At 41.5% G+C, this 72,089-nt stretch overlaps 1 long non-coding RNA gene across 1 annotated transcript; it reads right to left on the reverse strand.

The window, feature by feature from the left end:
• Positions 1-5,008: 5,008 nt before the first annotated feature.
• Positions 5,009-34,016, reverse strand: LOC126426805 (uncharacterized). Its single transcript, XR_007576425.1, has 5 exons — positions 33,523-34,016; positions 9,572-9,832; positions 5,697-5,792; positions 5,563-5,616; positions 5,009-5,377 (listed from the first exon to the last, which is right to left on the reverse strand). It is a non-coding gene; the product is annotated as an uncharacterized LOC126426805 (long non-coding RNA).
• Positions 34,017-72,089: the final 38,073 nt, after the last annotated feature.

Below are 72,089 nucleotides of genomic sequence, written 5' to 3' on the forward strand. Positions count from 1 at the left end.
AGATGATGAGACTTACCAAACAAAAGCACTGGCAGGTCGATAGACACACAAACATACACACAAAATTCTAGCTTTCGCAACCAATGGTTGCTTCATCAGGAAAGAGGGAAGGAGGGGGAAAGACGAAAGGATGTGGGTTTTAAGGGAGAGGGTAAGGAGTCATTGCAATCCTGGGAGCGGAAAGACTTACCTTAGGGGGAAAAAAGGATGGGTATACACTCGCACACACACACATATCCATCCGCACATACACAGACACAAGCAGACATTTGTAAAGGCAAAGAGTTTGGGCAGAGATGTCAGTCGAGGCGGAAGTAAAGAGGCAAAGATGTTGTTGAAAGACAGGTGAGGTATGAGCGGCAGCAACTTGAAATTAGCGGAGGTTGAGGCCTGGTGGATAACGAGAAGAGAGGATATACTGAAGGGCAAGTTCCCATCTCCAGAGTTCTGACAGGTTGGTGTTAGTGGGAAGTATCCAGATAACCCGGACGGTGTAACACTGTGCCACGATGAGCTGGCCGTGCACCAAGGCATGTTTAGCCACAGGGTGATCCTCATTACCAACAAACACTGTCTGCCTGTGTCCATTCATGCAAATGGACAGTTTGTTGCTGGTCATTCCCACATAGAAAGCTTCACAGTGTAGGCAGGTCATTTGGTAAATCACATGGGTGCTTTCACATGTGGCTCTGCCTTTGATCGTGTACGCCTTCCAGGTTACAGGACTGGAGTAGGTGGTCGTGGGAGGGTGCACGGGCCAGGTTTTACACTGGGGGCAGTTACAAGGATAGGAGCCAGAGGGTAGGGAAGGTGGTTTGGGGATTTCATAGGGATGAACTAAGAGGTTACGAAGGTTAGGTGGATGGCGGAAAGACACTCTTGGTGGAGTGGGGAGGATTTCATGAAGGATGGATCTCATTTCAGGGCAGGATTTGAGGAAGTCGTATCCCTGCTGGAGAGCCACATTCAGAGTCTGATCCAGTCCCGGAAAGTATCCTGTCACAACTGGGGCACTTTTGTGTTTCTTCTGTGGGAGGTTCTGGGTTTCAGGGGATGAGGAAGTGGCTCTGGTTATTTGCTTCTGTACCAGGTTGGGAGGGTAGTTGCGGGATGCGAAAGCTGCTTTCAGGTTCTTGGTGTAATGGTTCAAGGATTCTGGACTGGAGCAGATTCATTTGCCACGAAGACCTAGGCTGTAGGGAAGGGACCGTTTGATGTGGAATGGGTGGCAGCTGTCATAATGGGGGTGCTGCTGCTTATTGGTGGGTTTGATGTGGACGGACGTGTGAAGCTGGCCATTGGACAGATGGAGGTCAACGTCAAGGAAAGTGGCATGGGATTTGGAGTAAGACCAGGTGAATCTGATGGAACCAAAGGAGTTGAGGTTGGAGAGGAAATTCTGGAGTTCTTCTTCACCGTGAGTCCAGATCATGAAGATGTCATCAATTAATCTGTACCAAACTTTGGGTTGGCAGGCCTGGCTAACTAAGAAGGCTTCCTCTAAACAACCCATGAATAGTTGTTGAGTGTCGTATCTCAGTTCTAAAGGTATATCTAATTTATTTGTGGACATGCATTTATATCATATGCACCTATTCTGTGAATTTATGATCTGCATTTAACCGTGTGCAACTACATACTTGTTTCAATGTTCTGAAAACACAACAATGGATAGGAATCTGCTAGAAATTGCTACAGCAATGATAGCAATCGCTGCACTGGAAGTGGAAAAGAAGGACAGAAGAGGCAGAAAAAGAGGTTGTTGGGCTCGACATTGGCTGCAGAGACGTGAAGAAGGGAGGGGTATATACAACATGCGATGAACAAAATGGAACCAGAGGACCCCAATGAATTCTGCAATTTTGTAGGCATGGACAAGTCATGTTATGACAAATTGTTGTCGTTCATCAGTGATAACATTTGTCACAAAGACACCGTCATGAAGGAATCAATTTCTCCTAGTCGAAGGTAGGATTGTATGTACTGCAATATACCATATTGTTAGGATTACAATTTTTGTGTGTGTACTGTCTGTATTTACTTTGTGGTGATTTCTTCAACAATACTGCAAGTGGGTTGTCATTTAGAGTCTGAGAATACCAACAAAGTTTCGTTCATTGGTAGGGTACAATCAGTGGCACTGTAAACATAACTGGAAAAGTGTATTTGAATGCATACCAGTTGCACATATTAACTTTTACTAAGACCAAATGGAATGTTTATGTGCCCTTCCACTACATCATTAAGCTGCTGAAGAGCACTTTTATGATAAATTATTTACGGTTTACACAGAAAAATCACAGTAATCTAGCACTGTTAGTATTATTTTTGGCCACTTATTTGTAATTCAAATGCATTATATCCTGTAGCAGTTATGTTTTCCAGATTTCACCGTATTCAGGCAACTTTGCACATTGATGTATACAGCGGGATTTTGAGTGGTAATTTAGATTGCATTTGTTCTTTTAATATTTGATTACTCCTAACTGCAGTATCATTATATAATTTGTATATATATCACTATTCATTCTGCAACCATCAATGTAAATAAGTCTTCTGGATAACCTTGTAACAGCTCAATTTGGCTTTTGAAAAGGCTTCTCTACTGAAGATGCAATAATCTCATAAATTGTTGTAAAACTAACTAAAAAATCTAATAGGCATTTTTTGTGATCTTGTATAGGCCTTTGAATGTGTAGATTATAAAATTCTGCTAGGGAAAGTAATATGGTATGGGAGTAGTGGTCTCTCCCACATACTGACAGTCATATATTAACACTGGAAAATGGAGGCTAGTAAATAAAATGGGAATAAGAATAAATTGACAGTGGGAAAATATTAATATGCTGTTCTGCTAAGTTTAGTGCTTAGCTGACACCTGTTCCTGGTCTACATAAACAATTTATAAGAAACATGTGACTTCAAAATCTCTAATGCCTGCTGATGGCGCTACTGTACTGATAAAATGTCCAAACATATCAATACTAGAGTCAACCAGCAGAATAATAAAGGCCTACAGCTGGTTCACAGCCACTACCTTTAACCTTAATATGAAATTACAAACATATCAAAATGACTTAACAGGTACCAGAAGTAGTGATTAATAGGGAATTCAGTTTATAAGACTCCAAATGTTAAGTTTGTGGGCATTAGATGGATAATTAACTGAGATGTTACAAGCATGGTGGATACGTAACCATTTTACAAACTGTGCAGTAACAGCGTATTAGGAAATTGCTAATTTAACATCTTGCTGAAGTTTCAAAGACCTAGGGATTCTTACATGCCAATAATAATAACGCCAAATAGTATTTAGTTTGAACTCAGTAATTCACAGCCACAATACTAAAGGTAACAGAGAGGAGTTTTACATTCTAATGTAGTAGCATCTAACAAGTTACCAGTGGACATCAAGCAGGAGACTGAAAATTTGATATATTTAAATATAAAGGAAATGAGTGTTTCTTTAGCCACTCTAAGATACTTGAATACTGGGACCCCAGAATGTGATTTCTGCATAACAGTAATGTTAGTATTAGGGTGCAACCTTACTTTGCCTGTATATAGACAGCTTATACTGGTTTGTGTGAGGTATTATACAGCAGCAGCTGAGCAATGAAGCAGTTGTCTTTCTCAAGAAAGGTGTTTTATTGTAACATACTTATATAATCTACAAATAATTACCATAACTGAGTAGATTGATGCTAGTCATCATTTTGTTGCTAGTATAGAATATAGAAGCAGCCAGCATATATTGCTTCTGCCTCTTGTACATGTCTTGAGTCATTCAGTATTGGATCTATTGAACTTGATGTGTGAATGAATAAAAATTTTTTTACAGGCTTGCTGTTACTCTCAGGTTCTTGGCAACAGGGGAAAGTTACAAGAGTTTGTCATTCTTGCACAGAATATTTGTGCCGAGTATTTCACATATTATCATGCAAGTATGCACAGCAATTCGAGATGTACTGAAAGATAAATATTTGAAGGTAAGTGTGTTCTTTAAAGCTATAGTTGAAGTATCGTCCCACCAAAACCAATATCCTCCATCATTACTGTGAAAACAATGTCATCAATATCTCACTGCTGTCACCATTCTGTAGGCTCCAACAACAGAAAGAGAGTGGCAGCTGACTGATGACATGTTTGATGAACTGTGGCAGTTCCCAAATTGCTTAGGTATGTTACTTAATCAAGGAATTTACATTTTGTGTAGTTTATTATAACTGTCTCCAAATAAAATCTACTTAGACAAAATTGACAAATCATCTCTGTTGTTTTATTGACAGGTGCAATGGATGGGAAACATGTTGAGATTGCTGAACCAAGATCAGCTGACTCACTTTATTATAATTACAAAAAATTTAATAGCATTGTATTACTAGCAATCGTTGATGCTAAGTATTGGTTTTCTCTGATTGACATTGGGTGCAATGGGCGAGTAAGCGATGGAGGAGTCTTTCAGCAATGTAAAATAAGCTCTGCACTAAGGGAAAATTGGTTGCAAGTTCCACAAGAAAAAGTGCTAAAAAACAGCAACATATCTCTTCCACATGTTGTTGTGGCAGATGACGCTTTCAGACTCCAGTCATACAGCATGAAGCCCTATAAAGACTATAAAAATGAAACTCACAAAAATGTTTTCAATTACAGATTATCAAGGGCAAGATGAGTTGTTGAAAATGCCTTTGGTATTCTGAGCAACCTTTTCTGAATATTACTGACAACTATTAAACTTGCTGTAGACAAAGTGGAATTAATTACGGAAACACTTTGCATTTTACATATTTTTTTAGATTGATGAAACAGACAGCACATATATGTCAACCAGAGACGTGGAAAACACGGAGTCTTGTACGATGGAGGAAGGGTCATGGCGTGCTGGTGCTCTGTGGGGTAGCGTACACCAGCAGAACTGCGAGGCAAGCAAAGGAAGTCTGTGAATACTGTGAATATTTTAATACGAGTGTTTCTGTCCCTTGGCAATGGAGTCAATTAAAAACTTCAATTTTTGAATGGTAATGTATTTTCAAAGTAATAAACACTAAATGCATACAATTCAACAATTATCATCCATTATTTGAGCTTCCATGATAAATTTCAGTATCTTATGTTTTGTGTCTCTCACAGTCATTGGATTTCTTATTCTGGACAACTCTTCAACAATGAAGTGTCCCAAAGCATCATGTGGAGATGGGTCTAATGCCTTTTGGGTTAATTTTGAGTTTAAGTTCTCCAGTACTGTATTTAGTAAGGGATTACTATCACTCTTTCTCATCTTCCGAACTTTTGGTGTAGTGGAATATGCACCAGAAACCACTGGAGTACTAGGCACCTCAAATTCAGCACTGTTGTTAACTACCACCACATCCATATTCTGTAATGAAAAATGGCATTAGTGTTCAAGAGGACTGTTTAAGTTTGTTTAATTTCATTAATGGCTACTGTTATAAATAAAAGTAACGCTGGGAGGTTAAGATTTAATCTCTGTATTTGCAAGCTGGAATGAACTTATTTGTGTAGGAGGTTATCAACATTACCTCAAGCGAGTCTTTTACTTACATCAATTGTGATATCTGGGCGTTCACTATTTGATGTGCATGGTGGGCTATCGATCTAAGGGAAAAAAATGTTTCAGTATATCAATTACTACTTACTGTACAATAAAAAGGAAAAATGTTATTGACCTGACTTACATTACTACTCTCATCATAAAAAATTATGATTTCTATCACTGAGTTGTCAGGCGTCTTCCTAGTCCTCGGGATTTCTGTACCAGAGTTGTGAGGCACCTGTAAAATTCCCTCATTTTAGTTGTGTATTAGACCTCAGGTTGCTTTGAGCATGGCTGCAGAGAGGACAAACCAGTAACTATATGACCCAATGTTGTATATAATATTTTATCAACATATAACTGAAATTGTTCCATGCAGATCTAATAATGTGACATTTAATGAAACATGACTGATGACTTACAAGGAGGCTAATCAACTGAACTGACTACATAAATACTGAAGAGTTTTATTCTGCTGTTTTTTCATTAAACATTTAATTGTAGCAAACTGGAATTCATTTCTACATTAAATGGATCACAAGGCCACATATATCAAAAGAGAATTTCCAAATTGATGAGCCTTATTGATAACACATTTGGTCACTGTGTATTGACAACATCATATATCATTATCCATCCAAACAACCACATTTATCACAAATGTTACCCAAAATTTTACTGAAATCAAGTCTTCATGCCATGAACAATTACTCAACATACTTGTGCTCTAGTTTTCTACTATCCACAGTGAGTGATGTTAAGCTGCTATCTGGTCTGGTTACACATTAATGAAGGTCTCACTAAACAAAACTCATCAAGAATAAGCTGTTTTTGTAAGCAGTCAACATGAATATTATACTGCCTAGTCCACTGAGAACTGTGAGAATTCTCTACACCATTTACAGCTAAGACATATCAAATTATTTCAAATGTTTAGTGTCCTGTGGTTCGTAAACAGTAATTGTAGGGGTGTCATATTATTGTAATTGAGGCAATTTTTTTGGAAAATAAGTTATGAGTGAAATACAGCCGAGAAGTAAAAAAATAATTATGTAAATATAATGAAGTAAATGTCATTTAAGCTGGAGACCAATTAAGTGGTTAAGTAATATGTAACTAGCCAGTGATGTGTCAAACTGCATATTCAGTAAAAGAACAACAACAAAAACTGAACACCATTGACCATCATTGTGTATTAATAGTTGAAGGTGGAAGAAATGGTATATCTGATTGCATACTTTTTGTTATTACTTTGGTCTTGCATTGGGAGAGAGCATTCATAATTTTGACTACACTTGGTACACAACATTCACTGCACCTTAATCAGTACAGTCCGCTTGAACAATGAAATAAAAGTATTACAGGGAGAGTCTGTAAAGATGTTACCAACTTTGATATATGATGGAGGGAGGTAAATGTATCATTTTGAGGTAAGAAGCCCTAGTTGAAAAACAGCAAAGCTGTAAGTCATACGCGAAAATTGTTCTCATACCTCTGACAGAGAAACTCTTGTATTGTAATCTCTTTGCTTTCTGTATTTCTTGGAGGAGGTAGTACAAACCAAATCAATAAAAAAAATCCAGTATGCATGGGCTTGAAAGTGCACACATCAAGAGCTGTATAAACACTTATTCATATTTGCTACTATGAAACATCTCTTATACTGACTAATTGATCATAGCTCCTAAGGTAAGTGTTTTAGGACCCATGTTTACCAGACAATTTTTTTCTTGTCTTGATCCATACTACTTACTCCCAAAATATGGTAAGCAAAAACCTTGCAGCAGAAAAGTGTCATAGTCAAAGGCACCAGAGTGGTTTCCACTTATAACTTCTGACTGTCATTTCTGGAAAAGGGTCCCTTAATCCAAATAGATACATCTTCTTCATTATCCCTAAATGAATGTAACATCACAGAAACAACTGGAATTAGTGCTAAGTATTTTCCTTCCAAAGAAGAAGATCCATGAGTACTTCCACATGTTTACTTTCCACACCACTTCAGAGCTAAGTGACAATGACATTAATGTTGGTGGCACTGAGTTATCCAAAACTGCTAACATTGGAGAAGACCCTGTGGATTCCCAGTCAGATTATAAGTGGGCTTTGCAGCTGAGAGACACCCCCATACTATTTAACCATAACATACCAGAATACTCTCCTTCCATCGCCACCAACCCAACAGAGAACTGCCTAGTTGCTGGAGGAAAGCCCAGGGTACATTGTGTAGGTACTATCCCATGGAGTAAAATACATTATCAGACAAATTGTTTTATTCACTTTAATCCCACCACACTACCAAAGATATGTAACACTCAGGGGGTACATTGAACACCCATATAGTGACTCCTATTCCTGGTAATGTTGTGGCCCACAAGTCTTCACACTTGTTGGTTATGGTCGAGGTATTACATTAACATGTTGCAGGTTAAAAAGAAAGTCACATGTGGTGCATACCACACATTTTGTTTGCATTCACAAATGTCCACTCCCCAAACTTTCAATGAAACTGACACCACATAATCTAAACCAGACCTCGAGCTATGTTACACATCAGTATGCCAACACAACCAAGAAATCATGTAAATGGGGAGTGGGGGGTGGAAGGGAAGAAGGGAGATGAGGGGAATTAGCACTAAAACACTAACCCTTTGTCACCAATATTTCTCTGTTTCTAAAAATAATGCTAAGTATGAGTACAATGCCAGTAGAAAAATCTCTGGACAGTAATGTAGTGGAATTGCAAAGTAAACTAAATCTAGAGTATATCCAGGATCTAGGCTGGGAAGGAGGAAGGATAGCAACTGATAAGAACCTACGGCCACAATGAGAGTAGTGTCCACAAAACGTGTAAATACCACAAAGGCTTTACTACATGCTTGCTATGAATCATACATTAATGTAGGTTCTAAATAAATAAAGAAGACCTTCTGAAGGAATGAACAATGATGATCGCATAAATAGCTCAACAACTGAAGTAAAGGTGATGTGGAATATTGAGTTTGTTAATGGTAAGTTAAGTAGTGGCTGTCATGTCTTAAGAACTGAAAAATCTTGTACCACAGTCTAAACAGTTATGAGCACTTAGCATGTTACACTCAGTTGTGCCTAAATTAAAATTTAATATTCTTAGGAAACTCTCCAGTAAGGTGAATACCTTTAAATACAGAATAAAACCTCCAGAATGAATGGAATTAAATAAGGAAATTAAATTTGTTTTCACAGCACTTGACATACTTTCTCTGCCAAGCATTTCTATTTGCCAAACATTTCAACTCTTTAACATATATTTAACTGGTAAAGAAGCTGATCATTAAAGTAACACCATGCTCAGCATAAACCACCACACAAGAAAACACTTGTTTACAGTGCCAGTGCAGATTACACTGCTAAACTCACTGAGAAATCTACCTGTGATATAAACTACATTAAAAAAACACACACAGTCCACTCAGTCCATAAATATATGCACTTTTATTGCACAGTGTTCCATTTTCTATTCCTGTATGGGTCATTTAAATGTACAAGCTGAGTATGAATTGTAAAGTTAGATGTAAAGTACATGTTTCATTCATGAAGCATTTTAAGAAATTAATTCTGCAAAAAGTAGTGTACAAGTTCAGTGAATCTGGCAAGATATATCTGCAGCAGTTACTGCTGTTATAGATGCAATGGACAAATGCACGTACTAAATAGAGCTAATGTTCTATAACTGCCAGCTATGCTACATTCACTGAACGCCTCTGGAGTTACTGCTTCAAGTAATATATTCAGTTACTCAGTAAAAGTTAACTACATTTTCCTTTACTGATAATACATGCAATTTCAGCTCTCTCTTCTTCCTACATTTAATAGCTTATCTCAAAACTACGCTCAATATTTTATTTAAAATTCACTAAAATCTTTTTCTTCATTTCAGGGCAGCACCAACAGCATTAACAAACTTAACTTTGTCAATAGAAAGCACTGTTACAAACTGCTGTACATGAGAATAAAAAGTTAACTAAAAATACTTACAACACTGTTCGGAATGTTACACCGGCTTTCGCGTGGTGTAATGAAGTCTTTCAGGAAATGTAAAACATCAAACTACCAGACTCTTGGCCTGTATACGGCACTGGATGCGCCAATGCTCTCGTTCTGATGTATTTTCTTCAGTTCAGCGCCATAGTGAGACCACAAAGTTGAGAATTTGGCCTTGTAGTCATCGGCGGTAATGCCTTGCAAGACTTTGGCCACTTTTGTTGCTACATGTTCCAAACACTCTTTCCTTGCATTCTAGAAAAAATACAAGATTTGTCGATAATACTTCTCTACATGTTTATGTATCTACTTGCACCTATAAGTAGTATAATGATACAAGGACCACAAAGAACGTTACAGAAGTTACAAGTTTACCTTGTTGGGGTACAGTGAATGTTCTGCATCTATTAGAACGTTTTTGCCCTGATATGCAGAAATCAAGGCAGTGATGAAATTCTTTGTCCATTCCATTTTTAAAAAATAACACGAAATTATAAAATACAAATAATTTATATACATATATACTGTGACAATACCAAAATATGAGCAACATTTATTAACAATTGATGATGGATACTCACTATGAGAATTGTGCTCAAAAATGTTCTGTCTGTCTTTTGCTGTAAATCCACAACCGTAAACAAATATGGCACGCCTATGCCTTCTGTGCATGCGCAGTATTCCGCGTTCTCCGAATTTTAGAACTCCGCACTCGGCATAGAAAATATTAGATACAGGCTCCCAGGTAGGAGTTCGATACAGTTCCGCACTGTCGCCTGATAAACAGAGTAAGAGTCTACAGAATATGAGAACAGCTGTGTGGCTGTAATGAAGAGTTTTTAGCAAACAGAACACAGCATGTTGTTCTCAATGGAGAGACGTCTACAGACGTCTAAGTAATCTCTGGCATGCCACAGGGGAGTGTTATGGGCTCATTGCTTTTCACAATATATATCAATGACCTAGTAGATAGTGTCAGAAGTTCCATGTGGCTTTTCGCAGATGATGCTGTAGTATACAGAGAAGTTGCAGCATTAGAAAATTGCAGCGGAATGCAGGAAGATCTGCAGCAGAAAGGCACTTGGTGCAGGGAGTGGAAACTGACCCTTAACACAGAGAAATGTAATCTATTGTGAATACATAGAAAGAAGGATCCTTTATTGTATGATTATAAGATAGCGGAACAAACACTGGTAGCAGTTACTTCTGTAAAATATCTGGGAGTATGCGTACAGAACAATTTGAAGTGGAATAATCATATTATTTGGTAAGTGTGATAGCGTTACGGAGATGTTTAGCAAACTCGAGTGGCAGACTCTGCAAGAGAGGTGTTCTGCAACACAGTGTAGCTTGCTGTCCAGGTTTCGAGAGGGTGCATTTCTGGATGAGGTATCGAATATATTGCTTCCCCCTACTTATACCTCCCGAGGAGATCACGAATGTAAAATTAGAGAGATTCGACTGCAGACAGAGGTTTTCTGGCAGTCGTTCTTCCTGCGAACCATACACAACTGAAACAGGAAAGGGAGGTAATGACAGTGGCATGTAAAGTGCCCTCCACCACACACTGTTTGGTGGTTTGTGAATTATAAATGTAGATGCAGATGTAGGTTATCATTGACGTCACTGATCCGCTCGAGTCGTGGTTGGCTCCTGATCTACACGCAGACCCTCAAAGCACGCACTCGAATCGAGTAGTCAATTTTCAGCGGAAAGTCGCCCGTGTAAAACAGGTTTTATTAACTGTGAAGCTGCTGGCATCATGTATTAGCTCAGCATAATAATATTAACTGTGGAATCTCTTCCAGATGTGAATTATTCTAGGCATACTTTGGCCAAACTGTACTGGTCCTTCAAAGTTCTGTTGAAGCCTCTTAATAAATTAACATTGTTCTCTGACCCAGCAGAATTGTATTGGCTCTCTCATCCACAAAGTGTTACTGCCCTAGGTCTCCATGCTGGAGGCATACTTACTGCCACCCTGTGTCACTTGCAGCTAGTTGGCATCTACAGGCTGTTCAGAAATTCCTGTGACAAACTTCAAGGACCTGTAGGGGGAGTGGATAAACAATATTTTGAATATCAACCTGTCAGGAAACATATTGTTTCTGTTCTAAGACAGCTTGAGTGAAAGGAAGTGCAACTCATGATAATTGGAAATGGTCCTGCAACCTCAATCTTCCTAAAAACTTGCCAGACCAGTTCTTGAAAGCTGTATCACTGAATGTCTGTCAGGAAATGTGGTTTCAGCATGATGGGCACCACTTCATCTCAGACATGCAGCTCACACACACATCAACAGACAATATGGTATAGTGAAAAATGGATAGGCTGAGTTGGTCCAACCGCTTAGCTGACACAATTGACAGATTTAATTCCTGTAGACTATTTTGCATGGGGTCATATGTAAAGTTTTTGACTCCCGTAGAGACAGGAGGAGGATCTACTGGCATGAGTTCTGGCTGTTGCACCAGAAACTGAAGAGACATTAGTGGGATGGAGTGTACAACATGCTTCAGAAGTACAATGTCAGTAACATTAGTGGTCACAACATTGAGTTGCTGTCATAATCCATCGGTACTGTCTTTTAAGTACATTATGGTGGGTTCTTTTTCGTTTCGGAATAATGTAAACACATAATGTAAAAAGTGTTAATACAAATGTGCTAAAGTGATAAATGGATGTTTTGTTAAGTTTCCTTTTGAATTTTTATCTAATAATTATACTGCATCACACCTAATTAAATTCATCTACCAGAAACAGAAGAGCTAGACATCTGAAATGAAACTATTGCACAACAGAAACAGCATGTTTCCAGACATGGGTTGCTATTCAAAATGTTACATACTCAATCCCCTCTAAAAGTTCTCAAAGTTTGTAATGGGAATTTTGATCCCCTACTCTTTCACAGTTTACTGTTCTGCAGACTCTGTATTCCATGCTCTTATGTCAAATATCTCTCCCTTCAGTCCAGACTAGAGTATAGACTTTATATAAAGAAACATCTCTGACACAGCCAATGTGTCTACTTCACAGCAAATTAAAAAAATTGTTGCTTACAAGAAATCATAATACTGAAATTAATTTCTGACAAATGAAGACATTTACATTTGTGGAAGAGTACTGAATACAAAACAGTACTGTATCAGTGTCACTGTTCTGTTGTTAACTGTAGAGGAAACTGTTTCTTCTACAGTACATGCCTAGTGTATAAGGAAGAACACTTTGATTCCAATTTTTGTGTGTAGTTTCGAAAAGAAAAATTAAGTTTTGGTGAAATATATGAGAAAGGATCTGTGGCTTTGATTTTCACTGGGTGTAGGCCAAGAGCCAAAGGTTTGGGTTGTCAATCCCCAGTCATTTTAAAAATTTTTCATTTGTTGCCCCTTTCACCTTTACCAGAGATTTATTAGTGGGGAAAATGTCCTTTTGCTCTGTGACGTGGTGTTCATATTTGGGTCACGGACAGTTTTCTGTTAATGGGTTCAATAAGGATTATGGAGTTAGCACAGTTGGCACAGAGAAGTGTAAATTGACATGGTTCAAAATTTATAGGTTTGAGTCTACCAGAAGACCTGGCATTGGACCTCATAATGGGCAACATCTACTTCACCAATGGTGAGGAGAGCTACATTGGAGTCTGCACAAAAACTGGGACAGAATGCACTGTGCTCATGAACGAGGATGTCCAGAAGCCCAGAGGAATGTCTCTTGTGACATGGAATAGGTAAGGGTGGAAGTGCTGCTCTTGCTATGTCACGTTACAGCTAGGCTGATATGTAGGTATCTCTTCAATGGATGTGAGGATACTATGAGATGTTTAGCACCTAACCTTCCTAATAAGGTACATGACACACTCTTTTAACTGCCTGTCATGATGGGCAAAAAATGCCTCCAGATCACACTATGCAAGCATCTTCATCTCTCTATATGCTACGTCCATTTGAACATACTAAACTGTATTCAAGCCTTGGTCTCTCTTTTATTATTATGCTCTTACATTTCCTTCCAGTGCCAAATTACTCTGATGCCTCAGTATGATCCTTCCATGTAATCACTTTACAAATGCTAGAAACGTAGGTTTGAAACAAATACTAACAAAGAGATAGAGGGGCTGGCCAGTACTTACCTCAGCTCAGTACAGACAATAGATACACAAAACAGAACAGAACATTTTTATCCTATCTTTTGGAACTTTGTTCCTTCGTCAGGGAGGAGAGAGGGGAAAAGAAGGGGAAGAAGGGAAAGTGGATTCAGTTACTCACAACCCAGGTTATGAAGCAACAGGAGAAAGGTAAACAGGGAGGGTAGCAAAGATGGAGGCATGGGTGTCAGAGGGAAACCATAGATATTCTACTGTAAGTACTGTGCCAGCTTCAAACCAAAGAGGATGCATATACAAGTGAAGAGGTATATAGTAAAAGATAAACACAACTATGTAGGATGAAAAGATGTGTGAATGGCTAAAGAGGAAAGGGAAAGAGGAGAAGACTGAAGAGTAAATGGGAGTGAGGTTGGATAACGTAGGTTCAGTCCAGGGGTTTGGTGGGATGAAAGAATGTGTTGCAGTGCAAGTTCCCATCTCCGCATTTCCAAGCGACTGGTGTTGGGTGGGAGAAGCCAAATGGCATTTACAGTGTAGCAGGTTCCTAGGTCCCGAGAATTATGGTGGAGGGCATGCTCCACTACTAGGTATTGGACACCTCCTAGGCGGACAGTTTGTCTGCACCCGTTCATGCGCTCAGCCAGTTTAGTTGTCGTCATACCTATGTAAAAGGCTTGGCAGTGCAGGCATGTCAGCTGATAAATGACATGTGTTGTTTCACATGTGGCCCTGCCTTTAATTGTGTATGTTTTACCAGTAGCGAGGCTGGAGTAGTTGGTTGTGGGGGATGCATGGGGCAGGTTTTGCAGCGTGGTCGGTTACAGGGGTAGGAACCGCTGGGTAGAGAAGGTGGTGTGGAAATATTGTAGGGTTTGACAAGGATGTTACGGAGGTTGGGGGGGGGGGGGGGGGTGATGAAAGGCAATTCTGGGTTGTGTGAGGAGAATATTGTCAAGGGATGATCTCATTTCAGGGCTTGACTTGAGAAAGTCATATTCCTGGCAGAGTAATTTGTTGATGTATTCGAGGCCAGGATAATATTGGGTGACAAGGGGGTGCTTCTGTGTGGTCTGGGGATAGGAACATTCTTGTGGGATGGGGAGGAATGTATTGCTCGGGAGATATGTTTGTGGACAAGGTCTGCAGGATAGTTGCGGGAGAGGAAAGCACTGGTCAGGTTTTTGGTGTAATTGTTGAGGGATTCGTCACTGGAGCAGATACGTTTGCCATGAATACCTAGGCTGTAGGGAAGGGAGTGTTTGATGTGGAATGGATGGAAGCTATCAAAGTGAAGGCACTGTTGTTTGTTTGTCGGTTTGATGTGGACAGAGGTGTGGATGTGAGCTTCAACAAGATGAAGGTCAACATCTAGCAAGGTGGCTTGGGTTTTGGAGAATGACCAGGTGAAATTCAGATTCGAAGAGGAGTTGAGGTTATGGAGGAAATTAAGGAGTGTTTCTTCACCATGAGTCCAGACCACAAAAATGTCATCTATAAACCTATACCGGGCCATAGAAAGCAGTTGTTGGGTCTTCAGGAAAGCCTCTTCCATGCGGCCCATGAAGAGGTTGGCATAGGATGGAGCCATCCTGATTCCCATGGCCGTTCCCCTGATTTGTTTGTAGGTCTGGACTTCAAAAGTGAAGTAATTATGGGTGAGGATGAAGTTGGTAAGTGTGATAAGGAACAAGGTTTTTGGAAGATCTTTGGGTGGGCATTGGGAGAGGTAGTGTTCAAGGGCAGAGAGACCATGGGTATGTGGGATGTTTGTGTAAAGGGATGTATCATCTATGGTGACAAGAAAGGTTTCAGGTGGGAGGGGAGTAGGAATGGATTTGAGGCATTCGTGGAAGTGGTTTGTGTCTTTGATGTAGGATGGGAGTCTGCGGGTGATAGGTTGGAGGTGTTGGTCTACCAGAGCTGAGATACGTTCTGTTGGGCCTTTGAAGCCTGTCACAATGGGACGGTCAGGATGGTTCTCTTTGTGGATTTTGGGTAATAGGTATAAGGTAGGGGTACGTGACTCAGGTGGAGTGAGTAGGTCTATGGAGGCCATTGTGAGGCCTTGTAAGGGACCTTCGATTTTTAGGATTTTCTGCAGCTCAGTCTGGATGGGAGGAATGGGATCCTGGGTAACAGCTTTGTAGGTTCAGGTGTTGGAGAGTTGACGCAGTCCTTCTGCCACCTACTCCACATGGTCAAGTACCACAGCTGTGGAGCCTTTATCTGCCGGGAGGATGACAATAGAGTGGTCTGTTTTCAGCTCCTTAATGGCACGGGATTCAGCTGGGGTGATGTTAGGGGGTTGTCGGGATGTTCTTCAAAAAGGACTGGGAGGAAACACTGGATGTGAGGAATTCCTGAAATGTCTGCAAGGGATGGTTTTGGGGGAAGGGAGGAGGATCCCTTTGAAAAGACAGTCGGAGCTGTTCTAGACAGGGTTCAACACTGGGTCTACTATTTGGGGGCTGTGTTTGGGTGGTCAAGTTGAGGTTCTGGGTGAATGACAGAAGATCTTTAACCAGGGCAGTGTGGTTGAATTTAGATGTGGGGCTAAAGATTAAGCCTTTTGATAGAACAGATATCTCTGGAGGAGAGAGGGATCTGGATGAGAGGTTTAGAACTGAATTGGGACTGGTGATATGAGGCATTTGACTGTGGTTATAGTTGAGATTTGGCCTGTGTGGGGTATGTGCTGGGATTGGGAGATTGAGTAGGGTGGCCAGGCTAGGTTTGTTGGCTATGAGGGGGGTTTGTTGCAGGTTCTGTTGTGGTTGGTGTTTGTGAGGGATAGGGAGAGGGACCCCACTTCTTAAGTGTTGCACTAGCACTGTGGATAGTTTTTTCAGGTGGTGTGTGGTATGGAATTCAAGTTTACAGCTTGCTTCTAGGATGATGTTCCTGAGTGTGTTCTCCAAGCAGGGGTCTGAGAGGTGGAGGACTTTGATGAGAGATAGGAGCCATTGGGAGTGGTGGTTAGACGAAATAGTGCAGAGATTCAGGACAAGTTGGGTAAGGGATAAGGACTGAAGGTTCTGGAAGTCTGGGAGAGACTGGTGGAAGGAGGGATTGCACCAAGGGATGGGAACTTTTAAGGTAAGTCCTTTAGGGGTAATTCCAATGTTTAAGCAGGACCGGAGGAAAAGTATGTGGGGTTGCAGTTTGGCTACAGTGAATGCATGATTCCGGAATGAATGTAAATAATGTGATACAGGATTAGGGTACACAGTGGGTAACTGGTGGATAGGGAAATTAAATAAATAAAGTTAAAATAGTAATAATAAGAAGGAATAAAACAAGGAGGGAAGGGCGAGAAAGAAAATGTGTTGGTAATGTTCAAACGTAGGTTTGGCTTTCCTTAATCTACTTTCTAAGATAAGATAATGTGTTGATAAAGAAATTTAACTCCAAGGAAAGCTTTTCTCGCTGTACACAAACTACATTTTATATCTTCTGTATTTCTGACATTGCCAGTAACTTTACTACACCTTTCTCATATCTGAAGCTAACCTCTCATCTCTCTAGGGTTGTACTTTTAGTCTTAAAGCCTCTTTCCAAGGAAGTATCAATCACTGTTTTTAAATACTTGCCATCTGGTGGAATTTAAGTATCATTTAAATGTTTTATTTTTCTTTTCCATATTTTTGTTTTTCTTGCATGTACAGACTAAAATGTGTGGGCTACAACACTTTCCTCCTTTAAAATCGCTTCCTATCAGCTTCACTTTATGTATTTTACCTCTTGAGGATGCAGTAAGTTTCCTGTAAGTTATAAGATAACTGAAGAATTTGAATAATTTTATAGCATCAGTTGCCACAAAATAATCCTTAACTAAGAATTGGCACTCCCAGTCTGCATGTAACTTTCCTATTAATGACAAATAAAAGCTGTGGGCAATGTCATCATCATAACTGAGACAAATATTTTTCATAAAGTACTATGAGACAAGCAAAAAGTCTTGAATATATAGGAACACTGAAGTGTTGAAACATCAGATGATCAATCCGAAGCAACTGACAATTGTGTTGGTTTCTCTGCAGATGGTAAAGACTTAATTTTGTTCTTGGGGAATGGAAAATGCAGTGGAACTTTAAATGTTGGTATACAGTCCATAAAGAATAAAACATGTAAATTTCACTTAGGATTGCCTTTGTAAAAGTGGGTTAAAGAAAGCCAATTAAACTTTAATGTTTAAGTATTAGACCACATTAAGTTCTTCTGTGCAATACAGCAGCTATATATGAAGGTGGAATAATTATACTGTCTATTAAATAAGACCCACAAGATACTACAGTTTAACTTAGACATCACATGTGAACCTTCCTCCACATTCAAATTTTTTCCTGCCAAAAGGATTATTATAAGAAAATGAAATCTTAGATGGTGGTGAAAGAATGCATAAGAGCATTCAAAATGCCAAAACTACATAAGTTCTTGACGTTTCTCATTTTCATTGGCAACTCATATAGTTGGCTGTTAAAAGGTCCCCTTGGGGTGGTCTGTGTGGTGTTAACTTTGCAAAATTTCCTGTGGCATAAAGATGTCTCCTGATGAACTAAAACGACTGCTTGGTGCTGAAGTACCTCTACAATACAAATTTTTGCACTAATAGAGAATAAAAAAATCATTCAAATGGCTCTGAGCACTATAGGACTTAACTTCTGAGGTGATCAGTCCCCTAGAACTTAGAACTACTTAAACCTAACTAACCTAAGGACATCACACACATCCATGCCCGAGGCAGGATTCAAACCTGCAACCGTAGCGGTCGCGCAATTCCAGGCTGAAGCACCTAGAGCCACTCGGCCACTCTGGCTAGCAATAGAGAATATCCTATATATAAAATATAAATAAAGTATAATCTTAAACATTTAATTATTGGTGCATATCTCCATTTACAGATAAGGATACAGAAAGCTTGGCACTTCTAATGCTTATGGTGAAAAGGTCCCAAATTTAGTTGAACAAAATTGTGTACTCTCACACATTTTCTGAAAGCACACATTTACCATTTGCTGAACAGATAAATGTTCCATCTTTCTTACATGTATTTAGTTCCTGTTATCAGTGAATTTGAAATAAACTATTGATACATTAGATATTTTCACCACCTGCCAATATTGTTTGGACTGTGAACAATTTTCAGTACTTTTAAAACTGCTACAGTAAAACAGCATCAAACCAAATAACTTTAGTCCTAATTTTTGTAGTTCAAATATACTCAATTTTCCAGAATTTTGAAATTCGTTGTCAACATCTTTATCTTCCAGCACACTTATTTATTTTATATATCCAAAAACAAAGATGATGCAACTCACCGAACGAAAGCGCCGGCAGGTCGATAGACACACAAACAAACACAAACATAAACACGAAATTCCAGCCCTCGCAACCAACGGCTGCCCCACCAAGAAAGATGGAAAGACGAAAGGATGTGGGTTCCAAGGGAGAGGGCAAGGAGTCACCCCAATCCCGGGAGTGGAAAGACCCACCCTAGGGGGAAAAAAGGACAGGCACACACTCGCACACACACACACACACACACATCCATCTGCATATACACAAACACAAGCAGACATTTATTTATTTTATTATCCATCTTTAGGCAGTAAAAATGCAATTGATGTCATCATTTGTGTACATATACAGTTTACATAAGTAACAGAAATGGTCTAATATATTGTAGATCATTATTGTCTAATAAGGTACAAAAATTTGTTCTTGATGCTGCACAAGGTATTTGCATTATATTTACATGTATAAGTTTAATCTAAGTGAAACTCTATTAGTACCAGTACTTAAGATCATCTTTAGTGCACATTATAAACTCTTCTATTCAATAAAAAGCTTTTTCTCTAAGCCATTTCTTTGTTACACTTTTAAACTCATTCAGTGACACATTATGTGCCTCTATTGGCAACATGTTAAATAGTTTTACTCCCATGTACCTGTAACTATCTTGAGTTTTCTTTAATCTAGCAACTGGGATGTCAATTTGCTGTTTAAACATGTGTCATGGTGATGGATAGATTGTCGTAGTTTGTGACTGTGTTGGTTTTCTTTTGTGTGTATCAGACAACTTAGTATAAAGAGGGCTGCAACTGTTAGTATTTTTAAATTTTTGAAATATGGTCTACAAGACTCATTATTTCTGACTCCATGGATGCATCTGACTGCCCTCTTTTGCCAAATGAAAACTTGTTTTGCTCCAGCTGAGTTTCCCCTCAACATAGTGGCGTATGTTAAATGGGTGTGGAAAAAGGCATAGTATGCATTGAGTAATAACTTATCACTAACACATGACCTTAGTTTACCTAACAAATATGTCACATGTGCTAACTTAGTACAAATATAATCGGTATGACTCTTCCATGTTAATTTTGAGTCAAGATGGATCCCAAGTAGTTTAGTTGAGACACAATCAATCTTATCACTCTTAACACACAAGCTAAAGAGAATATTTACAGTTTTATCGTGATTTATATGCAAGTCATTGAGCTGGAACCACTTGATGGCTGCTCTGAGATGAGCTTCACTTTCCTCATTTAATTTTCCTAAATCTTTCCCTGCTCTAACAAAAGTTTTATCATTTGCATAGAGTGTGGATTTACATAACATGGTTCTGGGCAAGTCATTTACATATATTATAAAAAGTAAAGGACCAAATACAGAGGCTTGTGGTACACCCTGCATGATATCCAAGACATTTGACCTCATATTGTTAAAATGCACAATTTGTTTTCCGTTGCTCATATAGGATCTGATCAGAGATAGTTCTGAGCCTCTAATAACATAGCAGTGCAGTTTTTCTAATAGTATCCTGTGACTGATAGAGTCAAATGCCTTGCTGAGGTCCACAAAAGTGGCATTAACTGATAATTCTGATTCGAATGATGTCAATATATATGAAACAACATCTTCAACTGCTTTTGCCATAGACCTGAAGCCATACTGAGAGTCACTAAGAATATTATTCACAGACAGATGTTGACTGATTTGGAGCTGTATGCAATATTCCACTACTTTTGATATGATGGGCACAAGGGAGATTGGACAGTAATTATTAGGACAAGACTTGTCACCTTTCTTGTGCAGTGGAGTAACGACTGCCATTTTTAAGGATGAAGGGAAACAGCCACTGACAAACATCCGGTTCATAAGAGAACAGAGTGGATGTGCTATTACATCTGCTATTTTTTTTTATTACAGAATTAGAGAGACCATAAATGTCTTCTGATTTTGAGTAACTTAATTTTGCTATTGCAGTCTTAATACCTGTTACTTTTACTTCTTTCCATTTAAACACAGGAACCATACCCTCAAAATTTTGTAGAAATGAATTTCTATTATTTGAGATATGGTTGTTGTCACATTTATGGATATGTTCATCTGGTGTGATACAAGCATAACACGAATTACTTTTGTTAGCATCTTTATTTCTACCCAGATAAGTCTTGATAACAGTCCAGGCTGCTTTGCATTTATTTTGGGACTTACTAATATAATCATCATTTGCCTTGCAATTGCTTAACCTATTTTCTGCCTTGTATTTGTTCCTCAAACTTATGTAGTTTGCTTTTTTGGCTTCACTATTTTTTGATTTGTCATAGGAAATCATTAACAGAGTTCTGAGCCTTTGTAGGTCAGGTGTGAACCAGTTATGCACTGATGTGAGACCATGTTTCCTCATAGTTCCCTTATTTTTTCTCATTACTTTAGGGCAGCAAGTTTTAAATGTATCTGACAATGCACTAATGAATAATGTAAATGCCTTTTCGATATGATTACTTTCTAGCAGAATGTAATTCCAATTTGTCATCTTTATTTGTGTTCTGTAGTTATCAATGTTCTCTTCATTCAAAAGCCTAATGTATTTAATTTTATTGGAGACAGATTATGGCTCTTTTGTTATCAATTTTAACCAAGTACCTTTATGGTCTGATAAATAATGAGTATTGAATAGCCCTAGTTCATACTGATTTGTCTCAACATTTGTGATTACATACTCAAGGCAGGCAGACTGTCTTCTTGGGTTTCCATTAATGCAGTGCAAGTCATGTGATCTTAGCATATTCAGAAGATTAAGTTGTTTAGGTGTGTTCTGCCTTATATCAATATTTGTGTCACTAAAAATTAAAATCCTATATTTAGGCCACTTATCGAGGTGTAGTATCAGTTTCTGTAGGGCCTGTGCAAATACTTCAACATCATTATTTAATTCGCAATGGATTATGGCATTGTACTTTGCTCCCCTTTGTCGAGGAGTGTGGCTAGTGGTGGTTTTTTGCTCCTAGTCTTATACTGTTTTATGAAAATTATTGTCAAATGTCGCACAATTCTCTCCAACAAACTCGGTAAAAACATAAGACATAACAGCCTCATGCTTTTAGACAGTTGTCTTCTTGAAGTTAGGATACACAGTATGTTATCTTTCTGTGCAAGGAGTAGTTTGTCTGGAATTGTCACAGAAAATTAGTCCATTTAACATAGAATGGACGTAGACAAAGTACATTAAATTTCTGATTCTGAATTTAAGGAGCATTTGGTAAGATCTGGTTGTGACTTCCTGCTAATTGTGGAAAATGCACATTCAGAAATGTGGACATTTGGGAATAGTGAGGTCTTAAATGTTGAGTTTGCTTCCTGTGCTGAATTGTTGATATTCTTGCCTTGCACAGTCTTTCTAAGTAAAACTCCATTTATTAATGATGAAGACCTTAACTAATTACTTGTACTGCTGCTGCAGCACTCTTGTTGTGCTATTGCAGCTCTGTTGTATGCTATGCTGATCATACAAGAATCATAAGAGAGCCTAATTTATCTTTTTGGTATGAGATAGGTGATTTGCTTGAGAAGAAAGAGTGGGTCCTGTTAAATGCCATTAGAATATTCACCAGAGCTGTGTGAGCTGTCTACCACATTTTGCTTATCTTGAACATTTTCCAGCCCCAGGCTGGGTCTGTTTGGAACATAAGCCTCACCATATAGTCCTGTTTCCTCACTGTCTGCGTCCACTCTGGTCCAGTCCTTGTCTCTCATTTTCAGCACTGCTTCACATTTTTCAGCCATCTGTCCCCTTGCCTTTCCTCTTTGTTGTTTCTTTCACATCTCCATTTCATGTCTCTTCTTGGAACCCTCTTGTTTTCCATTCAATTTAAGTGCCCATACCATCATAGCCTTGGTGCCATTGTAGCCTTGTTGTTTCTATCCTGCTCTGTAAGCATTCCTTTTTACTATTTTTCTCACATTTCCATTCCATATCATCTCTTCTTCTTACTGCCGTCCTGCTTCTGAGAAACTTCATTTCACACACCTGTAATCTGCTCACGTATTTCCTTCATTACCCATGTTTCAGATGGTAGTGACTTCCGTACATCACTTCTCTGGTTTTGTGGGGCATCCTTGCTCCAAACCAGGTTTTTAACACTTAGCAAGAATTCCTCAGCCTGTCTGCCACATTCACTGAAGGCTCACTTCTTCCATTTTCCTCTGCCACACTTCTCAAGTACTTCACACTCTCCACTTTCAATTGTTCCTCCTATCCTTATTCTGCTATTTGGTCTATCTTTCTACTTGGAAGCAGAATCTCACATTTGTTTACAATAAATTTCATCCCCTACTGCTTATTCCCAAGCATGCAGATGTTCATGAATATCCTGTTTACCCAGATCATAACCAATACAAACAGTATTGCTTTTGCCTAAACAGTATTCCTTATGTCTTGTCTTCTCCAGTTTCTTCTGCCACCTTGGTCACTGTTGTCAAAAATCACAAAGAAGAGGAGAGGTGACGGTGCACTACACTGTTCCACAAAACTTCTTGCTGGGACCAGCCTGTCCTTTTATTTCCCACTCCCAAACAAGTCAGACTTCCACAGTATCTCTCTTCATGCTTCTGATCAGTTAAACGTTAAGTGAACCATTTAGTAACTATGCTTTGAAAGTCACAAGCTTAAAGCTTCTTCAAAAGATGATGATTTTGTTAATTGTCATGGACACATTACACAAATCATGATGAATGAAATATTGTCATTCATAGTCTAAAATGCCGTCAATGGAATTTTAACATAATCCAAAATGCTGTCAATTTTAAATCCTACATTCAGTGGAGAGTACAACCTGTGACTGGCTTAGAATCTAGTTGCATATGCTCATTTTCAATACTTTAAATTTTCTTTTCCAAAGCATTAGTTCATAGGTCAGTTATCTGTCCTACATTTGAGGTGTTCCAGTGTGATGTACGTAAGACTGGAGAGACACCCTGTGATAGTGATGAATTAAATATTTGTAGCTGTAACAGCACAACATGCTTTTAATATGTAGTGTAGTTTTAATCATCTTGTGGGAATTTTTGCTTTTAGGACAGTTGACTACAGTAATCTCACTTGAATAGGCTATAGTGATACTGAATTGATTCAATGTATATGGTATTAAGTGTAGGATATACTGTAATGCTTTATGTTTTGAACTGTGCTGAGCTTCTTGGTTTCTACTAGGAGCTGATTAGAAGTTTGCTAACTGTATGATGATGTAAGCCATGGCGTCTCTATCAGAACAAGATATTTTATTTTTGTGTTTTCTAATTATACCCTCCTCTGTTTAAATTTTATCTTCAGAATTGTTAATCTGAAATGACATGCAAGCCAATGATCATTTGTTCTGCAGGTCAATGTTCTGGTGTGACTGGGGCAACAAACTGAAGATTGCGGCAGTTGGTGTGCGCTGGCCCAACGAAATAACTGTAAACACTGGCAACAAGTGTTTGTACTGGGTGGATGTCAAGCTGCAGTCAATAGAATCCATCAACTTGGATGGCAGTGATTGCAGGGCATGTAGGTACATGCATTTGAAAGCAACTGCCGTGAAAAACTTTGTAACTCTTGGTCAAGGATTGATCAGACAACAGATAAATAAGCAAATATAGGTCATGCACTGGGACAAAGAAGCCCCAAATTCATATCTCGGCTACTGTGGTTTAATCCAATCATTACTAAGCTAGGATGTACAGACCACACAAATTCAAAAGCACAGAACTACCTTAACAGAAGTAAAGGATTAAATTTAGACATTTGGTGCGCCTTAGTGCTGAGTAAAACAAATACCAACTATTTCTCACTATAAGATCCAAAACGCACACTGACAGGATTCTATGATCATAAGTAGTGGCCTGATGTCATTAAGACTGTTGCTTGGATACACACACAAATAACCCCTTAACATTTTTTTTTTTTTTTCCAAATTGTTCCAAAGAATACTTTCCATTAATGAAAATCATGACTGACATATAAAGACAGCTTTTAAAGTTCAAAATAAGTTATAAAATTTTGAATATTACAAACAATAAACTCTAGGTCTGTTCAAAAAATTTCTAAACTCTCCTAATTTTGCAGCAGTGGTGTGTTGGAGTAAAATGCAGTTGACATCCATGCACACACTTGCTTTTAATGTGTAACTGCCAGAACTTGCATTGTTGTACGTCTGTGAGTTGTTCAATGCCATAATGCTATATTGAGTAGAATGTTGCATTCCACAGTTAGCGAATTTCAAAAAGGCAGTTAGAGGAGCAACACGTGTGTATTAAATTTTGCGTGAAACTCAAGAAAACTTTTATAGAGACGTCAGGTGATGCAGGAAGCCTATGGTGATGAGTACTTAAGCTGTACTCTGTGTTACAAATGGTTCACACAGTTTGAAAATGGCCGGACAGAAGTTAAAGATGATCCTCATTCAGGACTCCCTCTGATGTCCACAGACGATGCTCATATCGGGAATGTCAATGAAACTGTGTCTGCCAATCAAAGACTGACTGTCTGAGAGACTGCAGAAGAATGTAACATATCAGTTGGAGCATGTCATGAAATCCTGACACAGTTTCTTGGAATGCGTCATGTAGCCACCAAGTTCATCCCATGGTTCATGACGAAAGAAAGAGCTTCTCCTTGCAATCTGTGAAGAGCTTTTGAGTCACACAAATGAGAGAGAGAGAGCTGTTCATTAAGAGAATCATAACTCATGATGAGATGTGGATCTATGGTTATGATGCTGAGGCTGAGGTTCAACTTTCACATTGAATTGGGAAAGGTTCTCAGAGACCAACAAAAGCTCATCAGGCCAGGTCAGATGTCAAAGCCATGCTGATAGTTTCCTTTGAAGGATTAGTTCAGGGACAAACTGTCAATTAATTGTACTATCAAGATATGTTGCGACATCCGTGAGAAAATGTGAGAAGGAAATGGCCTCAAATGTGGAGAGAGAATTCATGGCTCTTGCGTCACAATAATGCAACCACACATTCATCCCTGTTGGTGCGTGACTATTCCACAAAACAAAATCAGTGTGCTGCCTCATCCTCCATACTCCCCAGACGTGGAAGCCGTGGACTTCTTTTGTTTCTAAAGTTGAAAACCCTGTCAAAAGGATGAAGATTTTGCAGTGATAGATGAGTTAAAAATTTGTAGACAGTACTCTGCACAGTCTAGCGAGTGGTGTGCCAAGACTGCTTCCAGAAGTGGAAATGGTGTTGGAAGCAGTCTACCAATTGTGGAAGAGTATTTCATAGTAGACCATACACAATAAGTAAAAGACAAGTGTAGACAAATTTTGTGGAGTAATTTGCAAAATTTTTTTGAACAGACCTCATATATTCATGCACTGGACTTTGACTAATATATCCTGAAACCTGAAGTTATTTTTGGATGTGTGTAGCTATGAAGTCCAACCATGTATTCCACAAAAATTTCTTGTGTACATAAGTGGTGGAGCTGGCTGGAGCACAGTGAATGTATTTATCTTGAAACACTGGTGAGCACCTGTAACTCAACTGACAAACTATCATTGCTTTCAGTAACCAATGAAACAACAATATTCTTCACTTTCTTGGCCACTAAATTCAGTGTCAAGCTCATTAAAGTGGATAGATAAACAATGTACTCACCAAGCGGTGGCAGAACACACACATTAGACAGTTGTGGTTGGCAAGCTTTCGGAGACAGTGGTTCCCTCTTCAGGCAGAAGAGTTGAAGGGAAGGAAGAAGGGTGAAGGAAAAGGACTGGAGAGGTCTAGGAAAAGGGGTAGATTTTGGGAAAGTCATCCAGAACTGCAAGTCAGAGGAGACTTAAAGTACGGAATGAGAAGGCAAGATTGATTGTTGAGGACTGCATCGGACAAGGTTGAAAAATTAGTGCTTAAAAGCGGAAGAAAGGGTTATACACAAGACAGAGATTACTACTAAAACGTTGTGTACAAGTTAATAAGAGTGAGAAGCTAAGTGCATTGTATGTAAAGGGGGTGGGAGTGGGCGATGAAAAATAGATGGGAAAGATAATGAAAGATGTAGAAAAATAAAACGGACTGAAGCAGAGAGTAGTTACAGCAAAGAAAAGCTGAGAAATTAACGTAAATTAAAGTCATGTTGGTGGTGAGACCCAAGGACATGTTGTAGAGCTAGTTGACACCTGTGGAGTTCTGAGAAACTGGTGTCTGAGAGAAGAATCCAGACATGTGGAGAAACAGGCACCGATGTCGTGAATGTCATGTTGTAGAGCGTGGTCTGCAACATGATATTGCAAGTTGCCAGTATATACTCTCTGCCTGTGCCCATTCATCCTGATTGATAATTTGGTGGGAGTCATGCCAATGTACAAGGATGAACAGTGTTTACGTATTAGCTGGTATATGTCAGATGTTTTGCAGGTGGCTTTCCCTTTGATAGTACATGTTTTGCCAGTTACAGGGCTGTTACAGGTGGTGGCAGGAGGGTGTGTAGGGGATCATGACAGGGGTAGGAGCCATAGGGTAGGGACATGGGTGCAGAAGGAGCATAGGGTCTGACAAGAATATTGCGGAGATGGAGAGAGCGATGGAAAGTTATTATAGATGCAGTGGGAAAAATGTCTGACAGAATGGATCTCATTTCAGGACACGATTTTAGGAAGTCATGGTCCTGTCAAAGTAGCTGATTAACACATTCCAGACCGGGAGTCACCAATAGTGTGCTCTGAAGCTGTTTTGTGGAGGGATCAGCAGTACCAGGATTGAATGTAATGGGCTGAGAAATTGGCTTTTCAACTAGACTGGTGCTGTAATTATGTGCAGTGAAGGCTGAGGTGAAAATGGTGGTGTATTGCTGTAAAGTGTCTGCATCTGAACAAATACATTTGCCTCGGATGCCAAGGCTGTATGGGAGGGAATGTTCAACATGGAATGGATGGCAGCTGTCAAAATGTAAGTACTGTTGTTTGCTGGTAGGTTTAATGTGGACAGAAGTGTGTAGCTGGCCTTCAGTGAGGACGAGATCAACATCAATGAAAGTGGCACATGATTTGGAATAAGACTATGTGAAATTTAACTGGGAGAAGGTATTATGAGACTCCAGGAATTTAAGCAGTTCAGCATCACCATGAGTCCATATGGTAAATATGTCATCAAGTATTCAAACCAAACCAGAAGTCTCAAGACTTACAGATCCCCAGGAAAGCCCCATCCAGCTATTATGTAAACACTGTTCAGTCTTCTACATTGGTATGACTACCACCAAATAATCAATTAGGATAAATGGGCATAGGCAGAGGGTATATACCGACAACTCACAACACCCTCTTCAGACATCAGTTTCTCAGAATTCCGCAGGTGGGAAGTAGCACTACAACATGTCCCTGGCTCTTGCCACCCACCTGACCTTAATTGACATTAATTTCTTCCATCTCAGCTTTTCTTCACTGAAACTACTCTTTGCTTCACTCTGTTCTACATCATTTACTGTCTTTCCCATCTTTTTTCACTGATCCCTCCCACCTCTGTTACACACAATGCACTTAGCTTCTCACTCTTACTAACTCATGCACAATGATTTAGTAGTGCTTGCATATTACCCTGTCTTCCACCTGTAAGCTCTGAGGTTTTCAGATCCAATGCATTCCCCAACAATCAGTCTTTCCTTCTCATTCCGTATGGCAAGTCTCCCCAACCCACAGTTCTCGGTGACTTTCCTAAAATCTACCCCTTTCCTAGACCCCTCCAGTCCTTTTCCTTCTCCCTTCTTCCTTCCCCTTCAACCCTTCTGCCTGAAGAAGGACCCACTGGCTCTGAAAGCTTGCCATTGACAACAATCTTTTATGAGTGTGTTCTGCCGCTGGTTGATGAGTAGATTTTTTATGTGTCCAATTAAATAATTTTATCAATAATTTAATGTTTCTGTGTAAAACACAGGTTCACTGTTGCCATCCTTTTTTGAAAGCATTGATTAAGCAATACAGGAGAGTCTGAAAGTGTGTGTTTTGAGTATCCAAAACTGCACACAGTAAAGGTATCTATTGGCAACCACCTCAACTGAAACACGCTACAAATGTAGAACCTGACTACCAGTCTTGAAACAGACAAATGCAGGGTTTAATGTTTTAAAAGTCTGTTCTTGAGTTGACTGAGTGTACTCAGGATTTTACATTTCTGTCAGACAATAAAACCCAGAACTCAGGGTTTTATGTTCAGGGGTTAAACTTCCAGAGTTTGTTTGAGTTTGTAATGGTTTTTTCATTGAAGCCTCTGGTGTAGAGATGTTATGCTTTCATCCGGCAGCTCAAGTATAAATAATTCGATGACTTCTGCCACTTTAAAGTAAGATATGTAAAATTCTGTGTACAGTCCTGACCTGACTCAAAGTTATGAACTTAGGTTAGTGGTACACTGTTGAAGCCCAACACACTAGCACTGCTCATTCACGAATGTCCTTACTTCAGAAGTGTGTGTGTCCAAGTGGCATGTCAACCGGTATCTACTACTTTGGTTTCTACCATGAATCACTCCACATCATGTGATTTAAGAGGGCTGATTAACAGACAGACTAATTTTGTTCACAGATGTTTATTACTCCATTCAAATGGTAGCAACTTTTCCAAAGTACTTCCCTCCTACTGAAATGCACCTTCTATAGCATCTCTGCTAGTGCTCAAACACACACTGCAGACAATTTTTTATCAGGTTCTTGAGAATCCTCACTTCTTAAGCACTGCTCACTTCTTCAGCAATGCTTACAGTCCTCAAATAAAAGGCCTCAAATTTTTGTCTTTAGTGAAAGGAATTAAAAAGAAAATCACAGAGTGCAAGACTGGGGCTATAATGTGGATGCAGCACACAGGTAATGTTGAACTGAACCAGAAACTGGAAAACTTGATTTGTGATGTGAGGCTGCACATTGTTATGAAGTTGTCATCCAGTCTGAGGAACTTCTGGTCTTTGCTTGCAGTGTGCTTCACCAGTTCAGCCAATACTGACATGCAGTATGCTGCTGTAACAGTAGTGTGAAGGATCTGCATGCCAGTAAATCATTCCAGGACTTCCCTGCAGATGGAAAAACTTTCAGTTATCTTTTGGAGTTGGAAAACTGAGTGGTTTCCTCACTGTGCTGGCTCATTCTCCTTAAAGATCGTAATGATGCATCTGAACTGTGACTCGTCACCAGTGATATTAGATTCCAAACACAGATCCCCTCCATCAGCAAAGAGGTGCAGCACGTCATGGCTTGTTGCTACTGACACAGCATTTTGTTTGAACAGGTACAAGCAGGTACAAGCATGGGTTATAAGGATATGATCCTGCATAATTTTGAGGACACTGACATATGAAATTTTTAATACTGCTTTGAGGTTACATAATGTTACCTGGTGATCCTTATGGACAGTTGCAGCATGCTGGTGATGTTGACTTCAGTCATAGTAGAAGCCAAAACACAAAGCTCACCTTGTTTAACACAGACAAGGTGGCCTTCTTTAAGTGGTTGAATTATTTAAAAATTGTTGCTCAAAGTAGTGCATCTTCACTATAAACTTACCGCATGTTTGTGTATGTGTTGGTGGCTGTACAGTTTTAAAAAACACAGAATTTTATTGCCCCATACTCCTCCTCTTCCAATACCTCCATGGTTTGAGGAGTGAAATGCATAGTGTCCACAAAATAGAGCATTACTACCAACTTACTGTTGAGTGTGTGCTGCCACCTATACATAAAAATCTGCTCTTTCCAATTCATGGTAGAGACAGCAAAGTGTCACAGAAGCAACAGGAAAGAAGGTCTTTGTTGAACAGACCTTGTAGAAAAGTCATAGCTGTTGTATTCCAATTAGAATAACCGATGTAGCACTCTGCATTAAAGGAAAATATAAAGTGCTGGAAGTCTGTAAGGATGTAGCATAAGGAATTATCTTTGCATTTTGATTGGGTTAGGCAGTAAATGTTGCAAGTAACTACCTATTTTGTGAACATGGGGTTGCAGAAGTGCTCTTGCACAGACTGAACATGATACTGAACCTCATCTTTAACCCATTACCTGATTTGGCTTTTTCATCCACACAAAGACAAATTGGACAGATTCCTGATGATATAATTTGCCTCCTCTATTTTGTGGAATGGAGATGGTGGTGACAAAACTGTATTATGTGCCGAGGTCACCTTCATATTAATAGATGACAAATTGGTTAGAAATTTATGAAGCAAACTGTTAGGTCATGAGCATAATTAAAATTCTTGTGGTGCCTATTTTATGCATATTGGAATTCTGTGAGAAGTTAATGTCCGTCATTTTGCAGTGGATCAAAGAAGACATAGTATTGGTTCGTTCAGTGTTTCCTTTCCCAGCATTTTTGTTTGCACTAACGTAGCACAATCCAATAAGATGTAAGCCATGTTATTACTCGGTATTTGTTATTGTATTGTTATTCAGCTGTCTGTTTAGCTATATTTTGAAATACTGTAGAAGCCAAATGATTTGGCAGGTAATGATTGAAAAATGGGAATCAGACTGCCTTAAATGATTTGTAGGTTATAATGTTCTGTAAAGCTCACTAGATTTGGTGAAAATGCAGTACTTACTATAAAATAAGAAATTGACTTTAATAACATGGACTGTCTGGTATTCTGCTACAGGTACGTGTTTGTGGCATTTGGCTCATCTTCACATGTGGACATGGTCAAGATCCTGGTGGACAGTTCTGGACAGCAGGTCCACGTGCTGAGGGATGTGTTGGGGCCCTACGTGTCTCTGTGGTAAGACAGCAGCCTGGACCGAGTCTTTGTGGCAGATATGGGGATGAGCACCATAGGAAGTCTTACCTCTGATGGTAATAATAGCTAAACTGTTATTTTAGATGCATATATTACTGACAAAACTATTCTCCACATGCGAAACGTTTTCCACTTGCTATGGCATTCAGATATAGCAACCAGTGTATAGAATGTGAATAGTCTTAGATGCAATGTTGAAATTACTGCTTATTCATTCATCAGTGATTTGTGTTTTGCCTAATTCAAAGTATCTTCAGATTTTCTGATATGTGTTAAGTTATGGATATCAATAAAACATCCCCATGAAGAAAATTTATTTTTGTTGTTTTCGTATCACAGATATCTTCAACTTGCTTATCAACATCAGCCACTCTGAAAATGCCTGGAATTATGCAAGCCATGAGTCATTGATGAATAAAGAAACACTAATTTCAGCATCACAGCCAAGACTGCTATCTCCTCTTGTTCTACTATGTAAAACTGAGCATATCTTCACTGTAAATTTTGTGCAGTGAGGCCTCATGGTTTTAATAATTTTTAGGAGTTTTTGTGACTGAACATCAGTCACATTTACGTCCATGGTCTGAAAACCGCTGTTAATAAATGCAGGGTAGAAAGAATGTCATATTGTACAACTTTGACTATTTCCTGTAGCATTTTGATGCAGTGTTCAGACGGATGATTACTTAAGCACTGCTGCACATATTGTAATAAATAATCCAGTTACTGTGGCCATGATTGGAGAAATACATAGAGGACTGTGATGCATTCTTCAATTTGTCAGCACTCATTCTTGAAATTTCTTAATCAGGGTTTGTGGGATAGCTGGTTTCTCAAAGATCTGCCAGTTTTTCATCATCTTTGAGATGCTCTTGGGTGATAAAAATAAACCAGTAACTGTTCCTGCTGCCCTTCTTTGTGTTATGTTAATGTCCTGTTAGTGCTCTTTAGTAAGGGCCCCACAAATTTGAACAATATCGTAGAATGTTTCTCAAGTATTCGTAAGCAGTCGTTTAAGGGACAGGGCCAGTTGCAAGATACAGGAAAAGCAGTGTGTGTTAATACTATTCATGTCCCAAAAAAAAGTATACTGTGTACTACAATGGTTAGATAAAAAAGCTGTATATCCAGTGGATCTGCATGGGCACAATTATGCTTTAGATACCTGTGTCTCTCATGTCATGCTTGACAAGGCTGGAGAAAATCTGATACCCTGAAAGTTGTACACTTTGATGCCATTCTTAGTCTTGCATTAATGGTGGACTGAGTAGAACTTAATTGTTCCTCATAATGAGATGTTTGATATGGCAAGGTCTGAGCTTATGGTGCCCATTTTATTGCAGCTGGAGAGTCAATCCATTGGCCTCAAAATTGTTGCATGCAGAAACTCTTGTACCTGAACAGTGAGGTGTGCTGCTGTAATTGTGACCCATGGCTCCCTTGTCTTTGACCTATGGTGTCAACAATTTTTCCACTATATCTGAAAAAATGTTTCCTTAATGTAGACTTAAAAAGGCAAAGTATGGTGGCATCCTGGTCCATATTAATATGAGGTGAGTTCCTTTCTGACCCTTTCACATAATGAAGGTCGTCCTTGGGTACAAAAACATCAATCATTCTGTGTGAACTGCAGTAGGTCACACATTTGTCAGAAAATAACACTATGGAGCAATGCACAGATTTTGTACATTATGCCAGCAAAGCACTGCAGGCTGCAACTTGCTGCTCTCAGGTAATTAAAACACATTTCAGTATCCTTAAATTTTCAAATATTTAATGTCACTTACATTGTAACCTCAGTACTGGTTCACCTGACATACTACAAATACATTTCATCGACATCTGCTATCACTGCTCAAGCAGCTGAGCAGTTGTTTGCTCTCCCATGTCTGCCACGTGAGTTGTTTGACACTGCCTGAAACAAAAGCAGGTTTATCCAAATGGAGTACGGGTTTTTTCATGAGGTCCTGCTAAAGCAGTATCTATAAGCATCTTTCTGTAGGAACTCAAGCACTCACACTCACAGCATTCCTAAAGAATGTTACTGTATCGGCTCAGTATAAATGTGTTGGGTTCATAACTGAAACAGTGAAATAACCCACATTGCAATAGAGTCAAAAATGCTTCTCCTAGACTTCAGTGTAGGTATACCTGTGAAAGAACTATTTATTTGCACATTTGTTAAATGTCAGGAGGGGACAGGGACTTAACATATGCTTAAATTGATGTTACCTAAGTCATGTGTGTTGCAGTAGCTGGGAAGGTTTGAGTGCACTTTCCATGTGACAACAGGTGGACGGCTGCAGTAAAGAACCAGTAGTATCACGCTCTGGGACTGTGGTTCTTCTGTCTTAAGGTTTCTCAAGGGCCTACATTCAGTGAGCACAAGCTTGCTGATACCAGGGAACTTGGACCCTTTGTACATGGAAAGCTGTGCTCACACCTGGACCACTTGTTAATGTTAACTTAGTTCCTTATCTGCAGTGCTGTATTCCTAACAAAATCAGGACATGCGTAAAGATTCTGCAACTTGAAGTATCACTCACTGCTGCGCATGCAGATTAGCCTTTTAGTATAGGATATCGGCGTGCCTGTTTTCATCCTTACTTTGATGTAATTTTTGGGGTTCCATACATGCAGTGGAGGTCCCACAACTGAAATAAACATCAAAGTAGATTGCAAAAAAGTTAATTATGCAGTGCTGTCAAAACTGTATGGAAGACTCTTTCTCTGATGTACTACAGGGAGTACATCAACACAACTTTGGTTACATTTGAAAATTCTCAAAAGGTCCTAATGTTCTTGCCCTTCTAGCAATGGGCTTGCAATGTCACAGGGCCATTTCTTAATGTACAAAGTATTCATATCTTTCATGTAGGATTTGAGTATTTTTGTTTGAAATTAGCCTTTGCTTCATTGTCTCTAATGCCCTGACAAAATTGTTTCCTGTTAATTTGGGAAGTCATTTTGCTTAATTATCTTCTAGGAACCAGTGAAATGTTTTTGAAATGCTCTTCTGAAATAACTTTCTCTGCTTCCCTTGTTCAAGCACATGGCTTTCTTTAAATTGTTCAATGGCTTCTACTGACCTCATAATTGCCCTGTATGATGGAATGTACACCAATGTCCTTTCTGAGGTACTGAGAAAATACTAATCTCCAAAAAAACACGAGAAAGCAGGGCATTGTTGCACAGAAACTTGAGGCTTCATAGTGTTTACTGAACGCTGTTGAACTCTTCTCTCATGCTTCATTTTTACTCATCTCATTTGAACATCTGTTAAAATTTATTCACAGTGACGTTTTCAAACTTCTGATAATGCTACATTTGAATCTAAATTATTTTTAATTTACTATACATGCAAAAGATAAAAAATTTTCCATGTTGCTAGATTTCTTGTTTTCAGATTCTTATAGTGTATTGAAAAGCAATCATTTTCCTATGGTCAATAAACACTTTTCCCAAAAACTATATAGTCATAATTTTTATCTACAGTGTTCAAATACTAAAATCAAGTTATTTTCACAATCCATTAAAATAGGTTTGGAGGCTTCATTTTTCTGTTTATTAAATGCATACTTCTATTTAACTATCCAAGTTTAAAGCATACTTTCTCTAAACTTTCTGGTGTATTTTCAGAATCAGTATCTTTGGACCCCCCATGACCATGGACCTTGCCGCTGGTGGGGAGGCTTGTGTGCCTCAGCGATACAGATGGCCGTACCGTAGGTACAATCACAATGGAGGGGTATCTGCTGAGAGGCCAGACAAACATGTGGTTCCTGAAGAGGGGCTACAGCCTTTTCAGTAGTTGCAGGGGCAACAGTCTGGATGATTGACTGATCTGGCCTTGTAACACTAACCAAAACGGCCTTGCTGTGCTGGTACTGTGAACGGCTGAAAGCAAGGGGAACCTACGGCCGTAATTTTTACCGAGGGCATGCAGCTTTACTGTATGATTAAATGATGTTCCGGAGGTAAAATAGTCCCCCATTCGGATCTCCGGGCGGGGACTACTCAAGAGGATGTCGTTATCAGGAGAAAGAAAACTGGCGTTCTACGGATCGGAACTACTGACGGCCTTGGGAGAGCCAGTCCTGACAAAACTCTACCATCTGGTGAGCAAGATGTATGAAACAGGCGAAATACCCTCAGACTTCAAAAAGAATATAATAATTCCAATCCCAAAGAAAGCAGGTGTTGACAGATGTGAGAATTACCGAACAATCAGTTTAATAAGCCACAGCTGCAAAATACTAACACGAATTCTTTACAGACGAATGGAAAAACTAGTAGAAGCCGACCTCGGGGAAGATCAGTTTGGATTCAGTAGAAATACTGGAACACGTGAGGCAATACTGACCTTACGACTTATCTTAGAAGAAAGATTAAGGAAAGGCAAACCTATGTTTCTAGCAAATGTAGACTTAGAGAAAGCTTTTGATAATGTTGACTGGAATACTCTCTTTCAAATTCTAAAGGTGGCAGCGGTAAAATACAGGGAGCGAAAGGCAATTTACAATTTGTACAGAAACCAGATGGCAGTTATAAGAGTCGAGGGACATGAAAGGGAAGCAGTGGTTGGGAAGGGAGTAAGACAGGGTTGTAGCCTCTCCCCGATGTTATTCAATCTGTATATTGAGCAAGCAGTAAAGGAAACAAAAGAAAAATTCAGAGTAGGTATTAAAATCCATGGAGAAGAAATAAAAACTTTGAGGTTCGCAGATGACATTGTAATTCTGTCAGAGACAGCAAAGGACTTGGAAGAGCAGTTGAACGGAATGGACAGTGTCTTGAAGGGAGGATATAAGATGAACATCAACAAAAGCAAAACGAGGATAATGGAATGTAGTCGAATTACGTCAGGTGATGTTGAGGGAATTAGATTAGGAAATGAGACACTTAAAGTAGTAGAGGAGTTTTGCTATTTGGGGAGCAAAATAACTGATGATGGTCAAAGTAGAGAGGATATAAAATGTAGACTGGCAATGGCAAGGAAAGCGTTTCTCAAGAAGAGAAATTTGTTAACATCGAGTATAGATTTCAGTATCAGGAAGTCATTTCTGAAAGTATTTGTATGGAGTGTAGCCATGTATGGAAGTGAAACATGGACGGTAAATAGTTTGGACAAGAAGAGAGTAGATGCTTATGAAATGTGGTGCTACAGAAGAATGCTGAAGATTAGATGGGTAGATCACATAACTAATGAGGAGGTACTGAATCGGATTGAGGAGAAGAGGAGTTTGTGGCACAACTTGACCAGAAGAAGGGATCGGTTGGCAGGACATGTTCTGAGGCATCAAGGGATCACCAATTTAGTACTGGAGGGCAGCGTGGAGGGTAAAAATCGTAGGGGGAGACCAAGAGATGAATACACTAAGCAGATTCAGAAGGATGTAGGTTGCAGTAGGTACTGGGAGATGAAGAAGCTTGCACAGGATAGAGTAGCATGGAGAGCTGCATCAAACCAGTCTCAGGACTGAAGACCACAACAACAACAACAACACCTTGGACCCTCTAAGTTTGCTATCTTCTAATTAACAGCTAAAATGTAATAGATGAATATTTTGTGTATGTATAGTTTTTGTAATTCTTTCACCTATAAATAGGGATCATGCACAAAGCATAAGTCATCACACAGTTGTTGACGTACAAATCTATCAGAGTTGGGGCCTAGCAATGAACTTATGCACAATCTGTTTCTTTATGTAACTCGTCAGTACCCCAGAATAAAATTGTAAACATGTAGTTTTCAGAGAGTGTGAAGCTGGTATTCACTACGCCTTATAATGCCTGCGTTAACACTTTAAAAGCTGTGTTAAGCCTCTCATATTATGTGAAGTGTTGACCTGTGGTATTTTATCTGGAAAGTACTCTACACAATCCAATCTTAGGATTAGAGCACTGATGAATGAAAGTGAACTTGTAATACACCACTGGATGGTGAACAAACATCTTTTCAAGACTGACAACAAGAACTACAAAATGTGAAAAGTTAGGAATATTACAACATGAAGCAGAAACATTCTGCAGTACCCATGAATTTTCAGAAATTATCTTACTAGACTCTTTTTGTATATTTTTCCAGAACACAAACTTAAGGATGTAAATTCCCCTTAGCTGTAATGTTTAACACAGAGTAGTTTTGAGTTTTCCAGTAGGTACACAGATGATAGTGTCCTGTGTAGTGTTTCAAATATTTGCTCAAATATTTGCTGAATCTGAATCTGTATGAGTTGTTTTTTGAAGTCCACTGTTAATTTTTAAAGTTATCCTTAGACTAATCAGTTTGTGTTTAGTGTATTTATAAAAAAAACTGCTTGGAATGGTGGCTTTTGCCTGTTAGTGACTACTACACTTTGCACACTTGCTGAAGGGTGTGACTTCTCCTGGAAAGCCCTATAAAAATGAAGCTAAACATATACCACATGTCTAAATGTCCATTGTAAAGAAAGCAAAAACCTGTATTTCTGTGATGAAAACCATAGCTAATAAACAAGTAACTATAAAACCTGCAACTCAGTGATATTTGTGTTAAAAATGTAAACAAAATGTATTTTATTATCAAATCTCATTAAAATTAAAAAAAGCAGCTGTTTCAAAGACTGACTACTACTTTTGTCTGTGATGTTTAAGAATTAAATCGCTTTGGTATTCTGACATGCTAAGTATTTGACATACGTATTTTCTTTTGTAATATATGGTTAAAAGTGAATTTCTCCTGTTCCTACTCAAAATCTCTTCCTCTCTGGGGAAACGTTTAAGTGAAAAATAATTTAAAGTGTAGTCTGTAGAAGGTTGGCCATCTGGCTTTTGTTGTAATTGTGCACAATCAGCCACTACAAAATATTTAATTAGATATTAAATATTGGCTTCACCCTCAAATTAACATTATAAATACTTTGCATATTTATAATTTTCAAGCATTAATATTTGCAAAGTTCATTTTATCAGAATTTTTATGGGCTTGCATGGACATATTTAACTGCAGTAAGGAACAAGACTTTGGTTTATTTCACAATGTCTGTGAGATCACAATTGAATTTATTTCTGTCAAGGAAATGCTTAACATCAAATGCCATCTTGCTATGAATAAACTTATTTTTCATGAGTACAAATCTTTACTCTACATAGGTTGCCTCTCTTCACAACAACTAATTTAATTGGTAAGAACAGTAAAAGTTTCGGGCTACTTCTGATATCTTCTAGCGAGTGGCAAGTTTTGCTAATGTAATTAAACCATTACAAGCAAAACTCTGTCCATTTTTACTAATACTTGTGCCTCCATAGCAACCTTGATTACCATTAGCATAAATGTAAACTGTATTTGTGACTGTGCAGAATATATGTGATGCTAACATTGTAATAAATATCCTTTACTTTTTTCGCCAACAATCCCGACCACATTTTAGATTAAAATCAGAACATCTTAATATGAAAGAAGAGAGGGAAAATATAAGGCTCTGTTTTATGATGGGATTTATGGAACAGTGTTCAAGCAAGTGAATGGAATGAATACTGCACAAGAGCCAGTATGTAACATGATCAATGAAAATTCATGACAACTCACTTCTTAGTGCTTTCTGGCACTGGTGTTGCATTCTTTAATGCTGTAATCTAACTTCACTCTTATCTGAAATTTAAGCTATGAGAAGGCGTTGGTAAAATAAAAACATTACCTGCTTCCATACACTGATAGTACATCCTTAATTATGGAACATTTAATGTCAGATGTTAATCATCTACTATGATTTATTGCAGTAAGTAGTAGAGCTATTTATTTTCAGTCACTGTGTCTTCCATTTGTGTATTTACAGTGTGATTAACAGCTTTAATCATTAGTCACAACATGGAAGGATGGGATGGGTACTGTTTCAATTTTCTTGTCAGCAAAGAGGTAGTCACAGAAGCAGACAGTTCCATTTACTTCTGTGATTCTGTGTGTAAATTCCCTGTTTCCACTCCTGATTTATTACATTTTAAAGTGATAAGTGTATAAAATGTTCTCATAATTGAAAGGTGTCATTTTTTCAGTTTGAAACAGTATAGCAAATTATTTCAGTGAGTTCCAGAGTCTCAGCTGCAGAAAACTGACTGCACAGTTCTAAGGGTGTGTAACTGGTAACAGTACACCTGCACCATATATAAACAGTACCACTGGAACAGGTGGTGTTGAAGATACAAGCAAATCGTATGAAGTAATTCCTTCATATTTGGAGTCTCAAAATATCTACATATATCACTCATTTCAACAACAGTACACACATAATTTGTGACAAAATATGAGTGGTTGTGTAAGGGAGACAAGATGGGTGGCTCATTGTGGAAAGAAGTGCAGAATGTAAGAATGAGTAAATCATAGAGAGTGTCCATGTCTAAAGAGTAGTGTATTTGGGTTGGTCCAATCTGTGGAAGTAATTTAATTTCATACAGACAAAGAAAAAAGAATGTTGCAAAGGACCTTGTAGCAGAACAAGGGAAAGAAATTTTTTAAAAGTACAAGATATGTTTCACACAGTATATTTTGTAGCTACAGCTTAACCATATTTGGTCTTCCAAAACCTTGTAGATTTGCAAAATGAAAACAGCCTCCACATGGGCAAAGCATTGTTGGCTCAACAGATTACTACACAATAACTGCATTGCAGAAACTGAGAGACAAGCTCCGTTCACAATATCAAAGAATTCCAGTATGTGATGATGTATGTAGTTCACTGAACTTCAGAAAATATATGCAGAAACAATAGACCTCGAACTTTCAAAATTTCTAAGTATGGTTTTTCTTCAAGGTATTTGAATGACAAGTGGAGCATGTAGTGATGGTGTTAGTGTAATGCTAGATAAAAATTTTAGTGTTTTATAACTATTTAAGCACAAGTACAAAAAGGTATTCAAATGGCATTGTGCCAGTGCATTGAATTGATTAAAACAAGAAATTTCCTGTAAATAATGTGCATGTGTTGTTGACAAAATCTGAAAAGGAAAAATTAAACTGGCATCACAAATGCTATAAAACCGGTAAGATTGTCTCACCTTACTCTTACAATTTCTATTAGCAGCATGTGATGTGTGCCTAAGTATAAAAATTTCGATTATGAACCCCTAAAAAGGGATGCATAATTCACATGGAAATTATTCAGATTTTGGGTAATATGGTTGTGAATTGCAAGATTTATCCTACATTTGCCACAAACACTATTACAGGCATGCATTCCCACAGACAATTATTGAAACTTTCACTGGGAATGAGTTCTCCCTCACTTACTATTATCAAGCATGTTTTTGTTAGCTAAGTATCTATAGACAGATTTTATAACATTTGCTATTGACATTGAGCGGGGGGGGGGGGAGGGGGGGGGATGGTTGTGTCTATATTCATTGGCAGGTACACTAGTTCTCCAATACGTGGCAACTTGGGGCCTCTGGACAGAGAGAATGACAGAGATCCTCTATTAACAGCAGCAGGAACTGCCATAAACTTTAATTAGCATGAGATATGGGCTTCACAAGACTTCATTCATGTGTATAAGTTATAAAAACACTCCATCCTTGGTACAATTGATTGTATGACTTACTGGTAGCTAAGCATGGAACATACTTGTATTAAAACTTGCAGTACCCTGTTTCAAGATAACAGTGCACTGAAAATTTCTGACATGTCATGATTACTGCTAAATGTCATTAACATTGCATCAATTTAATCTTCCAAAAGGTGCTATCATGACACAGGACACTAATTCACATGATGAGGTGCTAACATAATGGATAATGTCGTAGTTTATGCAGTTGACATAGGTTATTTTCCTGCTACATGAAAATATTTTGTTCTTAGTGTTAACACATTCTGGTACTTTATTAGGAATGTAATGAAGTTTGTTCTGCAATATTAAATGTTACTTATGTTTCCATCTGATTTGAAAACAGATAATGAAATAAATTTTTGGTAAATTCAGAGTATGGGGCTAGGCAGAAACCTGAGGACAGTTTAAGTTACTGTGAGTGAAAGAAACAACAATAAAATTTGTATTGTTCCTAGTTACAGAGTAGATCATAGCTCCTGCAGTTGTCAATGTTGAGTGTGATGTCATACTTGCAGAAATTCTTGTGAAATGGGTGCTACCCTATTTCCAATCACAAAGAGTAAAATGAAAACAGTGCTGTAATGATGCTCAGCCGTTGCATACACTCACTTAGCACCAGGCTGGCCATCTTGCAAAGCAGAGGTCAAAGAATAGACATTCACGTATTCTGGAATGTAACTAAAAATGATGAGTAAATTAAGTTGGTCAGTTTCCCACATCATGGATCCCTTAAATATGGTTACTTTCACATAAATTTTGGTGGATGTTATTCTTGAAGCTGTCATCTTGTTTGCACAACTCATTTACCTGGCATATTCAAAGATCAAATCCCATATAAACAATTTTATTGTATTCTCACTAGCCTGTAAGTATCTATGAAAAACTGTAGAGTTATTGATTTGTATTGTTTCTAACTGCATAGAAACTGTAATCTCATTTCCTCAATGGAGTTAATAGTGTACAAGCTAATATTTGGCAGAGATGTTGCTTTGATTTTTGTGCACAATACTTTGATGGCATAACTATCTTCAGGTTTCTGGGAGTTTGGCTGTTTTGTGTACTGGCCACCTGAAATCCAACAAGACTGAACTATTGAACAGGCAATACAGTCAAAGGCAAGAATGCTTGAGAAAGAAGAGACAGAGATTGAGGAAGTGCAAGTGTCCTAATTATATTTCCCAGAAACTTTTCTTGGTGTAAGAAGAGCAAAATAAGGGAAAGAATGTTGGCTATGTGTAGATACCTGAAAGTAGCTGAGTAAAAAACAGTTGTAGATGTAATTTGTGTGTCGTAAAGCACACTAATCTCAGCAAAAGTAGTAACACAGTAGCAAGTATTGCAGCCTGTTTTCCACCCTGTGATCAAAACCAGATTTTTTTCTTTACTTCTTCTTTTTCCATGAGGTATTCCCAAATCTGATAACCATTTGAGTAGTAAAAGAGTTACATTAATTGTAAAGTTCAACTGGATTTGCGTCACACATTTATTATACAGGGTGTTCATTTTAAGTGATGACATTGAAATATCTCAAACTACACATTAGATCAAAAAAGTTACAATTCCAGTTCGTTTAAGAGTGAACATCCAACAATACCCCACTCGATCTGCCCCCTTTTGTGTGTGGGTGGCAGGGACCTACTTTGCAATGATCTGCAGTTCCCACTGAATATTTCAGATTAAGATTCTATAGCAAAATCTGCATACATTTTATCTCAAGCAATTTCTTCATTTTGTTGCTGATGGTGATATAATTGAAGGGATAAAAATGTGTATAGTCACAATTTATAACATGGTACTCAGTGGCCCTTGGTTGTTCAATGAATCATAAGGCCCCAACTAGTTGCTGTGGGGGTAGCACAGGCCTAGATTAACTTTTAATTGGTAAACCCCTTAGCAGAATTTTATTCCTCAGACATAATGAACGAGGGACTACTTGACGTGCCACCATGACTGCGTAGCAAACTAAGACTTATCATAACTGTCAGTAACAACCAGTTAAATGTTTGCACAGTATTTGAAGGTGTTACAATCCTTTTAGTCTCATAATATAAGAATGAGATGTTTTATTCTTGTGTCTAGTCTTCAGAAAGACTTGGAGCACTCCCTTGAATGATGCTGACCACAGAAAAATTTGAAACACATTTTGAATACCATGAGCATTGCAAGAATGCAGGTTTGCCAGTGACATTTCTCCATATGAATTTCACTTACGAAACAGAATTAAGATTGAAGATTTCACACATGGGCAATAAATTGACTTGCAAACCATGTGTAATGGATCATCACTTTTCTAGAAACATCCACTTGTTAATCATTTTTGGTAAAGATACACAACATGATTTTCACTGAAAAGTTTCAAACAATTTTCTTATTGATTTATTCTTCCCCTCAAATTTATTCAGCAGCAAACATGGCCAATGCTGTTTCAGTATGCAGTGGAATATATTTGTGTAGTAAACTTATGTGGGTCAGGGTAGACAAATAAAAAACAAAAATACAAGTTAGTGGGGTTTCAAACACAGGGCACAAAATGTGAAGCTGTGATGCTAGCCAATCTGTCACCACTTCATGTATTACTTATGCACTAAAAGGTACACAAAGTTCCTGAAACTTTGACTGTCATTTACTCAAAACAGTAGAGTGTCTACACAGGTAAGTAAAGTGTTCACTTATTTTGACCCCTCTTCAACTGAATGAAGTTTCTGGGAAATCAGGGTGTGGCACTTGCTATGTTCTCCTCGTAAGGTAGAAGCTATCCTTTGTAATATTGATGACCTAGGTCTCCAAAATCTGGATGCATATTATATTCCATGTGAATGTTGCATCTGTTAGCTGTGGCAGACTGCCTGAACAGGTAAAGAAAGGTGCAAGGAACACCAGTGACTGACTAAAACAGAGCAAAGCAGCTGTCACCAAGCAGAGCCTCGAATATAATTGTGAAACGAAATATGAAACTAGTATGGTGGTGGGAACAGTCACCGGAACAGCATAGTTTGTATATTGAAATAAAGACATCAGGGAACCTGTTACACTAGACAGGAGGATCAATTTAAATAATGCTTGGTATATGGCAATCAGTGCCCATAACATTTTCCAGAGTTAGAAATTCTGAATTTGCAGTTGACAGGATCAATGCTAGCTCTTAAAAAAAAAAAAAGAAAAAGGACATATCCATCAAATGGTATAGTACAGTTCAGGAATGTAACTCAGCTACAAGTAAGTGAGAGACTAAACAATACTTCAGTCTGGTCCAAGCAGTGAGCACACAACAGCAAAACTCTGAGCACCTGAAAGACAGCTGGGTCTATCAATGAAATATGGTGCACAGAATGGAAGCACAATTAATCATAAAACATTGGTACCTAGAAACATATTTGCTCAATTTTGTTTTCTTTACTTTGTTTTATTCACATTTTGTCAGTTGTGACTTCCTCTTACCAACAAATTTAATGACACTGTCATCACAGGGTAAGTGTTCCAGTTCCAGCTATGCCCAGGTCCATGGTTTGCTTTGTTGAGTAATACATTAGAGCCAATTATACTTAATTTAAGTGCTGCGCTGTCCAAACGATACACAGAAATTATTTTCATGTCTCCCCTTTTTGTTTGGAAGTGCACTTGGCTGTGATAATAAAACTTGTGGCTTTCTTCATTAACACATGTTAAACTGATATCAAAATATAAGGTTAAAAACTCTTTCAGGATTGATACACTTCAACCAACAAAAATAATGTTCAATTCTGTAAGTTGGCAAGGTGGAACCAAAGTCCTACAAACTTAAACAGTTCTTTGTTCTTGTTTGAATCTAGGGTTTTCAAAGAAAAATGTTGGTTTAAAAGTCTTATCAGGATGACAAATGCAGAAATACAATTATAGTATAAACAGATAGATAAAAAATTGACTCACCAAGTAGTGGCAGGGGAAGACACACACACAAAGGATTTACTTTTACAAGCCTTTGGAGCCAGTGGCTCCTTCTTCAGGCAGAAGGGTTGAAGGGGAAGGAAGAAGGGTGAAGGAAAAGTACTGGAGAGGTTTATAGAAGGGGTATAGTTCAGAAAAGTCACCCAGTACCCAAGGTGAGGGTAGATACTTTGGACAGGATGAAAAGGAAATACTTATTGTTGGGACTGCAACGGACAAGATTCGAAAACCGGAGAGCTTACAGATGGAAGACAGGGTAATATGCAGACAGATTACTGCTTAATCATTATCCAGGAGTTAATAAGACTAAAAAGCCAAGTGCATTGTACATAACAGAGATGGATAGGGCAGTGAAAAATTGACAGGTCAGACAACGAAAGATGTAGAAAACCAAAATGGAGTGAAGCAAAGAGTAGTTACAGTGAACAAATGCTGAGACTGAAGAAATTAACATAAATTAAGGCCAGGCAGGTGATGAGAACCAAGGACATCTGCGGAGGTCTGAGAAACTGGTGTCTGGAGGAAGAATTCAGATGGTGCGTGTGGTGAAGCAGGTCCCCAGATCACGAATGTCATGTAGTAGAGCATGCTCTGCAACAGGATATTGTGAGTTACCAGTATACACCTACGGCCATTCATCGTAATTGATAATTTGGTGGTAGTCTTGCCGATGTAGAAGACATTGTTTACTTAACAGCTGGTATATGACGTGTGTCGTTTCTCAGGTGGCTCTCCCTTTGATAGTGTATGCTTTGCCTTGCCTTGTCTTGAGAAGGTGGGCCACTCACACTCATGCACTGTCACTGCTCAGTGACACATGTGATCCAGTAGCCAGTACTGAGAGAGAATCGCAGACAGAAAAACAATTTCTCATTTCTCTCCTTTCCTTCAATTTTGAGTATGTTATTTGCAGGGAACAAGATGTTTTGCAAGAAGTAGCAACTGAAATATTCGAAAGGAAAACATGAATCACTAATATCACTGACAAGAGCATTTTTAATACACAAACATAACTGTACTGTTTGTAACTCGTAGTTATTGCTTAAGCATGTGGCCACAGTGCATACTTTGCACACTACTCTAGGTCAGACATACTGAGATAATATAGTGAGGCCAGTGACAAAAGTTAACTTATGATGCTGATACAGGAAACTTAACTCAAAGTTGCTATGCGGGGGTCACTCCAAAAGAAATGCACACCATTTTTTTAATATCCATCTTTTATTCTACATGTTTGAAAGTTGTACACTGTGTAGATACATCGTTTAGGAAGAACATTTTCTTTTCTCCACATAATTTCCATCCCTCTCAACTGCCTTGCACCAGCTTGGAACCAGCACCTGTATACCCGCACAGTTAAATTCTGGACCCACCTGTTGGAGCCACTGTTTGGCAGTGTGCACGAGGGAGTCATCATCTTCAAACCTTGTTCCACGAAGAGAGCCTTCCAGTTTCCCAAAGAGATGATAGTCACATGGAGCCAGGTCAGGACTGTAAGGCGGGTGTTTCAGTGTTGTCCCTCCCAGTTTTGTGATCACTTCCACGGTTTTTTGTCTGACGTGGCCGTGCGTTCTCGTGCAACAGCAAAACATGCCGCTTTTGCCGATGTGGTCAAACACGACCCAATTGAGCTTGAAGTTTCTTCAGTGTCATCACATATACACCAAAATTTATGGTGGTTCCACTTGGCATGATGTCCACAAGCAAGAGTCCTTTGGAATCGAGAAATACCATAGCCATAACTTTTCCAGCAGAAGGAGGCGCTTTGGCGTTCGCTAAACGAACCTGTGAAGAAACGTGCTGCTCTTCTCTGGAACTACTGAATAGTGACTGGGAATCTTGTTATGAATATCAACAATAGACTGGCTGTAGAAATCGTCTTACTGATTTTGTGATTGGTGAAATACAACAAAATTAGGTGGGATCCTAGCATCTTACGGTTCTTGTTATGCTGAGCTTTAAAATGTACGTAGTCATCACACTATTGAGCAGTGTTTACGGTACAAGCGTTACAGCTCGCGAACGACGGAGAAGAAACTTATTGGGGCAACAGCTGTGAGGTGGGAGGTAATGAAAAAACACTAAAAATAACTTACGAGAAGTGTGTGGTGGACGCACTGGACTTGCACATCTAAATCACTCGTAGCATCAGTGTGCGTCCCCGTGTACGTATTCTGGCAGACGACATTTCCAACGTTCATTCCCCTGTCTGCTGTCGTAGAGTTAGACTTGGCATCCCTGTCCATGGATGTGTGACTAGTAGTGGTAGACTACATTCTGAACAAGTGGTTCTGTGGCCCCTGCTGTGACAGTCGTAAATCTATGAGTACCTATCCACAGCGAACCTATGTGGAATGAGGATGGAAACCAATTAGCAGCAAAAGGGGATGCCAGACACATTCGTAGGGAGAATCTTAAGGAAACGCAAACCATCCACGAGACACGTGGCTCACAAGGCGCTTGTGCGACCGATTCTTGAGTACTGTTCGTCAGTGTGGGACGCTCACCAGGTGGGACTGGAGAAAGAGACAGGGGAGGTCCAAAGAAGAGCGGCGCGTTTCGTCACGGGACCTTTTGGTCTGCGCGAGAGAGAGCGTCACAGAGACGGCCAACAAAGTCGAGTGGCAGACGCTGCAGGAGAGGCGTTGTGCATCAGGGAGAGGTCTGCTGCTGACATTGCGAGAGAGCATTTTCCGCTAAGACTCGCACTACACACTGCCTCTCCCCCACACACACACTTCTCGTGAACTGGACACAGCGAGAAAATTCGAGAACGTAAGAGCTGATACTTGCTGCAACCATTTGTCCAGTGGTTGTTCTGTAATTTTGTAATCTTACAGTGACTGGTCTCCCTGTGTAGGTACTCGCACTACGTTACGCCTGTCCGTGTTGAGGGTCCGCTGCGACTCCCTGCACCAAAGCCTGCTCCCCCTGCAGGTCCTCCTGTACTCCGCTGCAGTTTCCCACCGCCGCGACTCCTCCGTGTGCAGCAGCGGAAGCATGACGGAACTTCTGACGTCATCTACTACGTCATACATATATAGCGAAAAGTAACGGTCCTGTAGCACTCCCTTGGGGGCACACCCTAGTAGCCTATATTACACTTATGCCGCCGGCCGTGGTGGCCGAGCGGTTGTAGGCGGTTCAGTCTGGCACCGCGCGATCGCTACGGTCGCAGATTCGAATCCTGCCTCGGGCATGGATGTGTGTGATGTCCTTAGGTTAGTTAGCTTTAAGTAGTTCTAAGTTCTAGGCGACTGATGACCTCAGATGTTAAGTCCCATAGTGCTCAGAGCCATTTGAACCATTTTTGAACACTTATGCCCCTAAACCGTAGACCTATGCACCAGTGACCCAAGCGTGCATATCCGTAACTACAGGCTGGTTCACGTAGATCTGTTACGCCATCCACGCGGGACATACCTGGCGCGCATGCGCAGCAGACAGTGGTAACGCCCGAATTGCAAACACGACTGTCTGATCTGTCGTGGAGTCGTTCGTTCTTCCACGTGAAACACGAGGTGGACCGTGTGACGTATTGGAACGTCATCTGTTCGAATTATTCGTGTCACTCAAGGTTCCTCTTTCATAAGAAACTGTGTATCATTATTTATCAAGTAGTTGTTAATTTCTTATGTAGGTTACTACTGTTCTGAATTACAGACTCAACACTTAGTTTTACATTACGACACTTGGTTACACAGCTATATGTGTTCATACAGCATTCTGCACATGGAGGACCCACTTGTTTTTGCAGCTGTTGCCCTGGCAGTGACGGTAAATCTTCGGACTGGGGCAGAACGGCGACGGAAACAGAAAGCCAGATGTTGTTGGTGAGTTCGATCCTGGTTGAAAAGAAGTGACAAATGCATGGGATTACATTCCCTACTTACGAAAGAACTGAGGCTCGAAGTATACGCATGAATTTCGGACCTTCGTGAGGATGGACATGGCCTGTTTCGAGAAGCTGCTGTCTATGATGTTGTTGTTGTTGTGGTCTTCAGTCCTGAGTCTGGTTTGATGCAGCTCTCCATGCTACTCTATCCTGTGCAAGCTTCTTTATCTCCCAGTACCTACTGCAGCCTACATCCTTCTGAATCTGCTTAGTGTATTCATCTCTTGGTCTCCCTCTACGATTTTTACCCTCCACGCTGCCCTCCAATACTAAACTGGTGGTCCCTTGATGCCTCAGAACATGTCCTACCAACCGATCCCGTCTTCTGGTCAAGTTGTGCCACAAACTTCTCTTCTCCCCAATCCTTTTCAATACTTTCTCATTAGTTATATGATCTACCCATCTAATCTTCAGCATTCTTCTGTAGCACCACATTTCGAAAGCTTCTATTCTCTTCTTGTCCAAACTATTTATCGTCCATGTTTCACTTCCATACATGGCTACACTCCATACAAATACTTTCAGAAATGACTTCCTGACACTTACATCTATACTCGATGTTAACAAAGTTCTCTTCTTCAGAAACGCTTTCCTTGCCATTGCCAGTCTACATTTTATATCCTCTCTACTTCGACCATCATCAGTTATTTTGCTCCCCAAATAGCAAAACTCCTTTACTACTTTAAGTGTCTCATTTCCTAATCTAATTCCCTCAGCATCATCCGACTTAATTCGACTACATTCCATTATCCTCGTCTGTCTGTGATAGAAGATGGAATTAACAAGTGTGACACAATCATAAGGGAGGCTATCTCACATTCTTGAAACTAAGAATAAAATCATATATTTATACATTTGGTGGTTATACCAGCCTACATCATCAATAAAATACCGGTAAATGCACTGTTACGATGCAGGCTGGATGTAACACTACGTTTCCTGCTGACTGGGGAATCTTTCAAAAGTCTCCTATTAACCACATAATACCACAGCCCACCATTTCAAAACTTGTTGTCGATGTATGCTCTGCAATTTGCAGCACAACGTAAAGCTGTACTTGTGTTAATTTTCCAAATTTGGAATGTATATATACACAGAGGGGTCCAAAACTGTATCCACTGTTTAAAAGTCCATAATCGGCAAACTAATTGACAGAGTTGTCTCATCTTTGGTAGTGTAATAGATTGTAGTTCCGGCAATCGCCACACAAGCGTTGTATTGCGTCGTTTTGTTTTGTCAGATGGCAGTCGACAGATAGTCAGTGTTTTGTTGTTAGCTGCACCTAGTTACACGAGTAAACATGGCTGGCGCAAGGCTTACATTCGATGAAAGGAAGTCAGTTTTGAAGAGGTATTTCAAGTACCAAAACATTAATGAGGTCCGACAGCAATGGCGAAATGAGTAGCAAACAGACCCACCGACACGTTTAACGATTCGACGCATTCGAGACAAATGTGAAGCTGAGGGCTGCGTTACAGATGTACACAGACAACGACCTGGACGACCTGTAACAGCAACAAGTCCGGCTAACTCCCGCCGCGTGTTACAACAGTTCACTCGCCCACCACAGAAGTCTCTGAGGCAGTGTGCCCGTGAAGCTGGAGTGAGTCGCTCGAGTGTTTGGCGAATTTTGAAGACAGCAGAGTGGAAGTGCTGCATCCCACGATTGCTACACGCAATGAACGAGGACGACCCAGACCGTAGAATGGAGTACTGTGAGTGGTTTACAAACATCGTGTGCAACTATGAAGAGTTTGCAGAGATGATTGTGTGGTCTGATGAGGCACAGTTCAAACTCAATGGCACAGTAAATCGACACAATTGCATCTACTGGGCCGCCGAAAATATGAGACGTCCCTGTAGACAAAGCCGTGAATTTGCCAGGAGTAAATGTGTACTGTGGGTTGTCTCACCATGGCTCGATAGGGCCATTCTTCTTTGACGGCGAGGTGTACCTTCAGAAGCTTCAGACATCCATTTTACCTGCCATCCGAGACTTGTATGGAGACAGAAGAGTTTGCTTTCAACAAGATGGTGCCCCAGCCCATTACCAAAATCGTGTTAGGGCGTATGTCGTCGAAAATCTACCAGGAAGATGGATAGGCCGTAGAGGTGCTGTGGAGCACCCACCACATTCCCAAGGCCTAACTCCTCTGGACTTTTACCTGTGGGGAACACTTAAAGACGTCGTTTATCGACAAAGGCCTCGCACATTGGATGAACTTGGAGAATCCATCGTACACCCATGTGCAAATATCCAACTGAACACGTTGCAGTCGGTAGTTCGTGCTGCAGTTCGGCGGCATCGTTTGTGTGTGGATGTTAATGGTGACCATTTCGAACACTTACAGTGACATCTTTAAGATGGACTTTACGCTACTCTTTCACCAAAAATGAGAAAACTCCGTCAATTAGTTTGCAAGTTATGGACTTTTAAACAGTGGATACTTTTTCTGGTCCCCTCTATATATATGGTCTACTCAGAGTTTTGCAGTCCTCGTCTGTCGCACTGTGCCAAAATGCAACGACTTTCTCCCTTTCACTGCCAGTTCCTCTTTTCTCGCATGCTGAAATAGAGCAAGAGACGCTATCAAATCAAACCGGAACTTTCGTAAACTAGGAAATTACGATACAAATCGTGAATCGCCGTATAACGTTATATGCATATTACTCGGAAAGAAACGACTTCCGATGTAGCTTAATATGATAGAGTGGGTCATAAGTCACCTTCCTCGCTGTATACCTCATTTAAGACGCTTAACGCCTCTTTGCTGCATTTCATTTCTAGAATACGAAGCTATCAATAGAAAAATCCTTTCTCAAACGGCTAGTATAAAAGAGTCTACTGCATTTATGAAACCTGCTTACTGAAAAATAAAATGTGTAAGATCCCCAACGCGAAAACTTCCCAACACGAAAATCTGAATTTAGCCGCTGGACACCTAGCAGCAACCAAACAACAAGCAGTACGCACTGCGGGTAATGTGTCCGCTAAATTTCTTAGTTTCACCCGTTCTACCGCTAGATGGCTGTCGCGCTAGACCAGTACCATTCGCGGCGAATCCTCGTGTAATGCCCGCTTAAGTTACTTTTACGTCCGAAGACTCCTCTCCGTTCAGGATGATACGCTGTGTTCCGTTTGCTGGGCGCTCTTCTGTCCAGTCACACAGCTGGTCTCATATTCCTTACGCTCCTTATTTTGTTGATCAGGCGGGCGTGCGAAACTGTATGGAATGCCTTTCGCAAGACAACGAATAAATTTGGATGAAAAGTAGATGCTTTTGTCCCACAGTGGGCAATGATTTTGGAAGAAGGCATAGAGATGCGAATCGCGCAGATTTATGGAACAACTTTATGATGTCCAGTAGTTAAATAAGGCGGATGGCTAAGTTTAGAAGAGGAGATAAGGATTACAATTTTTTATTCGTTTCACATAGTGATCAAGAAAACTAACAAGGTAATGATCCAATAAGACAAGTCGAAACATAGCCCTCAAATTTTTTACACAGGAAGAAGGCAGCGAGAGAAATGCACTGTCAAAATATTAGCTGTTAAGAGGCACTGCAAATATTTAAAAAAATGTGGATTCGAATTAACGTTCTCAATTTAGCAACGATGAAATATGGACAACGTGGCTTCCAGCCGAAATGACCTACTTCTCCTGAGGACGTACATATTTATCATTTGTTAGTTGATTTCCTTGACATTCATTCGAATGATGTCGACATTTCGTTTGAAACTGTGGATACGTGAGAAGAAATACGAAATAGCGGTGACGATTCCGTGAACTGTGGTTGGGACGACGTCTGCAGTGCCAGTAACAGTTGTGAAGGAGAATACCTCCCAAGTCTGGAAACAACACACGTACTGCAACAGCTTGCAGCGACAAAGAGAAGGGAGCGAAGTATCGGTCAGACGAAGGACGGGAAAACGCTCGAAGTTACGCAGTGTGCGAAGGCGTTTCCGTTTCGTACAATCGCAGCGTGAACTGTAGAAGTGGAAGAAGGAATTAGAGGAAGTGAGGAATGTGTGGCAAACGGAGGCCCCAAACCACCTGAGTGGAAAACCTGTCGGGGGGAGATGGAGGACTGGCTGGATGGAGAGGCTGTGCGCCGTCAGCGGCGGAGGTGTGCGGGGCTGCAGCCGGCGCGGCCACTGCCGGCTCTGGGCCTCTGGCCGGCCGGCTGTGCGGCTTCCAGGAGTCGCACAGAGCAGGAGGCCGCAGAACCACCGGGTTTACGTCACGTGACCGTGTGGAGCAGCTGCCGGTGGCGGGCAGTGCTGCACGGGAATTCGCGGCTGACTTGAAGGCGAAACCTGCCGCCGTCGCCGCAACTGGTGTTTACAGCGCCGATCAGTCGGATTTGGTGAGAGAACTGCGTGCGGCCCGCTCTTTATCGTGTCGGGGTGGAAAAGAGGCGGAGTCGGCTGCCCACCCAGTGAATGCAGTGACACATTCTTGTACGGTAATGTCGGCGGTAAGTGCGGGCGGTTTACTGTTTCCGCAGCTGTACATCTGTCTGCGAGAACCGCAACACAAAGTAGGGACCAAAAATAGAGAATCGACTGTCTAGTGCCAAAGATCTTGTGGTCAATATATCAAAATCTGTAAAAATGGGAAAGAATAATTTTCAACATTTCGTTCGAGAAGTATTCCTACCAGCTGCAGAAACCAATTCATTGCTTTTGCTGGATTCATGTTCTGGACATATCGACGCCTCTGTTTTTGTGGAGGGCGACGAAAAATCTGTGGACGTAATGTGGATTCCGCCTGGAATCACTAGTGCGATTCGACCTCTCGATGAAGGATGTTTTGGACAGTGGAAAGCATTTTATCAGGAAATTACCAGACAACATCATTTCCGATACCTCTCTCTCGTTTCTGGTTTATCAGCGGAAGAGTATTCTTAAGCTACCACCATTCGTGCATCGCCAGTTGTCTTGGCCACACTTTACGAATTAGATCAGGCACGCCTGGAATGAGGCGCAATATGCAGAACAATGGCCGGGACCACTTGTGACTCCATCCCAGCTCTGTCTAAATAATACTAGTGGTCGCTGCATCAATGTTTCCTTTGTCCGGTTTCTTTTTCTCATTCAACAGACACTTTGCATTTTTGTGACGACTACACAGAATAAACAAACAACTGTTACGCTGATAGTGAAATGTACAACATTCGATCATCATTGCAAGGAATGGCCTACAGGAAATGTTATAAAATGTGGTAATGCAAGACAGATTTCAGTTCAACAAGTTACAAGTCCTCACTGATGGAAGTCGCCTGCCACATCAGACACTGCCATGATTTTATTCTCTCTGCTAGCCACTGATACACGTGCAAGAGTGCAACAGCCGGTATGAAGTTATTCAGACAGTTGTCTGCACAGTTCAAGGCAGGTTTCCACAGCGGCAGACGGGCTGACGAGCGCGAGCGGCAGAGAACCCGCCCGGCAGGCCTCTTGCAGGTCTCTCTGGCGGCCGCACTGCAGCTGCTGGCGCCTCCCTGGCCCTCCCCTGTCACCTGATCGCAAAGTGGACACCTGCGGTTTGAAGTGGAGTCCCAACCACGTGTCTTTCGTGGCCACTTCAACGTCTGAGGAAGTGCATGCTCGGTTAGAAATCACATTGAAAGCAGTTGTGGTCTGAACGGGATTTGATCCCGCTTTCTCTGGATCACGAAGCGGGCACTTTGTCACTACTTCATAGATCTTTTAGAGGAAAAAAGGACCATTAGACGTTACAAACCTAGTGGAAACGCTAGCTGTGTCGCCCGCTCTTCAGATGATACTCGAAGTCGGTAACTGGCGTCCTGCTTGTAATTTCCCCTCAGTGGTAGTGAGAGGCCAGGGAAAGGCGGCAGCCGACATACGAGGAAAACTTTGGACCAGTGGTAACGAGAGATGGAGATGCAATTCCAGTGCAAAGTGCACGATCTCCGCGCATGTCACGCTTCCGTAGAAGTTGAGACACTTAAATGCTCGCTTCCCTGCGCCATTTTGGATGCTCCGTCAAGAAGAGTGCGCTTGACACGCAAAATAATCCTCACTGAACACCAAAGTTTCACGTTGTGGCTGTAGCGGGACGGAGCTGTATCCTGTGTGGCGAGTATTAGCTCCAGAGAGTAGAAACCAGTAAGACAGCGTTCACAGGCAGTTCTCCTCCGTACAGACGGTTCCAGCCGCACACCAGAGAACGGCCTCCCTCCAGGACGACAACGCGCCACCAGCGGCCCCCGCGTGGAGGCGGCGTCGGCGCCGCCCCCGACTGGAGGCGGACCGCGGCTTCGGCGGCGGCTGCCCCTGCGTAGCACAGACTTGTTCGTCTCTTACAATGCAGACTGACTATTCTGTATCCCGCCCGTTGCCTGCGACACGTATCAAAGCTGAGTAATCGTAATTGTGTTTCGCAATGAAACTGATTCGTACGAGTTGTTTGACTGTTTATGTCTAGCGAACCGAGTATGTAGGATTCCTAGACACAACGTAAGCCAGGCTTTAGGTGCTCAGAATTGCTGTCTGCGTGTCCAGCGCTAGCCGGGCAGGGCTGTACAAACCGCTGTCGTAAGCCGCTCTCGGCGCGGCAAAAAAGGGTGCACCGTAACGTCAACATTTTTTTACAAAATACTTGCAGTGCTCCTTAGCAGCTAAAAGTTTGGCAATCCATTTATTTCGATGTTTTCTTCCTCTGTAAAAAATTTCAGAGTAGATTTCGACATGTCTTACTGGACTGTTCCGTTGTAAGTCATAGTTTGTGTATACGCCCTGAACACGGAGCACACTGCAGCACAATTTGGAGACGGAAGACGTTACAGCAGTGGTGACCTGCAGCCAGCACAGGTCACGTGACCGGCTTGTAGAGGCAGGAATAGAGCGGGAAACAGGTACTCGTTTGGCGCTTCTAACCCGGAGCGTAAGAAACGGTCTGACAGATGCCCGTCAATTGTGTGTCTTCAAGGTGTAGCGCAACTATATTATAACAAAAGGTAGACACAATAGAATCCAAAACTCTTTGTTTCGTCATAAAAGGGTGAATCTTTCAGGGTACTAAATGTATTATATAGGTGAGAAGAACACGAGGACAAGCTCACTAGGGTATACGTCATGGTGCGAAATCGCTCGCGATAAATTCTTCGCGGCTGTCCGTGTTGTGACGTCACCAAAGTCTGTCGTGGAGAGAGCACTTCCGCTATCCGTACTTACTGGTACAACGTCGCAAAAAAACCTGTACAAATACTCACTAAGGCTTTGAAAAGATTCTTCCCTACGTGTTGCACGGCAGCAAAACATTTTCGTATTGCGATCAGAAAGCCGGTGACCGAAATTTCGTATAACATCTCGTCGCACGGAAAAGCGCCACTATTTTAATCTCTGCCACCCCATCTGCGGTATCGTATCACCCCACTAATTTCGCGATAGTGAAGAAGAACTCTGAAAATGACCAGTTGATGCTCGATACAGTCTGGAGATGGTTATTACAACGTTTACAATCTCCCTGCCTCGCGGCTACACAAGAATATGTCAGCAGGATCGCAAAAGATGGGAGGTAAACTACACAGCGGTCTAAGCCGGCGTGTCGAGATTCCAGAAGCGCTACGGCTGGTCCCGTGTAGCGGAATGACGACGAGAAGAACGCATCAGAAGCGCACAACACAGAAGGCGGGCTCCTCAAACAAAACTTATTTTCTGATCTGAGGGGAAAATGAAAAATTTCCGCAACAGGTATCGCGAGCTACGTAAGTGAACAAGGAGGTTGGAATGCACTCTAGCACGCAACCAAACCGACAGCGGAAACTGGTGTAATGAAACGTTAAAAGTTCACCGCCTCACACCCATCTGTTTTGTGCATAAAAAGCCACACTGATGCGGTATCTGACTACCAAGTAGCAAATTTAAGGCATTTGCAGAAGACGGTAGGAAGGCGAATGAGATGTGAAAAAGTTGCATTGGTGAGGCATTTGATTTTTTTAAAACAGGTTCCTTCAAACCACGCACTTAGTATAGGACATTTCGTGAACAGAAAGTAGTAGGAAGACAAGGGACGCGTGAAACAGTTTATCTTTTCAGAGCCTAAGCTGTTTTGCGCTTAAAAGGATGCGTCGGTGTGATATTTAGCCGGCCGTTGTGGCCGAGCGGTTCTAGGCGCTCCAGTCCGGAACCGCGCTGCTGCTACGGTGACAGGTTCGAATCCTGCCTCGGCCTTGTATGTATGTGATGTCCTTAGGTTAGTTAGGTTTAAGTAGTTCTATGTTCTACGGGACTGATGACCTCAGATGTCAAGTCCCATAGTGCTCACAGCCATTTTTTGAACTTGATGCAAACAGGTGTGACGTCACACTCCTCGGTAGCAGTTTATTGTTATGAGGTGCTCCACAGTCTTCGTCCTGAAGCCTTTTGACACTTTTGGCGTTTATCATTTCTTACCAGTCAAACTTACGGAAGTTTGACTGCAGACTAAAACAATGAAAAGTTCGCGGCATTTTAAATATTCCATGTTTTTGCTAGTTTTCTTCCGGATGAAAAAATTCCCGGGTTTCTCGCGGATTTCCCAGTTGTCACGTATCGCATACACCGTGAAGACGCAATCGATACCTTCACTGCGCGATGGCAATGGTGATCTTTTTGACGACAGCGCCACGAAGGCAGAGTTACCAAACCGTTTTCCGAATTTCTTTCACAGGAGAGGACGAAGTAAACATTCCAGAACTCGAATCGAGGACGACTGCCAATGTGAGTAATTCAGAAGCAGAAATTCTTGGTGCAGCAAAACAGCTTAAACCACAAGGAAGGCAAAGCTTGCGGTCCAGATTGTATACCAGTCTGTTACTCTCACAGTATGCTGATACAATAGCTCCACACTTAGCAACCATATACAACTGCTCGCTGGCAGAAAGCTCCCTACCCAGCAGAATGGAAAGTTGCGCAAGTCACACCAATAGCCAAGGAACGGGATAAGAGTAATCCACTGAATAACAGACCCACATCCCTAACCTCGGTTTGCAGTAGTGTTTTGGAACATATACTGCACTCGAACACTATGAACCACCTCGAAGAATACGATTTATTTAGAAACAGCCAGCAGGCATTTAGAAAATAAAGCTCTTGTGAAACACAACTAGCTCTTTATTACCACGAACTAATGACTGCTATTGACAAGGGACGTCAATTTGATTACGTAGTTTTTAGGTTTCCATATCGCTTTTGACACCGTCCCTTCTGGTTAAATTGCGCACCTGTGGAGTCGTGACTGGATTCGTGATTTCACGTTGGAAAAGTCACAGTTCTTAGTAACTGACGGAAAGTCATCGAGTAAAACAGAAGTAACGCCTGGCGTTCTCCAAAGTAAGAGTTAGGAGGCCCTCTGCTGTTGCTGGTCTCCGTACACCACTTACGAGACAATCTGAGCAGTGCTCTTAGACAGTGTCTAGCTGGAGCAGCCACTTACCGTTATGTAATGTCACCGGATGACCAAAACGAATTGCAAAATGACTTGGACAAGGTATCAGAATGGTGCAAGGAGTGGTAATTGACTACAAATCATGGAAAGTGTGAAGTCGTCCACATGAGCACGACAAAGAAACCACTAAGACGATAAATAACAAAAATCTGAGGGATATAAATTCAGCTAAATACTTAGAGTTTAAGTTGTTTATACCTTAAACTGCAACGATGACATGGATAATGTTGTGCAGAAAGCAAGCTAGAGACTACCATTTACTGACAGAAGAAGTAGAGGACGTGACAGGTACACTAAAGAGACACTTGCACGCCCCCTTCTCGAGTACTGCTGCGCAGTGTGTGACCCGCCTCAGACAGGATTCACGGAAGCGATCGAAAAAGTTCAAAGAAGGGCAAGTCGTCTTGTATTACCGCGAAATGGGCGAGACAGCGCTACGGATATGATACAGCAATTAACATGACAGCCGTCAAAACGAATCCGTTTCTTGCTACGGCAGGACCTTCCCATGCAATGTCAATCGCCAGCTTTCTCCTCAGAGTACGATAATATTTTTTTGGCGCCCACCTACACAGGTAGAAATGATCTTCATAATGAATTAGTGCAAGTCAGAGCTCTCACGGGGAGATTTAAGTGTTTGTTTCTCCCGCGACTGTTCGAGAGCGGAACGGTAGGGGAGTAGCTTAAAGGTGGTTCGATCAACCCTCCGCCAGGCACCTAAGTGTGAATTGCAGAGTAATCATGTAGATGTAGATCAGGATCTGCACGGCCCCTCTCACACTGGACATGAGCCACACTCTCAGAAAGAATGTTACCTCCTGCTTGCTGCTACTTCCGTGGCATCGTGCAACACGCCCTTCAGCTGCCACCTTTCTGTTTAGCAGCGCGCAGTCTGTTTTCCGACTAATCGTCCAGTCACCTATGTTCATTGTTTACGTTATTCGCAGTCTGCTGCGAAGTATTTAACGGGTTCGTCTGCCGTCATCTGAGCAGAGTTATCTAAATGAAAGATGTCGCATCCTCCAGCCACGCCACAGCACCCTCTAATGTAACAAATACGAGTCGCAGACCGGGGACAGCGAGTACATCAATTACCACGTTACGTGTTTTACGGCGAAGCCTTCCAACCTTTGGAGTCTTCTGCAAGTAGCGGAAACCGGTAAATACACCTGTTGCACATGAATAATAGTGGTAAACGAAATGAATGGTACTTATTCTCGGCAATTCCTGTAGTTCCCATCGCTAGTGGAACCAACACGACAATATCAGTCAGCTTTTAGAGTAATTTACCCGAGATTTTAGGGGCAGAGCGTGCCCAAGTCAGGTTCCTGATACAGAGAATAATTTTTACCCGACGTCTTACTTACGTCGCGGGATGTTGTATTTGTTGCTTCTTAAAGGTCACGCACTTTCTTTGGCCTCCAGGATTCTCACCTCTTTTTTGGTTGATTCTTTTACTGGTAATTCAGGGTGTAAAAATATGCTTTTCCCCGGGTGAAAATACACTTTTTCCGTGCTAAGTGACGGTAGGTTTCCAGTAAATTTTCCCTCGGAACTGTAAAACTTATCAATCCTTTGAATGGTTTACGGTTTATACACTGGCGTGGAACTTCCTGGAAAAAATGGAACGGGGAGAGAAGTTTTTGAACGGCCTTTCATTTGCAGCAACATATAGGCCTACGCTGCATACTTTCGTATTACGAAACTATAAATTCGAATTGCACCAAACACAGCACCCTAGTTTCCGGAGCTTTGAAATCGAGATTGCGACGTCATGGCACGTGACTTGGCCAGCCGATGACAGCAGACATTCAGAGCATAGGACACGCGCTGTATTAAGCCAATAGCAATCACCTACGTAGCGCGAACACACAAATAGGAAAAGTTAGGGGTTTACATTAAAATATGTAGTGTAGCAACAAGAAAAGCCAAGCTTTCGCATACAATAACGACGTTTATTGCGTGTGTTGTACTTTGAGGTACGTCGCACAAATTTGCCAGTAAATTTAAAATACTGACGTAAATGTCTGGTCTTCAGGGCTCGAAACGAGAGTCGAACGCTCTGTTTTTTTAAGACATTCATCCCACTTCCTCACACGTAACATAATTCATCCTGCGTAGAAGCATATTTACTTTGAAAGTAACACTTTTCAAACCACCATTCGCAAAACTATCCCCAGACTGTCACAAATACCTTCGGCTTACGAGTAGCCAGAGAGCGCCAGAAAACAGGCATTACTGCGCGTGCGCAGCTGCAGTGACGTAAGAAGGCCGCGTGTTTGTGTGTATAAAGCACAAAGAGGTGTTACATTACGCCATAAAAGAAACAGGACGTCAGAGGATACTCGGAGTGCATCGGAATTTCGTAAACTATACTAACGTGAATACTTCGGTCTGAAGTGCACACTGTCCAGATTCACAGTTAAGTAGGTCCCACCTGACATTAAGCTTTTCGGTGTGGTTTTTGCGACGTAAGTTTTCTTTCAGTAGCAGTACTGTAGCATCTCATGTTTCTTTTTCTCTTCATTATGACATAATGCCATACATGGCAGAACATGAAAACGTGCACTTTCCATTCAACGAACAGCTGTGGAATGAAACACTTCGTTTCAAATAAATTGACTTCCTCAGCGAGAATAGTAACGCCAGATTTGTGTAGCAAACTGACAACAATAACTTCATAGTTCTGCAAAGCAATTAATGCTTGACTGCCAAAAACTTTGAAATAAAATCCAGAAAAGTGAAACTAATAATATATTTTTGCCTTCAATAAATATGTTAATGTATTTTAATTCGCTTCATAGCTCCCGGCCACAGAAATACGTTTTGTGTTCATTAGACGTGGGAGCTGTATATGAAGAGGAAGCAGTGAATTATATCACTGAACGCAAACACGGGTCACGTGGACACTACCCCCCCTCCACCCCTTCACAGCAACTCAGATAACTCTGCGCATGCGCGAATGCGGCAGCCATGGCGCGCGACGCAGCTAACGGCCGGAGCAGTCCCAGCAGCGGGCGAGTCAACTGCGCATGCGCAACAGCCCGCTGGCGACTGCCCAGATGAACCTGACGTAAGCAGCTGTGACGTCACGCTCACAGAAAGGAGTTTATTGTTACAAAGTATCACATCGTCTTCGCCCCAAGGCCTTTGACATATTTTTAGCTGTGTTTTCTTGTAAATGGCGCATTTCCTTTGCAACTAAAGATTTATTTTTTTCCCTCCCGTTCATGTTTGATTGCTGCAGTGTTATTCTCCAGTAGCGGGATACAATTTGCCACAGAATCAGTTCCCACCAGCCAAAATTACAAAAAATTATCTGAAAACTAAAACAATGAAAAAATTCACGGGTTCTTCCCAGATTTCCGGTTGTCCTGAGTCGTATATAGTCTGTAATTTTTGAACACCCGTTCTTTGTACAAATATTTACTCCTTACTTTTCTTCCGAACGCTTTTTTACGCGCAAGACCCCCATTTGGTACGAAATCTCCGTACCTGTTTCTGAATGTAGCCACGACTGGGAAGAAAGCAATAAACACCCCGTAACTTCCCACCCGAGACTGCTACACTTAACTATTCCCTGTACGATGTTAGTGAGCCGACGCACCGCAATCCCTCCTGCTTGTTCTTCGTACGTCTCTTGCTGATATGGCCACTTGGGCAGTTCTTGCAGCAGAACGGATAGCTATTTAGATGCAAGCAGGCGATCTGTGTGTCCAATTTGGTGGTGAGAGTAGCTAAACCATTTGAAGTAAATTCCAAGACGCCATCACAGTACATTTATTAAAGAGTGCAGTAAAACAGTTAGCATTTAAATAGGTGAAACGGTTCACCACATGAAGTTACAAAAATCGGGACGTGTGTGTCGCAGGAGTTTAAAGTCTGACATGTGCAGAGATGAAATCTTGTTCAGAGCCCAAAGGCGACATTGCAGTTGTGAAAATAACTCTTACAGTAAATGGCGAATATATAGATACATCATTGAAAACAGGTTCCCCTTTTATGCTGAAACACTAATTTTCTTGTTACCCAAACATGTTTAGGCACCTCTGTGCCATACCCAGTGGTCATCTGATTATTGTAAGCTCTAGAAAGTGAACATATTTTATGTTTTAATTGATCTAACAAAGACAGGCCTAAAGAATGTTTTTTTTTTCTTCTTACCGTGATTTTTACATTACACAGTTTTGCAGGACTATCTGTATGGTGTCCTGCACTGCACACCTCTTGATTATTCAGCGACGTAATTTTGGCGTCAAAACATTTAGCGTATACATGTTATTGCTCAATTTTTTTGCGACATCATTCTTTTGCGTTCTGAGGGCACTGCACACACAAACACGTTGTGTTTGCTAAAGCCGTTAGCGTTCAACTCTTCTCGAGAGTATTTGGCGACGAATTTGAATTTTGTTTACACTATCGGTCTCTCTCTCTGTGTGTGTGCGCCAGTTTCTTTTCTCTCTACTAATTTGTTGGTTTAATTTCTGGATCATATGGGACTTGCCACTATTTTCCTCTGGTATATGTTTTATTGCGTGTAGCTGCTTTGTGTGATGGTGTTTGCTTACGGATGTTCTGTTCAGTCTGTGGAGTCCGAATCTGAAGCTTGTGCGGCACCGGGTGATTCGGCGGTTTGTGAACGGCGATGCTTCGTGGCTGTCGGTTTCCCGAATATTGTGAAGCCATGTGTGGCGTTTCTCTTTCGAACGGCGATATTCAGAAAATTTAGTGTGTTTTCTGTTTCCGATCATAGCCTGGTGTGAATGTGTGGGTCTAAGTTGTTTGTCTCGCCGTGTAGCGGTTACACACGTGACCGCCTGCTGCGCCACAGGTGGGCCCTGGCGGCCGATGCTGACTGAGGGGAAGTTGCAGGTCCGTCTCGCAGCCGAGTACTGGAGGCTGGCGGGCGCGAGTCTCTGTCGCGGCCCCACGGCTGGCTCGCGAGCCCTCACCCCAGCCACTCACCGTCACGCCGCTGCCGGCGCATGGGCGGGGAACGCCTTCTCGCTCCCCGCCGCCACTGCTGCTGTATTCTGGACTGTTCCCTTAGCTGCAGCGTCACATTGAAACCTGAAACCTGGAAAAATCGATAAGGAAAGGAACCTCACACGCTCAATCCGGCCAGTTCACTTTCGACGTCAACATTTTATGAGTCTTTCACATCGCTTGACACTTTATGAGAACCCCCTCTGTGCACACTGGACATGTATCTCTTCCATCTCTGTAACCACCAGGTATTTGCTTCAGTGCAGCACTGCTGTGTGAGGAACCGTGTTTTAAAAGTTAGTTGTAGTGCGTTTTGTTTTTGAAATCCCTGCTGCTCGTTCCGTCATTTTTATTAAACGCCGTAGACTCAGGTGACGAAAGTTAGGAAATAACGACACGCTCATGTACAGATGTCGACAGTATGGGAAAGTGTGTAATTTACATCGAGAGTCAGATCTACATTTGAATTAACGTAACAGCAAGTCGCTCATTAGAATCTCACCAGCAGCTGGAAGCACTTGCTCGATTAGTGGGCCAAAATAGAGAATTTTATTTATTTTACTTTTCGTCATAGTGTCACCTCTACGAATCTGCCTGATGTGTGACTCGTTCCGTGTGCAGTGTTGCCTGGTATGTGGTGTAACTCTTGCTACCAATGTGAGGCTGCAATTAAAGGCGGCAAGTATCTGCGTACTGCAGATACATAAGTGAACTCGGCGTGAGATCGCAACTGAAGACACATTCTGACTGAACGACTTGTGTGCCAGTAATCTGAGTATGGTGCAGTTTATGCTGGTGTAACATAGCACCACGCACGCTAGCAGCATATAGTTTCCAGTAATGGGGTAATGCAGTGGTCTGGTCCGAACAACGAACGTTAGTGCAGCTGCGTGATGTGGTAGGCAACCAACAATATTGCGCCATTCGTGTCTTCAAAGAGATTGAGTGCTGACGTTATCTTGAGAGAGACAGGTGGTGCTTAGTAATAGTGCAGTGTTTATCAGTTGTTACTCAGCTTTTGCAAAAACTGATCGTGAAGTATTTTACAGACTGACGGGCTCCTCACGTTAGTTTACAGGTATCTCTCGTCGTTGTCCCGGTGTTACCAGAGTTGTCATACGCAGCACAAAATGGTATGTACAAATAAATGAACAAAGGATTGATTTTTTGTATTCTTTATTTGAAAGACCAACGCATATGGTGTAACTGCTTGTGCTTCCTGAATGCCGTATGTCAGCGTTGTGTCAGCATATCCACCAGCTCCTGCTTTCCCCTCTCCCTGGCGAGGTCCAGGGGGGTCCTGCCACCCCCATCCCGGGCCCCCCTGTCCGCCCCCGCCAGGAGGAGCTCAGCCGCCGCCTCTGCGTGGCCCCCCTGTGCCGCCCAGTGCAGCGGCGTCCGCCCCCGCCAATCCCTGGCGTTGGGGTCAGCAGAGGCGCCGGCCAGCAGCCGCACCACACCAGCGTGGCCGTTCTCTGCAGCCCAGTGCAGGGCGGTCCAGCTGGTCCCCAACGCCTCCCCTCTCGCCCCCACGTCCGCCGCCCCCACGTCCGCCCCCGCCGCCAGTAACTCGCGCAGCTGCTCCGCCGCGCCCTGCTCGGCCGCCTCTATCAGCCTCCTCCCTCTCTCCTGTTGAGAGAGGCTCCTGCACAAAACACCGACACTCTCTCACTCTACTACACACACACACACACACACACACACACACACACACACACACACACACCGAATGAAAGAAACCATCGCAGACGCGAAACTTCCAGCAGCCCTCAATACACTTCTGCCTAGCCATGAGTTACAAATGTAGAAATCTTCCCTCTACGATACAGATCAACCAGCGTATGACAGACACATACCAGTATCCCACTATCGAAATCAGCATCCACTTCCGATTAAAAATTGGTGCACTGCATCTCACTGCCAGCTGTTTTAACTTTTTCTCCTAATTCACTCTGAGGCGTCACCTCCTGTGACCTCAGCATCCTGCTGGTAACCGATGTTTGAGCTTCACACCTCTAACGGTTACTTGTGTGTGGAGCAATCCCTTCCGACACTCGGGAAGAAAACATAGGTAACTAATCAGATATCTAAGTACAGAAATACAACTTCCTCGTCTGTTAACAAAACATAGGTCGCAACACAGGCCAGACCACATCGAAGGAAAGGCTTAAATTGTCCAGTACAGCTGCAGTATGTGTTGTTTAAAAACCGTATCGGACGGAATGTATGCGCCAATTGTGGATGAAGTTGTAGACGAACACGCATTCAGACCGACAGGCATCCGCTTTTATACTTCTAAGAGATACGGGAACGCCGACATTTGACTCCTGTTCCCGTGTTAGTGCAATTTACTCCGTAATGTCGTGTTTTTCTGGACAGGGCAGTCGCTGAGGTGGGAGTGAGCGGCGCCAGGCTGTGTGGCCAGACTGGGTCGCCGGGACAGCACTGCGGAGCGGAGAGGGCGCACGACTTGACGGACACACTGTACCGCGTCCAGGGCAGAGGGCGGCCAGGGCAGGCGACCCTCACAAGCGACGCCCCCTACCGCCTGTCAGCGACTGTCCAACACACTTCAGTATGTGCTCAAAGTATTTAAATAAAGTGTATTCCGTCTACGTACAATTGCGAGTAGTTTGTAATTTCGACCTGAGACCAGGTGTTTCACCGTCAGGAAGCAACCGCGTGCCTTCGAGCAGAGACCAGGTCGAATGTTAGGCTGAGCCGTGCGACAGCCGTGTCTGCAGACGCAGGCGGCTGCGGCGTGGCGCACGCGAGCTGCAGGGAGGGCCGAGCGTCGGCCGGGCTGCCCCCTGTACTCGGCTGGCTCGCCTGCAAGGGCTGCCGCCGTCTTCTCTGATGGCCGCACGCCCGCAATTGACAGACTTCGGCTGCGGAACGGCAGTCGGCGCTACACCAGGATATTTTTAAAAATATGGAGTGTCCAATACATCGATACTAATTAAAATGTCAATATCGACACTCGATTTCTTGAAAAAAGTGTGTATCGGCGGGCAAAATATCGGGACACTACTGCCTATAAAAATATCGGCTGCACATTGTAAATATACTGCTGGTTCTAGAGTTGTGGAACTATCGACTTATTATTACATGTTCTGTACATCAACAAGCTATACAGCGTGTATACGTGCACAAGGGGAAAAAAGTTCACGCATTTTTCCTCGGCTTCTCGGTTAAAAATAGACTTTCTCCCGGGTCAAAATACACTTTTTCCGTGTTAAGCGACACTATACTCTTCCTCCCCACTGTAAAACTCATCACTTCTTTGATTGTTGTACCGACGTAGAATTCCCGGCACTTTAGGAAACTAAATTCAGCGGAAAAAAAAAACGTTTTGCAAGACCTTTGATGTCGTGCATATGTTCCTATTATGGGGGTATAAATTCGGATTCCACCAAACACCGCACGTTACTTTCCGATGCATTGAAATCGAGATTGCGGTGAGCTTTTGTAAGCCAGCCATAGCTCATGTCACGTGATCTCGGCAGGTGATGACAGCACACGACACGCGATGTAGTCAGCCAACAGCAACATCACTCGTAAGTAGCGCCAACACACAAATAAGAAAAGCTCATGGTTTCAATTAATATACACAGCGTTCACATACAATATTGGTCTCAAAGATTAATAAGCTGCAAGAGAAGCTAAGGCTGCACATACGATATTGATGATCTGTGCGCGTTTTACACTTTAATACACGTCACACTAACGTGATTGTAAAACTTTTAGTAACGACCCAAATGTCTCATCTTCTGGACTCTAAATTCCTCTAAATAGCTCGTCACCGAAGAGTTGATTTTTAAATGAGAGTCAAACGCTCTTTGATTCAATAAATTCATCGTACATTCTCGCACACAGTTCATCTTGCGTAAAAGGAAATTTACGCTGTACGTTTTTGAAACCACCATTCTCAGTATTTTCCCGCGACGTGTTAGAAATATGAGGTTCGTTTGAGCAGCTGACAGAGAGCGCCAGGTGGAAGGAGTCACCGCGCTTGCCCAGCTACGATGACGCAGGAGGCCCTCATGTTCCTACGTGTAAAAAACTCTGAAAGATCTTACATTATGTCACGAAAGGAACAAGAGCATCGGGATTTCGTGCACCACACTCAAATGCACAATTCGCCTTAAAGTGCACATTCCCAAGTCGAGATTCCGATGTTAATTTCCTTGCAGCACCAGTACTGCATTACATCATGTTTAGTTCTTTATTATGCCATAAGTGCACTTGATGCGCAGCGAACAGTTGAAACTAGGCAATAGTGTGAAATTAAACACTTTGTTTCAAATAAACTGACTGCCTGAGCGGAAAAGATTATTAAAAGCCCAATCTCTTTAGCGAACCTTGAAAAATAACTTGACTCTTCTGCAAAGCGATTACTTCTTGCCTGTCAGAAAGGTGGAAATAGAATCTGAAACTAGTAACATACTTTAGCGAACGTATTTTAATTCATCTGACAGCCCCCTGTCACAAAAATCCGTTTTGTTTTAATTTAACGTGAGAGCAATAAACGAGGAGGAGACAGTAAAACCGCTGAAGGTATACACAGGCCACGTGGAGGCGACCCACCCGCCCACCACAGCTCGGGCTGCTCTCTGCACCAGCCCCGGGTCCACCGCATTTCCCAAGGGCGGCGACGTCAGACGGCGGCTCCCAGCCACACTTCTGTAACCACAACAGGGAGCTGGGACCGCTCACACGCCACGCCACTCAACTGCGCATGCGCGAGAGGCAGCCCGCAACTGCTCACACGAATCCAATTCAAACAGTCGTCACGTCACGCCCATCGGAAGCAATTTGTTGTTATCGAGCACTGCACAGTCTTCCTAAAGCCTTCGACATACTTTGCTGATGGCAGACGCTTGTATGAGCACTGTGTTTTGTTGTTGAATGTGGCGCATTTCCTTCGCAACTAAAGTTTTATTTACGTTTCTTTTCTGTCGTTCATGTTTTTTTGCTGCAGTATTATTCTGCAGTGGCAGGGTACAGTAGTATCCTTTGTTATTGTATTGGTTCTCACCAATCAAAACCACAAAAATTTAACTGAAAACTGAAACAGAAAAAGGCATGTGATGGGTCCATCGTGGTGTTTCGTCACCACAGCGGGTTTGTCCGGAACACTTCATGCCCGCTTCCCTGCTTTTCCATTTCTGCAAAGGCCAGGCACCTACCAGCTGCAGCGTCGAAATTCTGCGGCCAAGTTAAAGCGTGCTTTTTCCGCTGGCAGCGCTGCCCGCCGATTACGTCAGCATTTACCCTCACACGTCTGCGCCCACGGCTTGTCATTTACATTTTTGTTCTTCATTTTCAGCAACTGTTTTTCAAGAATTTCGATGTGCAGAAATAGCACACTAGTTCCGTTGAAAATTATTTTTTTAGGAAATTGGTGTTTTGTTTGTTGACGTCGTAAATCTTGTCATTCCATTCAATCTCCCCCTCCCTCCCACCCCGCGGTGCAATCGGTGTTTTTGTTCTCTGCCACAAATACTTGATTCACACACTCAAAGGGCAAGATTGGACGTGATGAAAACTCAGAAAGTAGTAAGATTATTACACACTTGAAGGTAAGAATCATGTCCCACTACAATTTGAAAATAAGACAGCTTCAAATATTTATCGAAAATATAATATAAAATAAAAATATCACAGTCGATATTGCCGTTTTGATATCGACATATTGATATACCGACAGAAAATGATGTCCGATATACATCAATATTTTTTGGAGAAGATATTGATGTAACTACATTTCATCAACATCCTTAAGCTGAAGGCATGGGACATTGCATTTTGCAAATTCTTACGGATTCGAAAATTACGACATCCACAGTGATGTGAGTACGACAACAATACCAAATTTCAGGTATTGTCTGTCAGCACAGAGAACACAGCGGCCGACTGCCTTCACTTTACGACCGAGTGCAGCGGCGTTATCACAGTCGATTATTAGGCGCAGACTGAAGCTTGAGTAGAGACTGATGCAGACTAATACAGACTGACTAATCGGAGGTTATAATACCTCGCGCGTTCAGGTATCACTGCGCGAGTGTGATCCGCGAGGAGAAGAGGTTCTGTGTTAGCAGCAATCTCATTGGCTGCGTTACACATTAATACGCGGATCGGCGGAAGCAGAATTTCGTCCGTCTCTATGGCAGCGGCATCTCGTAGTGCGGAGACGGACGAGCGCTGCGCCTGCGCTGTTGTGCTTAGCGGGGCGCGCTCTAGTGGGAAAGTTGCGTACGCGCTGACTATGCGGAACTATGTACACAACAACACGTCAATCACCGTGCAGGGGAGGATACTCTGATTGAAAGTCATTGTCAGCTGCTGGAGGATGAAGACGATGATTCCTTGCCTGTGTTGTTGATTGTATCTTCTTAACAGCTGTTGTTGTCACTGTGCCTCTTGCTTCGGACATGCGTTCGTGTGCAAAGGACCTGTACATCATTATTCTTAAGAGGTAGGGATACTGCAGCCACAAGAACGACAGAAATCGGCTCTCGGCATATATGCTGTCCAGCGAGCAGTCCGATCCGTGAAGGTGTCAGGGCTTGGTTGCACCATCACTTTCTCCCAGTGGGGCAGCGAGCCAACTCCAGAGACTTACTGGAACGTCAAACAACAGCGGCCAGCAGCAGTGTACCACATTGGCTCAGAACTGTGGTGTCGGTTAATGGGGAATACAGTGTTTGCAGTTGCTCACTGGATTTGCTGTCTTACTTCACTGAAGCCCCAAATATTCTCAACTCCAAACCTCAACGCTTTGTCATTGAAACTTGCCTGCAGCACCAGTGAGGGGCAGGCAGGACACGGCCTGACGCCGCCGCACTCACAGCTCCACCCACCAGCCTACAAAATGCAAGTGGCCGCTCACGCCGCGTTAAACCCTGGCCACGCCCTGCCACTGCGACGACACAGTTTGCGGTGGAGCCCCTAATTACTCTCATTAGTTTTACCCTCGACAGTAATAGTAGTGTAAAGTCCAGTAGTAGCTGTGGGTAGCTTTCACTATTAGTGTGTAAGCTGAATTTCACTCCTCTGCAGTCAGTATTCTTATTCCGTGGTGCTGTTTTGGCAGTTGCCCACAGTGATACTGTACAGAGCGTCAAGAGGCTGTTTCCCGTGTAAGAAGTTAATGTACCTGAAGTTCGCACATTTATGGAGCTATGCAGGTGCGAGTGGCACACAGTCAGGCTGTGTTTCCATGAAAGGCAGCTGACAATCGCTATATATCCGACAAACGTGTCAATGTATGAAAACAAACCGTCGTTATAATATAAGGAGAAAAACCCAAATCAGTTAAGGCAGCCTGGTATGGTTCTGGGCGGTGCAACACCGAGACGTTATCACAGACGGTTCTGGTGGACAGAACGATGCAACCCTCGCTTCACTAATAGAATAACGAAACTGGATTGTAACAGTAGGAGGCCGGTGGTTCGATGACAAGTAGATCCACACGCTGTACGTGTCTACAGCTGAGCACGATATGTAACCAAGCCACGAAATCCGTGAGTCTCCGTATAGGAGGAGCAATGTGTTTTCTAAAGTCAGTGCATATATTTAAGTTACAGCATTTATTTTGCACCTACTTTCGCACTTGAAACTTAGGACACTCCTCTATTCTATTGCGTCTTGCTGCATTCTGCTCTGATCAGTTTCAAATGGCATGCTGAATAGTCGCATTGTTGCTAGTCCTAGTCCTGTGGACGTACTATTCTGGTACATCGAGCACCTTCTTCAACTTCAAAAACAGCTATGTCAGTGGAGTCTCAACGAAGCCATCTTGTAAAACCTTTCAGCTGGCTGTAAGGCATATTTTTTCAGAAAGCCGACTAGTTATGTCCACTAACATCGGTCGCTGATTTCGAACAAGCGAGATGAATATTAGGAAGTTGTTAAGGAAAAAACTGCTCTGCGCTGACTGGAGATGCTGTGCTCGGGACGCCCGGCAGATGCCACCAGCTGCAGGGCGTCGTTTGAGACGGGCGGGGTGTGCAGTGCTGCACACGCCTCCACCCTGCCACGCCCACAGCACAGCTGACCTCGTTTCCCGCCTATCGTCGACGGGCACCGCAGCCGCCACCCCCCCTGACTCCAACTTTCATTGTGGCTGATGTTTGCTGAATTTCTTCATTTCTAAACGCTACTACCAGAGCTTTAATTTGCATTAAGATCATCAGTGGCTGCTACGTACGAAAGTTGTGTTGTTGTGGTCTTCAGTCCAGAGACTGGTTTGATGCAGCTCTCCATGCTACTCTATCCCAGTCCCTACTGCAACCTACATCCTCCTCAATCTGCTTAGTGTTCTCATCTCTTGGTCTCCCTCTTCGATATTTACCCTCCGCAGTGCCCTCCAGTACTGAACTGGTGATCACTTGAGGCCTCAGAATATGCCCTACAATACGAAAATATCCATCCACGAAAGTCATCTCAAGCAAATTCGAATAATATTTGAGGACACGCACGAAACAAGCCACATCAACACCCTCTGCTGTT

Source organism: Schistocerca serialis, chromosome 11 (assembly GCF_023864345.2).
Source record: "Schistocerca serialis cubense isolate TAMUIC-IGC-003099 chromosome 11, iqSchSeri2.2, whole genome shotgun sequence".
In the NCBI taxonomy this organism is placed as follows: domain Eukaryota; kingdom Metazoa; phylum Arthropoda; class Insecta; order Orthoptera; family Acrididae; genus Schistocerca; species Schistocerca serialis.